This window comes from Protopterus annectens, chromosome 3.part1, assembly GCF_019279795.1.
Source record: "Protopterus annectens isolate FY-2018-M chromosome 3.part1, PAN1.0, whole genome shotgun sequence".
Classification (NCBI taxonomy): domain Eukaryota; kingdom Metazoa; phylum Chordata; order Ceratodontiformes; family Protopteridae; genus Protopterus; species Protopterus annectens.
The window spans coordinates 611,291,772-611,363,860 of NC_056732.1; positions in this window are offsets into that span (position 1 = coordinate 611,291,772).

Here is a 72,089-nt window from a genome sequence, read left to right on the forward strand (position 1 = left end):
ACTATCTGCTTAAGATTAATTGGCTTGCAACTTTTTAACATTTGGTACCAGTACAAACTATCTCACAGACATCCTGGTAAAGACTCATTTCCCAGCCTGAAAAGGCCAGTGTGTACTGTTGATTAATCTGGTTTCCACAGATACCTGAGACTTTTAAACATAACATCCCTTAACTCCTTCAGCACTTAATTTGCCTTCAACTATCTCTCAATACAGAGAGGATACAATTGTCAAACACTTGAAATATAAAGATACTATTTATGTGAAAGTATATCTTGCATAACTATACATGCGTTTTGTGAAGAATAAACATGAGACTTAATAACCTTCCATAACAGCAGGTACTGCTATGATGCAGACCCTTTTGCAGGAGGTAGGTATCACTAGGTGGGTTAATGGATTTGTGGTCATTAGCAAACTTTGCCAGTCATAGATGTTTGACATCAGCTGGGACATGATATAGGTGTGAACTGATGACTGGGGAATCAAATATGCATGGCTGTGTGACATCACGGAAATGTCTCTGAGAGAAAAGTGTGCCATGAGCTGTCACTGTGTGGCTTCTGTCTGTGAGTCAGTTAGATATCCAATGGGTTATACTGGAGTTTACATGTTAGCCTGTGAGCTTTATGATAATACTAGAATGTGGGATAGTATCAAAGGCTTTATCTAGGTCAAGGTAGGCAAAGTACCGAGACTGGTCATTATTCAGTACTTCATCATCCAGTGCTTCATCTACCCCCTCAAAAGATGTTTACCAGGTTTAGTATACAGGACAAACCCTTTATAAAACCAGACTAAGCTCAAAGGATTGTGGTCTGTCACTATCTTTGTTTATCAGTTCTGTCAACATATGTTCCATAACCTTACACAACTGATACTGATGAAAAAATGGATCAATAATTCTCTGCGTTAGGGTCTCCCTTGTGTCGGGGCATCTGTATGCCTGTTCTCCAGGCCTTGAGCAAATATTCCATGTAGAACCTGTCACTGAATATGTTATAAGAAAGTTCAAGAGGCTTTATTTAATGTTGGCTAAGAGGCAGTCTGGTATATTGTCAGGGCAAACATAGCTTGTGTTTTTGGCTTTAGTTAGAGCATTTGAGACCTGTCTAGAGGCAATTATAGGTGGAAGTAGAGACTGAAGAGTATGGAGTGGTGAAAATAAGGAGGGGAGGGTGGGGAGTAATTGGAACTAATTGCTGGTATATGACAGATGTCCTCTGGTTCAGAGTAGTTGTACAGTTTAATATCATTTCAGTTTGATTTCTCCAAGTATTTTGGATTTCTAATACCATGATGGGACTGGACCCCATTCCTAAGTCAAAGTATGATTAACGTTCATGAAAATAGTATTGTTTCACTATTTCATGTTAGCCAAAAATGCTCTTCGCAGCAACCGCAATGTGCCCAGTAATGACTCCTTCTGCAATTCATATGGACTTACATGTATCGGTAACATATCTAAATACGACTGTAAATTCTTTTTTAATGAGACTGATTGCACCTACTACTATGGGAACTGTTTAGTTATCCTTCTTCCACATTGCCCTTGTTTCTGCTTGCAGATCCTGTTATTTTATGACTTTGTGTCTCTTTGTACGTAAAACACTGTAATCACTGGGTGTAGCAATTTCAATGAACAATGCTACTTTTGTCTTCATGTACTACTATATCTAATTTTCTCATATCTATTTTTTGAGCTGTTGGTAATGGGTGATTCCATGTGGTATAAACTTCATCATTCTCTATAATGCTTTCTGGCTCATGTTTCCAAAGCTTCTCAGCTACTTCAGTATTGTAATGTTTGCACAATCCCCAATGTGATAGTCTTGCCACATTATTATGCCTTTCAGTATGCAGGCCCTTTGCCATTAGTGTATCACACCCAGCAACAAGATATGCAACTGTTTCCAGTTCATTTTTACAGACCATGCATTTGTCTGTTTCTCCCACATGTTCAATGGACTTTGTAAACCAGCGTGTACGTAATCCACTATCTTGAGCTGCCAATATTAAATTTTAATCTTTTGGTTTAAATTCATCTCTCCTTAACTATTGCTGTCTTAGATCTTGATTGACATGAGGTTGTTCAAGGAGTTTTCTGTACTTGCAACTATATTTATGCCTTTTCCACATTTCTTGCCTGCACATCTGATCCTTCTCCTTATATTCTTTCTTTTGTTTTTTGGCACATTCAGTTGCTGTCTGATTTTTGTTTAATTTTGGCTTGATTTCCATTCCCACTTGACACTGGTATGCTTCTGCTAAACTAAGAAGGGAAGTTACCTCAGACTTTTTCTATTCATGTTTTAAAACTTTCACTATGTTTGTATCTGGCGAGTTCAGCAGATATGTATGTGGTCCTACGGTTGCAGATCTATATATATAATCAGTTTTGAGGATGTCCATACCTCCTTCAGAATGAGAAATATATAATCATGACATACACTGATTTTTATATATAATTTCATAAGCGTGAAGCATTTTTCTTGTTTTCCTGTCCAACTGATCCAATACCTTTTAGGGCCAATCACCCCAAAATTCTAAGAACAGGAAGAGTAAACTGGTTTATAGCTTGGACTTTGTTTCTAGATGTCAGGGCTGGTTTCAGTATTAATTTTAGTCTTCTGAAATATTCCTTACTGAGTTTTGTTCACATCTGTTTATGTTTTATTGTCAATCCTTCAGCAGTTCATAAATATTTATATACTCCTGCTCAGTTTCCTCTATGTCACATTCCTGTCCCAGACTGATATTTTCTTGATGCTGCAGCTTTCCTGCTTTAAATGTTGCTTTTGCACATTTATCAAGACCAAATGACATTCTTATATCATCTGAGAAAGTTTTGAACATAGTTTTAAATAATCCACCAAAAGAAGATGAGAAGTCTTTATACTTTATTGTTGTTTGGGAGCCAAATTGTAACCATGATTTAATCTATTAAGTAGACAGCTTAATGGGTTAAGAGCAAGACAAAAGACCAGCAGTGACAGAGTTACACTGGCATATCCCCCTTTGAATTTTTATCCCTGGTGTAATAATTTGTCCTTTATCATGACTTAGCTGCAGGGTGTTTTGACACTTTTTATGGTCATTGTATTATAATCGATCAATGTAGAATGTATCTTATACATTTTGAAGCACTACTTTATCCATGAATGTGGGATATTGTCAAATGTTTTTTTGTAATCTAGCCATGCCATACATAGATTCTTCCTCATTTTACAATTCTCTGTTATGACTTTATTTAACAGCAAATTATCCTTTTTTCTACATGACTTTCTTTTGTTACCCTTTCGTTCTATTGCCATGATTGAGTTTTCTTCTAAATGAATATATACTCGTGTTGGCATTGATTCAAGCATATAGGTTCTCCACCATTGGAAGTCAAGTTATTGGGATATAGTTTTTAGGATAGCTTGCAGGTTCACTCTTAGGTATCATTTTTCTCAGTGTTAACCAGGTTGGTATCTGTTCAGGATGCACATACAATTAGTTCTTACTCAGGGCTAAATCTTTGTGTAAAGATGTTAATACATTTAACCAGGCATTAGGTACTGCATTTAGGCTACGGGTTTTCCAATTAGGAACTTTCCTTAATTTTGTTTCAATTTCTCCGGCTGTTACTTCATCCCATTTCATATTCTGTACATTTGAACTTTTTGCAGCTTTTTTACTTCAATCCATTCAGCATCTTTGTTATGTTCTACAGGATCTTCATAGGTATTTCTCCAAAATGTGTCTATTTCTCCTTTTTATTAGGGGGGGGTTCTATTTAGTTTTCCAATTCTCTATAAAACTTCTTTGGGTCTTCAATGAATTGCTTATTTTGTACTTTTCCTTTATATTTATCTACACATCTTCTAAGTTTTCTGCCTGAGTTAATATCTGTTCTAATACTGTGCATTGCTTTTATCACATCTATCTTTCTAAGTATTTTTGTTGATCTGTTCCCGCTTCTGTACTCTTCTAACAGTGGCACTTCTTGTTGTAATTGCCTTATAGTTTTCTTTATTTGATACTTACATGATGGCATTTGTTGTCTTCCCTTCCTTTTCATTATTGCCCTATGTTTTGTGGTAATACTTCATCTGTTATTAATTTAGCGGCAGAGTAATGTATCCTATTTACTTCTGTTATATCACGTGAATTTCTGTTAAAAATCTTAATTACCGTGTTCATTTGTTTTATCAGACTTCTAACATTTTGGGTTTTATTGACTATCTGTAACTACTTCTTTCATTGATATTAATATATTTTCTTTTAACTCAAGCAACTCTTCCCTTAGATCATTTTATTCTAAACTGACGGCCCACTCTTTATTCTCCATTTCCTGTGGGCATTCTACAGAAAGTTCCAGAACATCTTCCTGTGATATATTCTCTTCAGTTACATCCTGGTTATCTGTTGCTCTTTCATATGGGAACTCATTAGCCTATCACTCCACAGCATTGATTGTGTCAGAGTTGCCACTGTTTCCTGCTCCTTCCTTTGCTGTACAACTCCAACTGAACATTTGTACTGGTTTCTTACTGAAGGCTTCAGAGTATATTTATCTGGCAAGTGATCAAATGCTTCCTGTTCCACCTGTTTTTCCTTAATTTGAGGACTCACTTGTCTATCTTGCTATGATGTTACCAGAGTTGGATTTTCTACACTAAATTCTTCACTTTGCAGGTAATCCATAACTTCACTTTCTGTTTTCTTCAACTTCTTCATTACTAATCCTCTTTTCTACTTTTCCCCTTTGTTTTCTTATTTTTGTATTATGACATTTTTCATACAGCTCATGTGGAGTAGTGGTAGCTGCTGTGACTGGAATGCACAGGGCCCTGGGTTTATGGCTTGCCAGGGATGTGTATTCAATCAACAGAGCATGCTGGAGGGACAGGTTCCTCACCCAGAGATTGCCCATGCTCTGGAATAGACTTCTCATACATGTCAAGCAGATCACCTCACTGGCCCTCTTCAAGAGAAATCTTGATGAGTAGATGAGTAACAGAAAGTTCACCCCTGGGATCACTCCAGTGGGTCTACTTGATAGAGGCACAGGGAACTAACGTCAGGTGGCACGATGCCTGGGCACTTCTATGGGCTAAGCTTGTAAAGGCTCCAGGGCCATTAGCCTAGTACACACCTATGGACGTATATCTGGATGCCTTGCCTGTATTTCTCTTCAAATATTTTTGGTGTTACATTTTTTGCGCTGATTAATTTTACTTTCTCCTTTGCATAACTATTGCACCATATTAAATCTCTTTTTTTCCCCATGTCCATATTTCTTCTTCAGATGTCTTGCACTCCACCTGTTTCTTCTTATTCTGAGGACTCATTTTTTATCATATTGTGACATAACCTGTGTTAGACTTACTACACTAAATTCTTCACTTCACAGGTATTCCACAAGTTTGGTTTCTATTTGTTTAATATCTGCTTAACTAATATTCTGTTCTGCATTCCCCCTTTGTGATCTTATTTTCTGAATTGTGAATTTTTTTATATCTTGGTGGCTTTGCCTGTATTTTTCTGAAAATATCTTTGGAGCTGTTTTTTATTGATTAGCTTGGCTTTCTCATTTGCATAAATATTGGACCATATTAGGTTTCTTTTTCCCATGTCATGTTTTTTTTTCATAATTTTCAAAAATCTCTTGGTTTTGTTCTTTATGTTTTTGGACTTCCTCAGCTGATTCTTTTTCCAAATGTCCCAGAGTTTCTTGGTCTATATAATGCTTTTCATGGATCTGTTATATTAATGAACTCAAATTTGCTTTTGACAGTTTTTCCTTTTGCAAGCATTTTTCTTTCCACCAATTTCTCTTAATCTTTTTGAATATCTGGAGATTATAGGCTTCTTGAATAATAGTAACAATACATAATTTCTTTCTTATCCTCAACAGTCCACTCTATCATCTTTATAGCCCTTTTTTTGGCCTGTCAGTTTTTGTGTTTTTTTTTGTTGGCTACTACTTCCTTCTACAACCGAGTGGGAGGGGAGTCTCCCCTGAGCCTGGCCTAACCCCATTTCAGGAATGTTTCCTTTTTTGCGATTCTACACTGTCATTTTTTCCCATTTCTGGCACCACTGCGCATAAAAGGATATGGCACTCTTTTATCCTGGGACTTGAGCATCCAGCTGCCTTTTTTATTTTTTCACTTACTTCTGTCCATGATATAAGCTATATAAAACATTGTCTATATATCAATGTCGCCTTGGTGAGATTTTATAACCGTGAAGGTACTCACCAAGACTTTAGGATGAATCCAACTATACTACTCTCCTTTGCTTGCTGATTTTATTATCTCTCCATTTGGTCCTTTATGGATGTCTGTGTAATATCTGGCATTTCATTTGAGATTCCTGACATATTCAAAGAAAGCCTTATGATTATATTTGGAAGAGATGGTAATATTCAATTTATACTTGACTTTGTAACTTTTGAACTTATGTCTGATTTCTTCACTCTCCATTTTGAGATTATTTCTATAATGGGAGATTTTATTGTATTCCTTATTGTGACATTATTCCTTTATTGTAAAGTTTATTGATACTAGGATTCCACAAGAAAAGTAAAGTAAAGTAAAATAAAACTTTATTGTCATTTAGACAATAAAACCATAAAGAGCACAGCTGAATGAAACAACATTCCTTTAAGTTCATTGATATGCAACACAGACCTTTTCAACAAAAACACAAGCACGTAACCACATAAACAGTATACACACACAACATAGAGTCCCAGCCAACCGAAGCTCCATCTGCACATCAGCAAATCCCAATCCATTTCCACTGATCCAACAAAAACAGACATTGACAGTCTGGATCAGCACACATCCAAGCAGAAAATTGGGTCTCCACCAGCTGCCCTCATCCAGGTCAACGATCACACTCTCCACGAACTCAATCCACCATTCATTTTGATACCAACCTCATCTCTACCCAGCAACAGTCCAGTTTCCACCTTCACAATCAACTCGGATCTGGCACAACACCCTCTGACACCAAATAACACCTGGTCTCCACCATCCACTTCACCCGGTGCACCTCTCCACATACAGGCCTGAACATCCCATGACCAGGCTAACCACTCCATCCATTCCCTCCATTCCAGCCACTCCAAGCTACCTGAGCTAATCCTGGATGGTCCACCAGTCTGACCAATCCACTGACACCACAGCTGTCTCCTCTTGATATTCAGCCACCAGCGACTCCAAGAAAAATGGTCCAACTACGGAAAAAAGCACAGAAACACAAGATGAACAATGGGAGATGAACAGGCTGCTGATGCATAAGGGACCAACATCTTACAAGTCAGAAGGGCTTATTCTTAACATTTCTATAATTTTTACAAAGGATACAGATGAATGCTTCAAAGCAGGTGTAAGAACAAAAGTTAGTGGTATACGCAGCTGAGTCAGAAAGAACACAGTGAAAAGGCTTCAATGATCTGATTAATAATGAAGATCTATAAATGTAAAGTTTAAAACTTTCTAAATTGGAGTCATAATAGATATGGTATTTGAATAAAATCATACAAAATTCAGGACAAGTAACATACAAGAAAATAAAAAACATAAGGCCAAACATGTTAAAACAAACTAATTAAACTAAGAAACATGTTCCATGCTGTCTGAACAACTATTTATTAAGCACTTTCATCTTTTTCAGTATTCCAGACTTCATCAGAATTAGAATTACACTAATGATGTCCTTTAAATATACTGAATAAAATTAGTGAGTGACTAATACATTACAAAACAAAATTTCAAACTCACCATCAATTAATATTATTATAAAAAATTATATGAAACCATACATTAATAAATAACTGCATATAATAAATAAGGTTTGTGAAGAATACAATTTGTTCAGGGACATCTTTGGGTCATGGTCAGGTAGGAATAGTAATGGTAGCTAAGATGGTAGTAGAAGAAAGTTAGTGTAGTGGGGTTGGAAAGGTTTAATTGGGAAAGAAGGAGAATTGGGAAAAAAAACTGTAGGGAGATGTTTAACTAGTTTTGTGTTCATGTAACTGTGTAAGGGATCAAATTTTGGCGTGAACTTGCTACCCGCCCTCCTCCCTCTTTTAGGAACATTGAGAATCATGAGGTTGTTTTATAGGTTTGGTGTTTAGGCGGAGAAGAGGGGCAGGCTTGTCCCTCTTCTGTTCCACCTCTAGTGTTGGATGTTTAATTCAGTGAGCTGGGGAATGAAAGCAAGTGGTGGGGTAGCTGCTTGATAAGTAAAAGTAATCGAGCAGAGGCGAGGACGCTGCTTATTTGGTTAGGGCGAGTGGGGTTACGCTGACCTAGCAAATGGTTAAATGGAAGTTCATGCGATGATTAATAAATTAAAATATTGTTAAATAAAGTTATATTTATGGAAGTTTAATAACGGCCAGCAAATGTCATTTGGTGTGCTGTGTTTATTGAAGGGGACTGGGACAAACATAGTTACAAGAAAGAAATAAAATAGTAGGACAGACAGTATAGAGAAATTGTCATAGTACTTTTTAAAGACAGTCATGCTGGATAATGAAGTACTGGATAATGCCCCAGGGTCCCTAGGTGTGAGGTTTTAAATTTAATTTAGTCATCCAAGAGCACAAGGAGGTTGGGCTTGCAGTAGTCATTTAATGTTGTCAGCTTGGATGGAGGAATAGGCTTGCTTCTTAAGAAGATTATGATTTTCTTATTGTCTGATTTAAACATGGAGGAGGTAGGTTTGTGCACTGAGGAAGGCATTGTTTTAATAAGAAAAAGGTCAAGGAAATTGGAGTCTCTAGTCAGGAAAGGCACTCTTTGATCAAGAAGGTTGATGTTAATAAAATTAAAGAACTGTAGTACATATTTATTGTTGGTTGTGTATGTTTGTCAATGAGTGGATGGGTAGTTGACGTCTCCAAAGATGATTATATTACACTCAACAGACAAGGACTCAAACTGGTTGAGGTAAGTATCATGGGCATCAGGAGATGTATAAGGTGTTCCATAGATGATAAAAAATGCTAATTCAACTTGTTTATATTCAGGAGCTCAAGGTTATTGGCTTGCTGAATTTGCCATGAGGTAATGGGATTATGGATAAATACAGACATGGATATGTCCTCATCTTCACCAAAGGATCTGAATGAGTGATGGTCTCTAGACCCAAGTAAAAAGGTGGATACTCTTGCTGCATTGAAACCAAGTTTTAGTAATTATACAGATATGTATGCACTATGGGGTCAGACAGTTACTTGTTTAGACTATTAGTGTTGAGCAGTGCCAAGCTGATATAGGGTGGATTATAATTTGTCTGTATGGAAGGCTTAAAAGACTGACAGCCTACTGGGGGTAGAAAATATTTAGCCAATATATGGAAGCCCTTAGGGACTGAAGAAAGAGGTACAAGCATTCCTGGCAAAGCAGACATGACTGATGACCATCACCTCCTATTATGAGATAAATCTGATCCTACTAGAATGACACAAATTGCTGAGTGAATTATATTTTGCTGGAATTATGGCATCATTCTTGGTTAGTGTAAGATACTGCCAAGACTATCTTCTTCCCAGCCTCAGTCACATATAGAGGGATCAGCCATGTCTCTCAACCCCAAGGTGGAGCAGCTATGATCATTAACTTTGATACAGGCAATGACTAGATCATACAAGTGCTAGGAATGCAGGGAGTATAATCCTAACACCTGACTGAAAGGTAAGCATTACTTCCTCCTTGCTCAGCCTGTTGAGTGGTATCTCTGTATGCCTGACAATTGAAACACCAATAACATGAACATTGCCATGGGTGACATATGTTGGCTTATTATTAAAGATGGATGACAATGGGGTGCTGTTTGCTAGTTTATGAGATGTTGGACTCTAGAATGAATAAGCATTTACATTTCTTACAGGAGATTTCGGTATTTTGTTGCAGCAAGGGAATGTCAGTGAACATGAAGCAGTTGCAACTCTGCTCAGAATAGCTAGTGCTAGCAAGCTGGCAACAGGTGAAGTAAGGAAAGAAGGTGGTCCCATGGTAGCAGTGATGTGAGACACAGAAATGTGAGTTAGGTAGAAGGGAAGATGCATATTATACTGTTCTGTTATGTAAGACATGACATATATAGCACTACTTTACTAGGTTAATATGGGATGAATATTGCACAGGTGAAGGCAACCTAAAAGGAGGAGAGAAAGCCCAAAAAGACACAGTGCTGGTGTGACACCCCTGCACTGGCCCAGTATTCAAGGAGCCTCAATCCTCACCACTGGAAACAGTGAGGGATGTACACACTGGGAGGATGACAAGTACATACACAGTAATGTACAGTTTCCCTTAAGACCACATAGAGATCACAGTCAGTTTGGGACTGGTTTCTCTCTCTTTCTCCAGATCCCCAGTAAGACTCCCCACTGGCACAGCTATAGGTTTGAGATCTTAGCTGAGGGATAAAGCCAAAACCTCCGGTACCCTCTCTGTCCAACCAGTGCTTTGAGTCCCTGCCCAAGTAGCTGACACACACACTTTGAGATCTGATTTATATGCAAGCACACAGGCACTCCTGGGGACTCCTGGCACAGGTATACTACCTATGCTCCCTTCTGCCTAGACTATAAGGTAGTTATCACTGCCACCAACCCCTACTTATCAGCTACTATAAGCCCCTTACCAAAGGGTGACCATCCTACTGTGTAATGTTACTATTATCCAAATTGTAGTTGTGACCAAGAGCAAGGCAATTTAGGAGTGGCATGTACAGTGTCACCAAATACATATGCAAGTACTTTAAGAGCTTAAATATCTCTCACAAACATCAGCCACAAAGATAGGTTTAAATATATTTAATAATAAATAATAAAAGAACAAGGCAATACTCAATAAACAAACACAGTTCAGAATCACAGGAACTATTTTAAAACAACATTGCAGGACAGTCTCAAATAAATACAGAGAATATCTAACCTAATCTTTACTATATTCCTATCTATATCTAAATTATACTATGCCCTAAATAACTTACATACAGAGCAAGGCAAATGCAGATGAGTGGATATTCTTGCTAGGTTCGAGACAAAGCACAAAATGCAAAGTCTCTCTTTGAGAGTTCTTAAATTAATATCAAACATTACTGCTGGGTCAGCTTGGATGACATCGCTCTTTGTCACCTGGCTTCAATTCCCAGGCTGACAGAAACTAACATCTCTGTGTTAAAAATACATATCTCTCAGATGTTTGCTGAGAACCGGAAGTTGTAAAACAATTAAGCACTTTTACATTTTAGACCTAGTAATTACTTCTCTCCAAGACAATAGAAAAATCTCTAGCTCTAGACATTGTGTCTGCTTTACTGAAACTGAGAGATAACACAATCATAAAACACTTTAATTTTAACTTATTTTCTTGAAGTTTTGTAAGTTAACTCTGTATGTCCTAGCTTCTACTATTAAAACATGCATTTGCACAGGTATATAGTTTATATACATTTCTGTTATTTTCCGGTAGGGTACACTGTGGACACAACCTACAACCTTGAAGCTCAGTACTGTACAAACCCTATTCAACACACACTTATACACCAGTAGATTAATATACATATAACATATAGTTCTCTTACATTTGTAAGACAAGCAAATGAATCATTGGGATATTCACAAATGACGTATAATTATTTACAACATTCCAGATAGCTAGACTGGCAGTGTCACAGCTGGTATGACAGCCAAAATAACACAGATTAAACACCACAGTGCATTAATGTGGTGGCCCTTGCATGTATGTCATAAGCAAGGATAGCTTAATACATTGGCTATTGTATACCAGAGTGGCTCAATCAATGCCTGCATGGGTACCACAAACATGCAGCCTTAGAGAATGACATATATTAAGCAGTTAAGAACACAGTGTTGGTAAAGATGCTATGGATAAGCCAGGTATAAAATATGTAATTACTAAACAAGGGAGAGAACATTGATGGCAAGGATTCCACAAAGAAGGAGGCTTGGGAAAGAATAAATAAAATGCAAATACAGAATATAAAATAAAAATAATGCAAGCTTGGGATAATGTAGATAAGGGTTACAGTGCTGGTATGGATGCTGAAAGACAGACACATTTATACAATAATAAATACACAGGTGCACAATAAAGCAGGCTTGGAAAACAGTAACAGAAATACACAAATCAGTAACACAGATAGACAACTCAGTGTACACAATACAGGATACTAATTCAGTCTTCTGGAATTGTATTTTTGTTGATTAAACCAAACAAATGAAACACACCAAGGACTGAGCCAATATATGGCTCATATACACACCTGATAACCTTTTTTGTTTTGGGTTACAATTATTTTTTGATTGTTTGGTCTATTACTTGAATTAATAAGTATGTGGGGGGAGGTATGCAAATTATCAATAACAAGAACCAATGTCTGAAAAGTAATTGGTGAAGTAGCTTGATTGGTGCTTATTCATGAGAATGTTTGAACTTAGAGTTGTTGAGTTTACCTGTAATTACTTTCTTAGCAATCACTAGCTATATTCCCTTGTATTATACTACTACTACTACTGTCTACATGTAAAATAATCTCAGTAAAACAGAAAAAGATGTTTTTCTGCAATGTTTTCATCTCACAATAAAGACATAATAGTATGTCTGTATTTCTGCATAATTTTGTTACTCTCAGAATTTTAAACGTGCTTTTCTGAGTACTATCCCACAGTTCTATTAGAAGCAGGAGAAGCTTATGCAAAATACATGCTAATTAGACTTTCAAATAGCTTTTATACTTATTTTCAATCTTTGTATATTGAAAAGTATGAATTAGCTGCAAAATCTTGTGCAGCAGGAATACGTGTGAATTCCACAAAAGGCACATAGTAGGGGTTTGTACTCTGTAGATGATGTTACATGCGTAGCATTATTTCTTTCACTTCCATTTCTCTTTGCTGGTGTCTTTAATTTTAATATATTGTAGTGGTCTACTTCTAAATTTGAACTTTCAAAACCTCAAATTACTTATGGTCAAGACCATAAGATGAAATTTTTTAAACTTCGAAATTTAAATAAAAAAAAAATCTAAAAAAAATCTTTGTTCTTTGGTTTTGCAGGGAGGCAAGCTCCCCTGTACCCCCACACCACCTGCTAATTAAATATACCAACTCCGAGATCACACTACAGCGAGGAAAATGGTAAATATACTGTTCTGAGATGTATGTCAATCTCCTTTTAAACTGTTTGAAGTTTCAAAACTTTGACCATAAGAAATTTGAATTTGTGAAAGTTCGAAATTTAGAAGTAGACCCGTTGTAGTATATGTTTTATTATTATTCCTTTGATTTTCATTTCTCTTTGCCAGTGTCCTTGCTTTTAGTATACTGTAGTATATTTTTATTATTATTTCTTTGGCTTTCATTTCGCATTGCTGGTACCCTTGCTTTTGTATTGTCTGTGTTATTAGCTTTATATTACTTTATTATCTAAATCCTGAATTACAGTTTTGTTGACAGATGTCTGAACAACATTTAATTGATTTGTGGATTCATGATCCACTTGCAAATTGCTATATTTCTAGATTCATAAATGTGTAAACACTTTTGAATATAAATGGATATACATGAATTTGAATTACTCTTCTATTTTGCAGAACTAAAAGCTTTAGAGTACATATACTGGTGTGGCATGTTGTTATCATATTTTTTCATACTTTTTTTGATTTAATTGATTTGAGAGGCCTATTGTTTCATTTATGAATGCATATGGATACTTAGGTACTGCTTTAATTGCGCATATTTTTGATTCAGATGTTTATGATATAAAGTTTTACTGTATTTTACATAAAGTTAAAGTTAGTCATTTCACAATGGTAGATGCCTGATTGTGTTTTATTTTTAGGTGTATGAATGCTATCTCTTTTGGATGTAGCTTTTATAAATTCTGAAAAGTAATATCAGAAGCCAGCACTGAGTCACTGCTGTGAAAAAGGATAGACGGCAGTTATATGAACCTAGCCATTTGTGTTCAGGTCATTTTACGGACAATCAGCTCTTATGTACGCACATGTGCTACAAACTGTGACAATTAATGGCAGATGCTGTTCACATGTTGTTTTCATTTGCAAAATGGCCAAAGAAAGACAAAGTTTATCTGTTGCCAATAGTCAGAAATTACAAATATTTCTAATGTGTATACTTACATGGAGGTATGTTTGATTGTTGCAAATTACTAATTCTTTTTAATGAGTTGTTCTCTGATGTGGTTACATCAAGTAACATCATTTCTGCCTGGCAGCAGAATGTTTTCTATGGTGTTGGTTTTGTAAGTAGATCACTACAATTAAATGTGCTTTCTGCAAATACTAGCATTTTTTTAATAAGGAGATGCATTTATGAAGGTATGGTTTTAGTCAGTATAACTGTATGAAGTTGTTTAGCTATGATTACTAAAACATACTGGCTTAGGTATTTGTATGTAATGTGGCATGTCAACTGCAGATGACATTCATTTACCACACATTGGGTCATAACTAAATATCTTGTGCTACAGTCATCCTATACAACTAATCATATAACCTTGACACTGATAGCTCTAATGTTTAAATTGTGATGCTGAGGTGTTCATCCCCCTCCCCCAGGCCACTGCACCAGTGAAGACAAGAAGGACGTGAACAATAGTATCCTACCAGCTCAGACTCTCTAGCCACATTTATATTAGCACAAGATGGCAATCTTCTTGTTTGATTGTAAACGATATAACCTAATGTGCTTCAGGAATCTTTTTTTTTTCAGATGTAGTCTTCTACACCACGTGCATTTTCCCCTTTTTTGAATTATCACTTCTTGAGTGCTATAAAGCAGTATATTATTTTCTTTGTGTGTGTGTGTGTGTGTGTGTGTGTGTGTGTGTGTGTGTGTGTGTGTGTGTGTGTGTGTGTGTGTGTGTGTGTGTGTGTGTGTGTGTGTGTGTGTGTATATCAGAATTATTTTTGAGTGAAGTTAAGGACTGGCATGTTCTGATTATAAGAGGAAATTTATTTCTTGGTCAGAATATTCACTTTTCCTGAACAGCATGACTGTCTTTAAAAAGTGCAATGGTACTTCTTATATGGTCTGCCCTACTATCCAGTTTCTTATTTCTTTCTTCGAACTATGCTACTTGTCTGGAATTTTGCTTATTTTTATAAAGATATCATAATTCTATTATGACTCCAATTTAGGTAGTTTTAAATGTTAACATTTAGGATGCTGGTTATTAATCAGATGAGTGAGCCCTCCTTTTCTGTGGGTCCTTCCTGACACGACAAAGTGTGGCACAGTACCAGGTATAGAGAACAGCTTACTATTTCCTCCAAATTCATTTTTAATTGTGCTACTTTTTCTTGTGGCTAATGTTTGTTTTTCTGTTAGCTTGATCTTTTGTTACTTTAAGTCCCTTTACGTCATACATTATGTGTTAAACAATCACCGACTGAGAATACAGACATTAGCAGTTCCTTTGGAAATCCAAGAAAGGAAAGTTGAGTATTAAAAGATGGGTGGACAAGGGTACCCATGGAATGTTGATTCATCTCTCCAACCAGCCCAAAGGCTGAAGAGTATGTTATCCACCCCTGCCACTAGCACATGGGCGCATTTAGCAGCCTTGGTTGCAGAGTATAAATGGAAGGACATCTGGATAGCTGCTGATCAGTCAGATCTTCACTTTTGCAAGACAAGTGAGGATTCTAATATTAACTGACTGCATCTTGTTGGAAGCTTCACTGACTCATGGGAAACATGGGCAATCACCTGAATGTGAAGTATGTACGGATATACAGTTATGCATGATTATATAAATTCATGTGTACATATATGAGGTGATGCTGTAGCCTTTATCCATCTGGAAAGGGGCTCTATTACCACAGCATTACCACAAAAAAAAAAAAAGCTTGCCATCCTCCGTAGGATCTGCCTGGCCATTTCTACCTAGCCATTTAATTCTGGCATGTCGAATTAAAAGGATAAACTGGTACTGAACTGATAAAATAATGGGATGTTGGCAGAAGTCCTCTGTGTCCAAGAACTGCAGAATACAATCATCATCATCATCAACCCCTTTTTCCCATTTTTCTACATGGGGTCAGGAGTGTCATGTCAGCTGTCACCATCTCTCATTTTCAATGCCAATCTCCTGTCCTCTTTGATACTTATGCCTGACGGTCACAGTTTTTTTCTTACACAATCCATCCACCTCTTTTCTGGATGCCTTAATTTCCTCTTGCATTCTTCCTGCTGTCCCAAATATTCTTCTTCAAATTGTCTTCTGCTTTTCTGCCATGTGCCTAAACAGCCATAATCTGTTCTTTTTGACTTATTCTGCAATTGGAGCTACCTTGGCTTCTGCTCTTATGGCTGGATTTCTTCATCTGTCCCACAGTGTGCAACCTACCACCCATCTCAGGCACTTCATCTCTATCACCTCTAACTCCCTCAGATGTTCAGCCTTTACTACCAGGGCTTCTGTGCCATACAATAGTGCTGGTTGCACCACTGTTTTGTACACCATACTTTTCAGCTTCTTTGGTATTCTTCAGTCACATACCATACCTGATGCTCTGTGCCAGTTGGCTGGAACCCCTCTGATTCTAACTTTGGCTTTCTCATTAAGACTTCTCTTCTCCTCAACCAGACCTCCCAAATACTTGAAGTTCTTAACCAGTTCCACAATTTTTACTTCTGTTTCAGTTCTCAGCTTTTTCTGATTTGCCACATTTGCTGCCATTACACCTGCCTTATCCATACTCAGTTTCATCCCATGTGCCTTTAGTTTTGCATTCCATTCCCCTATCCTTTGCTGAAGTTCTTAATTACAGTCTGTCTTTATGCCACAATATCTGCATACAACAACTGTGTTGCTCTGTCCCCTCTGACCTGTTTGCTAATGTAGTCCACTACCAATATGAACAGCAGTGGGCTTTGAGATGAAACCTGGCACATACCCACTCCCACTAGGAACCCCTCTGTGAGACCAAACACTGTTTGTATTTGAGTCATTGGGTCCTTGTAGGTAGTTCACACTAATTCTACCAATGTTTCTGGGACTTTGAACCACTGCAGGACTGTCCAAGTCAGCTTTCTTGGAACCTTGTCATATGATTTTTCCAAGTCTAGGAATGCCCAGTTGGACTCTTTCCTCATCTCTAGCTTCTTCTCAAGTATCTGCATCACTGCAAACAATGGATCATTTGTGCTGCATCCTGATCTGAATCTGAACTGCTTATCTCCCATCTTATATTCTACTACTCTGCATATGCATTTATCAGTCACCCTCTCCAGAACTTTCATGCAATATGACAAGTGTTTATTAGCTTTATACTTCTCACATTTGTGAATTTCCCCTTTGTTCTTAAACACTGACACTATTATGCTTATTCTCCAGTCATCTGGAATGCATTTGTCTCTCCACACTGTTATGAATACCCTCAGGAGCCATTTCTCCCCTATCTCACCCAGCATATTTATCATATCTGCTGTGACCTCATCTGAGCCTGCTGCTTTCTCTGATTTCATTTTCCTTAGTGCTGTTCTTACTTCTTGTACGGTGGGCTCCTACTCTTTTCACAGTTTAGAATGTGTGTGGGGGAGTACAGCTTCTTTGGGGTTTTCTTCCTTCAGAAGCTGCTGAAAGTCCTCCTTCCATCTGCCTTTGATGTCCTGTGGACTGATGAGCAGGTTGTTGCTGACATCCCTTATGAAGAGTGAGACTATCTTCTTTATCTTTATGTCTTTGTCTTGCAACCTGATATAGTTTCTTTATGCCATCTACTGACTCACTTACCAAAACCTGGCAGAGTGCCTCTGATGCCATGTTCTATGCTATTAAAATTCCTTTATTAGTTTCTTTGTTAGCCAACCAGTATTCCTTCCTAACATGGACCATCTTTTCTATCTCCCACTTTTTCCTGCACTTTACAAAATAGAACAATAATGTAAAATAAGATCAACAAACTTGTGCTTGAGAAGCTTAGCAATTTCTTTTAAAACAATTGTCAGCAATTTACAGCCTCTGCATCAATAAAATTAACAATAAGATATAGAAGCTGAAAAAAGGCTGCATTTCCCAAACCACAAAAAAAAATGATAATAAACTATAGTAAGTTAGGTGCCACATCAACATAAGCTGATGTAACACATAACACATTTATCAGCGACAGAGTTCAACAGTATCTAGTAAGGTATCTGGTCAAATGCAAATATGCCATACTCTGCTTTTGGCTAAAAATACAATATTAAACCCTAAGGCAGTTTTACCATTTTTCTGAAGTAGAACAGCCTCAGATATTTTGTTATTTGACATTTATTTTCTCTGGGTAGCAGTTTAAAGCTGTTTCACATTTATCAGCTCAGCAAACACCCACAACTAAATGTCATTGCTTCTTCTCAAAGAGAGATTGCTGTTTGAGGTGATAATGTCCAACAGAGTGAAATTATTGGGAAATAATATCTGACTGAAGACTATGGTAAGATCTGGTGTTACAGGCAAAGAACTTCTAATATTCATACAAGGTCAGTTATTTCTCAATAATGCCCTCATTAGAGCAAGGGTGTTGCGAGGATTTTTGGAATTATACACCAGTTTTTGGAATGTTGCCCTTTCCCAAGAGCATAGCTAGATATTTCTGATTTGTAAACCACATTGCTTTGCTGCTAGGTGTCATAGTATTACCGTTCCTTTTTGCTGTTTTTTATATGTCTCTATCAATATATCTGTCTCTAGAGATATCTATACCTAATATATATATATATATATATATATATATATATATATATATATATATATATGTATATATATATATATATATATATATATATATATATATATATATATATATATATATATATATATATATATATATATATGTATATATATATATATATATATATATATATATAAAATATAGATATAGATATACATAGATGCTGAAAATGGGATAAAAATTGCACATATAACAAATGTATTATATTAGGAGCCTTTAATTTCATAGACAGTAGAGCAACAAACACAAATCTTTACTGACAGTGGTATTTTCTTTTTTTTAAGTTCATACACACCTTTTTAATTTATTTTAGGTGTTTGAAGCTGAGATATTTGGTACCCTTACATTGTGTAAAGATTACTCCTGAAAGTCAGATAGTATGTAGTAGTTTATATATGGCATGCCTAGTTAAAGTCATGCTTTAAAGGATAAACTGCAGCATATAAATGCCAAAAAATGTTTAAAACATATATTTTTAGTTATGGGTGCAAAAATATTGCATCTAAACACGTCACTTTTTATATATATGACAACATTTAACATGTATCAATAGATTTTGCTCTAAGGAAAAAAGATGTACAAATGACCAATTAAATCTATTCCATTGCTGGGTACCACCTGTTGAAATGCATAGCTTTTTGACTCTCACTCCCCTGTCAGTTTTATCTTAGCTTGTTAGACAGCCAGACAGCAACCCACATCTGCCTCAGTTCTTTTACTGTTCAGCTAGTTCCCTACCAGCTCATAGGTAATTGCTGTCTCTTGTTATGATTTCACATGACTGATATAATTTTAATCTCCTTCCCTCTGCTTGTTAAGCAGTCAGTCTTGCTGTACATGGAATTAATAAAAATACTGATATTACATACCCGCTTGATATGTACAGAAAAAGAGAAAGGAAATTCATCAAAGCAATTTAAAAAGAAAATAATGACATAATGCAACTATCAGTGAGTAATGCCATTTGTGATATGCTCTCTATTGTTCACATTCAACATTCATATTTTAATAATATCAGTACAGTCTTCAGGAATTCACTTCTTGGTTCCTTATAGTTTGTATGTTTTACAGACGTTCTAAGCACTGATTACATTAGCATCCTGCACTTTTTAAAAGATATAACAACCATCTATTCATGGGATACCCCACTGCCTTCTCCTCACAGCCACACAAGGTAGAAACATGTAACCAGCTCTTCAACACAGACATTCATAAAATTTACCATGGGATGATGAACAGAACAGTAGTTTCTGATCACCTAGTAATACTTCCATAGAACATATTTCACGCCTGTTATCTGGTGAAGAAGAGAATAGTTTTGTTTTAATTTTTCAAATACCATGGTGAAATGTATCCTATCCATTGTAATTACCTCACCAGGTCACCAGCAATGAAATCACAAAGGATCTACTGTGTATGCATGTGTTTAATAAAATGAAAATAAAAAAATATATAATAATAATAATAATAAAAACAAATCTGCCTGTAGAGAAATGACATTGTTACACTGCAATAAGACAACTGTAAGCAACAACTGAGCACAGATTTATTAGGTATTGATTATGTATTAGGTATTGATGAAGATAAGCACTTACTGTAGGTTCACCTCTTTCACTTGTGCTGTATTACGTTGACAATACAGAGGAAAGTACTACATGTGTATTTTACTGGTCCATAAATATTGCCTCTTTAAACAGAAAACTAACCTAGGCTCTGATGTACATGACTTCCAGCTGTCTTAGTACTGTGTTACAGTGTTGTGATGTTTTTCTTATTTGCAGACTAATATTTAGTATAGTACTATGTTATGGTGTAATAACTTTTTCTTATTTGCAGACTAACATTTAGTGTAGTACTATGTTATGGTGTCATAACTTTTTCTTATTTGCAGACTAACGTTTAGTGTAGTACTATGTTATGGTGTCATAACTTTTTCTTATTTGCAGACTAGCGTTTAGTGTAGTACTATGTTATGGTGTCATAACTTTTTCTTATTTGCAGACTAACATTTAGTGTAGTACTATGTTATGGTGTCATAACTTTTTCTTATTTGCAGACTAACGTTTAGTGTAGTACTATGTTATGGTGTCATAACTTTTTCTTATTTGCAGACTAACATTTAGTGTAGTACTATGTTATGGTGTCATAACTTTTTCTTATTTGCAGACTAACGTTTAGACTAGCACTATGTTACAGTGTTGTGATTTTTTTCTTATTTGCAGACTAACATTTTGTGTAGTACTATGTTACAGTGTTCACAATTTTTTGTTATTTGCAGATTAACATTTATTGTAGTACTATGTTACAGTGCCACAATTTTAACTTATTTGCAGACTAGCATTTAATGTATTACTATGTTACAGTGTCATTATTTTAATTTATTTGCAGACTAACATTTAGTGTAGCACTATGTTACAGTGCCACAATTTTAACTTATTTGCAGACTAACATTTAATGTAGTATTAGGTTACAGTGCCACAATTTTAACTTATTTGCTGACTAACATTATATGTAGTGCTATGTTACAGTGCCACGGTTTGAATTATTTGCAGACTAACATTTAATGTAGTACTATCTTACAGTGCCACAATTTTAACTTATTTGCAGACTAACCTTTAATGTAGTACTATGTTACCGTGCCACAATTTTAACTTATTTGCTGAGTAACATTTAATGAAATATTATATTACAGTGCCATGATGTTAACTTACTTGCAGACTAATATTAATGTAGTACTATGTTACAGTGCCACGATTTTAACTGATTTGCAGACTAACAGTGTAGTACTATGTTACAGTGTCATGATTTTAACTTATTTGCAGACAAACATTTAGTGTAGTACTATGTTACAGTGTCATGATTTTAACTTATGTGCAGACAAGCATTTAATGTAGTACTATGTTACAGTGCCAGGATTTTCTTTAATTTGCAGACTAACATTTAGTGTAGTACTATGTTACAGTGTCATGACTTTTTCCTTATTTGCAGACTAACATTTAGTATAGTACTGTGTTACAGTGTCATGATTTTTTCTTATTTGCAGACTAACATTTAGTGTAGTATTATGTAACAGTGCCATGATTTTAACTTATTTGCAGACTAACATTTAGAGTACTACTATGTCAACTTGTCTTGAGCATCTCTGATTGACACTAAGATTTAGTTTAGTACTTTATTACCCTCTATTGAAGTGTAAGCATTAACATTTTGTCTAGTAGTGTGTCACCTTGTCCTTAATTTACTAGTATTTTGTACAGCAATATATCACCTTTTGCTGATCCTCTCTGATTTACACGTTAACATTAAGGGTAGTACTATGTCACATTTCCTGATCCTCTCTGATTTACACTCTAATATTTAGAGCAGTGCTAAGTCACCTTGTGTTGATCCTCTTTGATTTATGCACTAACATTTTGTGTAGTATTGTCATCTTGTTCTTATCCTCCCTGATTTAAATATTAATATTTAGTGTAGTATTATATCATGTTTCCCTGAGCCACTCTGATTTCTACACTAATATTTAATATAGTATTGTGTCATCTTGTCATGATCCTCTCTGATTTACACTTGAACATTTTGTGTAGTCCTATGTTACTTTGTACCGATCCTTTCTGACTTATTAATATTTAGTATAGTCCTGCGTCACTTTGTCCTGATCCTTTCTGATTTACACTCAACATTTTGTGTAGTACTCTGTTACCTTATCCTGGTCATCTCTGACTTACACACTAACATTTGGTGAAGTACTATGCCACCTTGTATGTTATCCTATATCAGCTACACCTCCCATGTCTACTCTAACACACCCAATCTGGCAACCGCTTCAAATCCTGACATCAGCCATCACCATATACCATCATGCATCATGTTTTCCTACTTGCTCCCAGGATAGGCACTATCATCTCCCTCCCTGTGTCATAAAGTACCTGAGCTGGCAATCAAACTTTGGTCACCTGGACTATAATAAGTACTTTATCCCTGTGTGCCACCGGTGAGGTTAGTGTTGCTAATGTTTGTGATGTAAGATTTCTTTAGCATGATTTACTTCTATGGAATGAATCCAGTTTAGCATCAGAATATACTTGGGTGAAGATCTTCTGTCCAGGTGTGACACAACAGCTACCTGAGTGAACCAGGGAAGAGGGATTCAAGGATGCAAATAATGGAGAATGTTTTGGATGTTTACAATAATTTATTTATTTAACATTTGTTAACCGGGAAAGTCTGACTTGGAAAAAAGCCAATTTTCAGCAGAGGCCCGGAGAGAAATGCTCCAGATGCATGTCTTTGTAATGTGAGAGTACAGTTCCTTCACTAACATGTTTGCACAATCTTGCGTTCACGGCACTTGTGTTCATGTCTCTTTCAAGCACTTTTCAGACTGGCCTCTGATTAAGAAATGAGTACCCCAGTAAACACTTGTCTTAAATAGTAATAAGATAAAGCTATTGTGATTTTATTCAGAAAGCATAACACTCATCACAATGCACAACTAACTGACCAGTTTTACACTACATTCTTCGGTTAATCTCCTAGACTTTCCAGCATACCTAGGTAATCAGTAAAGTCTGATTCTTCTGTCAAGATATCCAGTCCAGGATGAAAACAATTCAAAAAGAGCATAACATGCATTATTATAAAAGTGACTGTGACCATGTATGGCATTTGAAACATGTCTTTTAGTGTTTTGCTTGTATGAATACATATTAATTAACAAAAAAATGAAACACACTAGGTGCATGCTGTTGAGGCTTTGCAATAGGCTTTTCTAATGTAGGACGTGTTTAATAGCTTCAGAATGGAGGTTATTAAACTATTGTTATTATTAAATATTAGAAATGCTATCATCAGTGACAGTGTATCAGACAGACTCTTTCTAAATAATGAGTATAAACTGTGACTATATGTAATAATGTTTTCAATGATGCACCCAAGAACAAAGAAGGTTGCCAAATGATGCCAGCCTGAACATCTAAGCCTCAAAGCAGCATGGGAAATGAATAAAGCATAGTGACAGGCACTGATTTACTGTTGTAAGGTGTGGAACGGATACTAGCAGGTACTAGATGATTGCCTGTGACCAAAGAACTGTTACAACATGAATAGTTGTAAAACTGGGCAGGATGCAATGCTTGTCACATGGCTGGTGTGAAAATAAGGCTTTGAGATCTAAAGACTGCATAGAATGCAAGTTGCAGAAACAGGGTCCTACTCTTGTTATATAAGCGTATGGTAAACATTGGTGTTGACAGACATACTCCATGTATGCCATGGCATACATTTTTTTAAATATTTGTTTTCTGCAAAGAGACAAATAGAATTTAATATTATTTTTAAAAGGACATATTTAGCATGGTTTATTGTTGTATATTTTATGAAACAGCCTACATTTTTTTTGAATGCTTGACTGGCTAACTGAGTAATAAAATCTTTCATTTCTGGTCCACTTAGGGGAGAGGCTGAAGTTTTAGGGAGGGGGCTACATTGTAGAAGTAAGCATGCAGTTCTAAAATATTGGCTAAACTCCTGACAGTGGACCTCTCCCACAATGCAGTTTGATGTATTCTGAAGTAATGACTGACAGCAGGCATGTCTGGCCCACAGAGTGGCAAACGACACCAGACACTAGTGAGGTACTTCTCTTGCATTGCTTGAGGTCACCCAGATGTCTCCTTAAAGGCATAATTAGTTAACTGGATTAAGTAATTATATAAACCATTTATCATTCTTTCCGAAGTAGCAGCATTGTAATCTGGCTGTACTTAAATTAGAAAAGAAGTCTTTTACAGATTAATGATTGTTGAAGTTGTGGTAATACAAAACTATTATGAGAAGTATTTTGAAGCAGGATGTCGTACTGCAGACTTTAGCAAGAAAAGTCAAGTTTTTTTATGACACTGACCTTATATGCATTAAATGTGTGTTTCATCTGATACCCAAGTGTATTTTTCTTTTGTTCACAACATATTTTCGGTCTTTTTGTGTGTTATGCATTATACACCTTCATGCAACTAAACCTGCATTTTTGAAGAAATGCCATGTATATACTTACTGCATGCAAAATAACCATATGGTGCAATGAATTAAGATCCTATGGGTCTCTTATTTAGTCATACTGTAAAATTGCAAACCCCACTGTAGAACATTATTAATAAACATTGTTGTGCATTTGACTTAAGTAAATTTTGCCCTTGAATTTGTAATTTGTCATGGGATCAAGGAAATTGCGTGGAAAATAAAGTAACTTATTTAATCAGCTGAGAAGAAGTGAACTGGAGCTATATATACAAAATTAATTAGGTGATTCATCTTTCTAGATTCTTCCTTTGTCTTTCAGACAGCCAATCCATGAAACTGGGTGGATGGGGGGGGGGGGCAGAATATGGGTGTTTCAAGACAGTTGTTATTACTGGCCCTGAAGAGAAGTGATCTTCCTTGTGGTGAACTTATTTTTCAAGTTATATATTATGTAGGTAAGGTAGTAAGTGTGTGGTAGGGCTAATGTTTTTGTGTCATAAATGGTATTTTTGACAGTTTGTATAGCAGCAGTATTAGCTCAATAAGATGTAAACATTGATATTCACTCTCAGATCTCAGTTTTCTAGTTCAGGAACTATTAATTTATAATATTATTCATGTATCATTTTCAAATTCTTCAGTTTTGATTTATTACTCCTGAAGAAATAGCTGAGGTAAAAGTAGATTGCATCAGTAATTGTAGCTGAACCAATGACTGCAACATGTTTTAAACAGTGTTTCTTTAAAAGGTTTCAGATTTAAATAACAGAGAAATTATCAATGTGTTAGTAAGAACTAGTTTCCTCGCCTAGTCCTTTCTTTTCCCTATTTCTATGCATTGTTACAAAATGTCCTCCTCCCTTCTACATCTGGCTAAAATAATCTACATGTCGGCTTGAAGCCAATCCTTGCATTTCATTCCAATGTTTACTTATGAATGCTATTAAGTGCAAATACACACTGTTAAAGAAAATACTTTACACATCAACTAAACAATACTCCATCTAGCCTCAGATTATGCCTCTTTGTTTTTGTATAACTCACAATATGAAATATGTTGCCTTCTTTTTATTTAGATAGTTCCTTTGACATCCTCTTAATATTATCCCATGTTATTTATTACCATGTTCTTTACTGATACATAGATAATGATCATTTAATGATTCACTTTTCATATACCTTCCTATAGTGACAGTGTACTGTTGTTGTTTCCCTCTTTGCTCAACCTAGATTGTATGAATCTAATTTTAGAGCTGTGGTCTGCAGATCCATACAGTATAATGTAGCCATGGTCTCAGCAAATGTTTGTAGAGAGGAGGAATTATTTTGTTTTCCTGCTGATAATACACCTATGTATTTATCTAAAAATACTTCAGTGTTTTCTTACTACCTTCTCATACTGATTGCCCACATCTGAATAATGTAACACAATTACATCAAAATCCCATTTAATTTTTTGTTGTCAGTAATATCTCACCTTTTTCGTGTAACTGTCCTTTAGTTTCATTAGCCAAGCAAATTATCATTAACTTAATTGTGTTTAATCTGAATTGCCATATATTTGACCTTGCATCTAACTTTATGATGCCCCTTCATATGCAGTCTAGTTCCATTTCTTGTATCAGCTGTGTTGCATATCTGAGTACCTTCTGTAAACAAGCATACTTTTGGTGTAGTTTCTAAGAGGAGTGGCTCCACCATGGAACCCTAAGGTGCACCATAAAGTCTCCTTTCCTCAGTGTCAGCTCCTTTCAATATTAGCTTCTTTTTAGTATTTACAGCTAATTTTGAAAAGATAACATTATACTGAGATCTTATCCAGTTTTGATTAACTTGTCTTGTATGTTGAATCCCTTGCTAAAATTCAGGTAGACATGAATGAACCACTGAAGCACCAGACCATAACATTCCTGATTTCAAACTTTCACTTTTAGGTACACCCTAGATAAGACAAATATTACAGGTTTTGTCCACCTAACTTAATGAGCAGGTCAAGGGTGCATGTGTTCAGCACAATTGTTTTAAAGATTGTTTGCTAAATTTGCACCAGAAATGATGTTATGGTTGCCAGTACTAGTAACCTGACTATGACCCAGATGCCCCATGGTCATTTGGGGATTTGGGCACTTGCTGGATGCTGATGGGGGGGCAAAGAAGAATGATGAGGCTTTGACTTTTTATCACTTTGGAGGGAGGATTGGAATAATGAGCTTGCAGAGACTGACTTCTTCTAGTCCTGGTGGATACTGAAGCTTATGAAGTGGTTGCCAGTTTGTATGCACAGGGGTGCTTTGGGAGACTTTGCCCATGGCCGAGGTGTTCTCAAAGACAGAGTTATGAATTCAAGGTCCTATGTACGTAACTACATTTCCATTTTATAGTGGCATTTGGTTTATACATTATAATGAGGGGGAGGGGAGGGGTTGTCTACCAGCTGTGTGATGTTATTATACTTTTTAGAATTTAGTTTGAGCCTATTCTTACAAAAGTGCTGAATATCCAATTTATTTTATTTTTGTACTTACCTAAGGCTCTACATTTATTTTTGAGAAGATGACTGCAATCTCCAATGTCTCTCAAACTGCAGGGTAAATTGGTAGAGATTTGAAAGATTTGAATCAAGAAGTTTGGCCGTATCTCACAGCAACTGGATATGCAGAAACATAAGCTGTAAAATGCATATTTATATATCTGTCTATATATATATATATATATATATATATATATATATATATATATATATATAAAGGTTACAGAGTATCTGCTGCAGGACCTCCAGATTAATGAACAGTTTTTATCCAACTGCAAAAGACTCATTATTGCAGATGTAAATCTGGATATATAAAACTATAATAGATTGTTACACTCTCATTCTTTTTCTTTTGTATACAGTAATTCTATTTATTTGTTGCATACTAAAATGAATATATTTTCATTCAAGTGCAATTCCAATCACTTCTTTATGTGCAGTATCACCCAATCTCACCTCTGTGTATAGTGTACTTTTCTTTTCAGGTGTTAATCATCTAGTAGTCAGTGTTGCCCAGTGTATATAAATAGTGTACAAGCATGTGCATCAGCTACCGAAATATTTACGCTTGTACTATAGTTATTGTTTATTCTTTAATACCTATCACGTCTGCCTTTTTCTGTTTGTTTTCTTCTGTAAAAGTTTAAGGAGCACTTGTGTTTCCTAAATGACAATAACGTTTCTTTGAATCTTGCTGGAGGTTTGATGAGTGATACATTTATATATGTCTATAACAACCTAAGAAATAGAGCTATGAGCACCATCTGTGACAAAGTTTATTTTATATCAGTACATCTTGCAATGAATCCTAATATGCATACAATGGACGTCATCAATATTATTTTGCAATTGGCCTTTTCCTCTTCTCCACCTTTTCTTCATTGGCTATTACTTCAGCAATTGTTGATTCTGAATTTGATTTTCACTTTCTAGTTATTGCTTTTGCAGGAATTGTCACTATCAACTTTACAAATGCCTCTTCATTTGTAGTTAATTCTATTAATCTGTCTCAAACAAAAAGAAACAGCAATTTTGTAAGTGTAACCGTCTTTTTGAAACAATTATTCAAATAGCATTTGCAATTCCAATTTATATATCTAAAGCCTTTTGTAGAGCCAAAGGAAAACATGATCACATTTCTCATATGCCCCTGCAATTCATCCCCAACATGGTGAGTTTGTCTAATATACATCTTTCACAACCTCACTGCAGTATACAAACTCACATAAATCCTTCAAAGTAAATATTCTAAATTTGTGGGATTTAGTGGCGTATCATGGGAAGTGGTGTAAATATTTCCAACTTTTATTATCAATTTGTTCATCTAAATCTTTGACCAAAATTTGTTTCATCTTATCAACTTTCAGTTGCCTCAACATTCTGAATTCTGTACTTGCTAACTTCTGGGTTACTGACTGGTCAGCCCTTACCATGTCTCTCAACTCCTCAAGAAATCTGGACAAAGACAAAAATAATAGGGGGGTGCAAAGGCCCAAAATTAGTGATAATTTTTAAATATTATGTTAATTATCTTAGATGTTTAACAGAACAAGAGGCTTTGCATTGGCATGCATTTTCTGAACAATAATAAGTATGAATATCTATTGTTTGCAATTATTGATTGACTGTTAATATTCAGTGATTTACCAGAAAACCAATAATTTTATAATGGGCAGGGCAAAAGATGAGGCAAAATCAGGGATGTTCTACAAAGGCAGGGACAGTTGATAGGTATGCCCGTTACCTCCAGCAATATCGGGTAGGTGAAGTCCTCCCCAATAACAACTCAATTAAAGCTCAAAACAATTTAAGTATTCAACATACCTTCATATTCTAAACTTAAAGAGCTATTTAATCCAAATTTCTACTTAATATGACTCCAAGTACCCCACATATTTCAGTTGTTTAGAATACATTTATCTAGAATTTCTCTCTTTTCAGATTTCAGCACCCCCCCACACACTTTGGTAAACAATTACCATTAGTCAAAAGCATTTTAATCTATAGTTTTAAATACTTATTATTCAGTAATTGTTTTACTATACCTGTGACTTGCCTTAAGATACATGAGAACTCATCTCCCCTGCAATGACATGACCAAAATAAACTGTCCTATACTATTTCTTAACCCAGTCAAATATTTCCATTTGAGGATCTCATCTGCAAAAGATACAAAATGTTAAATTGTACTGTTATCATAATATAAATATGAATATGTTATTCTCATTCCTCTTAGTCCTCCCATTTATACTTCAACCACACATTTATGCCAGGACAATCTATTCTTTCCACAATCCAGGCAAACGTGATCATTCTTCTTTTTCCGGCTTTTCCCGGTTAGGGGTTGCCACAGTGGATCACTTTGTCTGCTCATGATTGGCAGTGGAGTTTTACAGTGTTGAGTTACCAGCCTGGCGCCCAACCTTCTACAGAAGGCACACACATGCACACACTCACACCTAGGGCCAATTTAGAGTGTCCAATCCACCTGCAGCATGTCTTTGGGATGTGGGAGGAAACCGGAGCACCCAGAGGAAATCCACATGACCACAGGGAGGACATGCAGACTCTGCACAGAAGGCACCCCAGCCAAGGATTGAACCAGAGATCCTCTTGTTGTGAGGCGGCAATTCTAACCACTGCACCACCGTGGCCACCCCCAAGCAAACTCGGTCATTATGCCTTTTAATTAATTTCTGGGAAAGGCTGGAATATATAAAGTATCAGAGATAACACAAACAAGTTCAGTGCTTGTATGGTCTTCACTAATTCCATTGTTATCGTTTTTTACCTCTTAAAGTCAGGCATTAATGTCGTTATTAACTCCTTATAAATTGGGGTAGCTGGCGTTTATAAACAGGGCCCCAAATACATTTCTAAGTAAATAATAAGGAACAATCTCCATAGGAACTCATATTCTTGTATCAGCCTTTGTGAGGGTACACAAATTATTGCCACTGCCCCAGTCCTTGTTTTGTTTATCTTACAACCACAAAAATACCAGACTTGTATTTAATTCATGTTCTAGCCTTGTCTTTTATGTCGGCGCATTATCAATAACTAAAGACATTTTAACCTTGTGGCCCCCTATCTTGTATTCTTTTATATTAGATATTTGTAACATCACTGGAGATTAATGTAAATATAGGGCAAATAGAACTGGTGTTAAGGAGCACCCTAATGGGTCCCTCATGACCATTGCAAGGGGAGTGAAAGACCACAATGAGTTTTTATTTGAAACAGAATATAGTGCCATTGTGAGATGTAAAAAATATTTCAAGAACTGAAAAGCATATATTTCATTTGTTTATTTTATTAGTATTTGTTAACTGTGTACATGGACTGGTCTACTGACCCTTTTCAGCTAAAACCTGGGATCAGAGGGCATCAATAGAATAAATCATCAGTACAATTAATTACAAACTGGTGAATTAGGAGTTAGTACATCAAATAATGTGTCAATAAAGCACGGTGACCTACTTAAGGTAGTATATAACAAAAGCATTTTTTAAGATAACAGCAATTATTTCTAAATAGTCACCATATACAATATGTTAGTGTTCTGGAGTTTAAGCTTTTGCTTACTTTAATGTGGTACATGTTATGAAGGAGTAGATAGAATATTTCAATATACATTTTGTATGAGAATTATAATATGACAGATGTTGGCATTTACAAAATGTAGATAGCTATATTGTTGTATGTAACACGCTGTAAGTATTGTAAGCCATTGTTTCTAAAGCACATGGTCTCATAGATGATCCTTCAATGAGGTGAAGGAAGTAACTTCAGGTGCTAAATGACTGAAGGGGCTGGTCCTGTTCTAGAGAATGATTTTTCACCAATAGCTGTTTTAAAATGTGGTCAGATAAGTGTTGCATTATTTTCTTGACTACTACTACTAGGCAGTTTCACAAAGGGGTGGGTCAATATCCTTAGTTTAAAATTTTAAACATTATAATTCAAATAGCTGAAAAGAAATTAGGCTCTATCTGTTACTGAGAGCCCTTTGAAATTATGAATCAGGTCACAATGGTGTATATGTGAGTCAGCAAGGATGGCAAGCCTGAATATTTTATTTTCTGTTCCTTGTAGTCTATGAGTGTCATGTGATGGCTGCAGGACAAAAGAAGCAGGCAGACAGTATTCCAGCTTAGGCAGAAGGACATTTTTTGGCTACTGCTGTCCTTGCAATTTGGATACAATGCTAGAAATTTTGTATCATAACTGGAGAAAGTACTTTGCTTCTAATGTTATATAATGTAATGTTAGTGTAAGTTTCCAAACATAAGATATGGGTCGAGTGCAACAGGATTCTGAGACACTGGTGATGGTGTTACCCCATAGGTCCTTAATGTCAGTTGTTGGTTGTAGCAGTACTTTTTGAGGGAAGCCAAATTAAATTGAGAGTTTAAGAACAATACTCATTTACACAGAGCTTAACAATACTTGGCAACCTTGCCAATGAGGTTTAAGTGTTCCTGCATTAATCCTGATCCATCTAAGCTGGATATGTATGCCCTATTGCTGATTTGCAATTTTTCTTGTTATTTCGAAGTGTTGCCATTAAATTAGTACATTATTTATTAAGTGTCCGCACTTTTCATATTTTAAAGTGCTATTGTATCGCACTGTATTTAACTATTGGGTTTCTGCATGCTTTTGTCTAATTCAAGGTGTTTGCTGATATTTTACCATTGCAATTGCTCAGTTCCTGCACTTTGGGATCCTTGTTAGTCATTTCTACACTTGGAAAAGTTAGGTCTGCACTCTAGTGACAGAAGGGAGTAGCCTGGTCTCTGCTGAGCTTGGCAGTCACTGTAGTGTGTTGATGTGATTGGCTAGTTGGCTGTTTTGCTTCTTTCAGATTTTCTATGCCTATATAAAGTTTGGTTCATTTGCACAGAGCTTTCCAATGCTTGGCAACCATGCCTTTGAGATATTGGTGTTCCTGCTTCAATCCATCTCCATCTAATCTCGATAACTAGTCCACATTGCTGAATTTCACTTTGTTTTGTTATTTCAAAGTGCATTATATTTCTACATTATTTACCATGTTTCTGCTATTTTTCCTACTTTAAAGTGCAGTTATATTTCACTTTATTTAACTGCAGAGTTTCTGCATTTTTGCATTTAATTAAAATGTATTTGCTTGCATTTCACTATTGTACTCCCTGAGTTTCAGCACTTTTTCTCCTTTTTGTAAAGAGTTTACTTTTTGAAATGTTAGGTCTACACTCTTGTGGCAGTGCAGAGTAGTCTTGTCTCTTCAGAGCTTGTAATCATTAAGGGAACCTTAGAGAGCTGTTGTGTCTGACTAGTATTTTGCTTGTTTGCTGATTTTCTGTGCCTGTATGAAGTCTTCAGTTTTGTGTGATGCTGCTTATCTGACAGTGAAGATGAGCTGTGTCGTGAATAGATGCCACTTAAAATCCAATTTTATGTATCAAAGACAACCTCTGATATTCCCCGAGTACATGGTTCATGATGAACACTTGGTTTGCTCATGCAGGAGCATTGCTTTGTGAGGTTAGACTGAAAACGTAGTTCTTAGTCAAATAGCCACCCAAGCAAACCTGTTATAAACATCTACAGTGGATATAAAAAGTGTATAGACCCCTATTAAAATGCCAGGTTTTTGTGATATAAAAAATGAGACCACAATAAACCATTTCAAAACTTTTCAAACCTTTAATGTGACCTATAACCTGTGCAATTCAATTGAAAAACAAATAAATCTGTTAGGGGAAAAAAATATAAAAAAATAAAAAAACGTGCAATACACTGGTTGCATGTGTGCAGATTGTGGTCTCATTTTTTATATCACAAAAACCTGGCATTTTTACAGGGGTGTGTAAACTTTTTATATCCACTGTATATTATCCTGTTACTGTGGTTTGTGCAAAGGAAAGCATTGCTCCAACAATTTTGACCAAAACATTATACTTTCACTTTTAATAGTACCCAAGTAAACCTATTCTGGAACCCTTGGTACAAGCCCCCTTATAATGTACACAGTAAACATCAGAAACAATAGATTAGCACCTTCCTCTTGTCTCTGTAGTTACTGTTGACTTGGTGGAAAAGGACATTCTGAGACTGTAGCAATTGATTAATATTTACTGACAACCACCAAATTCTTAAACAATGAGATACAGTGTGACAAAGAAGCAATTATACATTGTCAAGGGAAAGGCTTTCACATACAGCCTTTACAATTTCCAAACAGGTTGTCAGAGGCACACAACACCACATTCTGCCTGCTACTTACACTAAAGACCAAGCACATAGACTTGCAGATACTGAGTCTCTTAAAAGTAATCTACTCAAACCTCAAAGGTCTCTTAAATGCAGCTATAATAACAGGAATTATCAGCAAATGCACAAACATTGCACCAAAGCAGCAGCCACCACAACAGATACAGCTTCAACTCCTGGTATCTCAACAAGCAAACCTATAAGGCAAACTTCCACAGAAACAAATGTTTTAGCCACAGGAGATTCCATGTGAGACACACATGTTTCACTCAGTTAGATGAGCAAGGAGAAGGTCACAGTCCCCTTTTCCAAGGATGATGGCACAATATGAGCAGAAGATAATTTATTTTAACAATTGGCTTATTGTTTTGGTGTCATTTGAAAAGAGTACAATAGTTGTCAGCTTGGGAGGATATGGCTGACAGATCATGCTGCTTCACCATGTATGGTCTGCTCCTGTCCCCACTAGGCTTTTGAATATTGGCTATAACTTTGTCCATCCCCTAGTGCCATTTTTAGGCAATTCCACCCTGAGAAAACTTCAAACATAGCAAAAGGAATCCAGGAAAGCCTGATGGTATAACTACTCTATGCAGTTACTGAGACATGATTTAAAGCCGCAGAGAGCACCCTGGCAGTGCAAGGCTACAATGACTTCCACATATTTAAACCAGCTACTACACATGAAGGGACAGAAGGTGGAGGTGTCTAAACATTCATCAAGAACAGTCATGTCTCAAGACTGGTCAAACAGTATGACTCACTTGGGCTTCTCCATGTCTAACTCACTATAAGCAAAATCCAGTACCATATCATTACAAGCTATAGGTCCATTCTATAACTCAGGATACCAATACTGAATACCTAAACATACTGGAGTCACTTTGCATTAAATCCAACACTATATTTTTGGACAACTTCAACCATCCATCTATAAAGTGGGAAATATACATAACTTCCATTATGCAGGCCCAGAGATTCCTGAACTTTGACAACACAAATGCTCTGAATCAGATCATCTATACATCCACTAGGGGCACCAATATATTTACCTGACCCCTCCAAACATGGGGGAACTTTGCACCTAGACGTGTAACATCCTCACTTGTCAGGTCAGATCATAAATCTGTCACCTTTACAATCAAATTAAAACCTGTGACCTCAACTAACACTCAAATGTTTAGGCATTATTCCAAAGAAAACCTCCAACGATTGAATGATACCCTGGCAAAAATTCAAGTCCAACCCAACCATGTGAACTCTGTTGGCTATGCAGAATTGTCCACAAAAGCCTGCAACCACCATGGAAACTACTGCAATGAGGCAGCCATAACCATTTGGAATAAGCAAAGAACTAACTCAAAAAACAAGTAATTGTGGTGAAATACCATTATCAACACATTATATAACCAAAGGACAAGTATCAACATGTTATATAACCAAAGGATGAAAACCATGGACAAAACTATGAAGTGCAATTTCCAGCAAGGCAAGAAACCCCTCATCAAACTAAATATGCAAATCAGGAGTCTTATCAAGGCCTTAAAAGAAAGCCGAATTTAAGATAAAGCTAGCTCCACAGGCAAAGGACAAGCACATGGCCTTCTTCAGCTATGTCTGCAACTTCAAAGGTAATACACAACAGTCTGCTGTACTAATTATTAATGGAACCACCTATATGGAGCTGGAGAATATAACAAACCGACTGATTGATAAATATACCTTCAAATTTACCCTGCTTTCACTCCCAACAATTTCTAAGAGATACCCCTGAGTATAACTCCCCAGCTATCACTAGCAAACAGGTCTTCAATGTGCTCTCCAAGGCAAAAAATACTGCAGCTGTGAGCCCTGATAATATCCTGTGGTGCCTACTGATTAGCATGAAACATGACCTATAGACTCCTCTAAGGTCACTGTTGAACCGCAACCTCCAAACTGGCTTTGTGCCTAGCAAATGGAGGAATTGAACAGTTATCCCTCTGCAAAAGGTGGGCCATCTAATAACTAACGTAATTATAGATGCATAAGTCTGAATAGTCTCATATGTAAGGCCATGGAAAAAATATTCATGGATATTATAAAAACATAGGAAATCTTCAGACTCTGGATCAAACATAGTTTGGCTTCATCAAGGTCAGATCATTCTAGTAAACTTTTTTGAGAATGTTACCAAAGCTATGGACAAGGGCAAAATTATATGCACAGCCTATCTTGACCTGGCTACAGCATTCAAGAAGTCTCTATTTTGGCATTGTTGACAAACTCATGAAACTAGAATTAAGCCCCTATGTCACCCATTGGATAGTCAATGTGCTCATAGAAAGGATGCAGGAAATCAGGATAGGGGACTTTACCTCCACAAAAAGGCTGGTCATCAGCAGAGCCCCTCAGGGCTTGGTGTTGATGCTGCTCTTTTTGTCATCTTCTTTTTGGAATCACAAGCTATTGTTAAATGTCTCTTGTTGGCCAAATTTGAGGACTACTGTAAGCTACTAATATCCTTATTGCAAACGAATAATTGGTGCCAAAGACATGATCAAAAACTGAATGATAAAAATGCATAATAGTATCCTTTGGAAAGTCATCAGTACCTGTGTATTACCACATAGACAATATACTCCTAAGAATAGACCCATTGGTTAGGAACTTGCAAATATATGTGTTCAGTGACTTGGCCTTTGGCCATCATGTGTCTGCTGTTGTAAGGAAATCATTTTATAATGCACACATTATAAGCAAGGGTATGGCATCCAGGTTCAGAAATGCTATTATCCCACTGTACTCAGTCCTCATCAAGTACAATGCCTCCTTTGTATGTACCTTAACAGGCACATATAACAGCAACTGGAAAACCCATAGATCTTCCTCACAAAAAGAATACAAGATGTAAACCACATGGAATATTCACAGTACCTTAAAGCCTTATCTTTCTACTCAGTCTTGTATAGATTACTGAGAAGTGATCTACACCTGTCTTTCAAACCATCATCTGATGCAGTATTGCTGCAAATCCGCAAGTCTAACACCAGTAGAAATATGCAACATTAATAAAATGGGTTTGGGGAACTTATATGTGTCTCAGAGACCACCCCTACTCTGGAACAGACTTCACATCCATGTGAAGCAGAGTTCATTTCTTACCTTATTCAAATGTAACCTGTACCAATAGATGGGTAATTGGAAATTTACCCCTAGACTGGCATACTGGACAAAGACAGCTTGCAAATCCTCTGCCACCTAAACACAGCTATATGCTCCTGTGTAATTTATCCTGTCATTTACAAATGGATAACATAGCTAGGTTTTAAAAGGTCCCTTAGAGCTGTTAGCCTAGTACTCATATATGAACCTATAATAGGCATTCAAGACTTGCTTCAAATAATACCATGCTACTATATCAAAAGCTTTTTCTGCTTCACACTTTACTACTGCCAACACAAGGATAGCTAAGTCTGAACAAATGGGGAGAGGTTGACCCTGAGTATGAGGTGTCAGGGGGGTGTGATCACACCCCCTGAGTACAAGGTGTCAGGGGTGTGTGATCACACCCCCTGAATGCAAGGTGTTAGGGTAGTGTGATCACACCCCCTGAGTACAAGGTGTCAAGGGTGTGTGTGATCATACCCCCTGAGTACAAGATGTCAAGGTTGTGCTGAGAACAAGGTATTGGGGGGTGTGATCACACCCCTGAGTACAAGGTGTCAGGAGGTGTGATCACACCCACTGAATACAAGGTGACAGGGGTGTGTGTGATTACACCCCCTGAGTAGAACGTGTCAGGGTGTGTACAAGGTGTCAGGGGTGAGTGTGATCACACACCCTGAGAACAAGGTGTCAGGGGTGTGTGATCACACCCCCTGAGTACAAGGTGTCAGGGGTGTGTGATCACACCCCCTGAATGGAAGGTGTTAGGGAAGTGTGATCACATCCCCTGAGTACAAAGTGTCAAGGGTGTGTGTGATCATACCACATGAGTACAAGGTGCTAGGGGTGTGCTGAGAACAAGGTATTGGGGGGATGTGATCACACCCCCTGAGTACAAGGTGCCGGGGATGTGTGACCACACCCCCTAAGTACAAGGTGTCAGGGGGGTGTGATCACACCCCCTGAATACAAGGTGTCAGGGGTGTGTGTGATCACACTTCCCGAGTAGAACGTGTCAGGGTGTGTACAAGGTGTCAAGGGTGTGTGTGATCATACCCCCTGAGTGCAAGGTGTCAGGGGTGTGCTGAGAACAAGGTTTTGGGGATGTGATCACACCCCCTGAGTACAAGGTGCCGGGGATGTGTGATCACACCCCCTGAGTGCAAGATGTCAGGGGTGTGTGATAACACCCCCTGAGTACAAGGTGTCAGGGGGTATGATCAGCATATGTTGATCAAGTAGTAGCTCAGTATCAGCATTCAGTTTCTTTATACCGGTTCTGCATTTAGAGGATGGTCCTATTTTTTAGCTCCTCAACTCCTCAACTTGAAGTTGAGGGGTACACAAAATTGGGGAATGCACAGGTGCCACAACTCCTAGCTGTGGCTCTGACTAGCAACTCCTCATTCTTCTGCACAGCTTTTATCAATATCACTATCTTTAACATCCTGTCTAATGTCTGCCATTGCGACACAAATCCACTTTGGTCATTGTCAGTTAATCAGACAATGTTCTGCTAATCTCACTGCTGTAATGAGTATAAATAGTTTATAATTATGATTAAGTATAGACATTGGCCTGTGGAAGGGCATCAGATCTGAATTTCTTCCATTTTTTTACAAGACCACTAGTACAGCTTGCTTCCATAACTGTGGTGTCATTCTCTTCTCAGGAACTTTATTAAACACTCGCACAAGATATGATGCCTTGTTATTTTTATATTGTCTCCATATTTCTATGGGCAAGCCATCACTGCCAGAATTTTGTTTGGTTATGGGTAAACGTACATGCCTATTATAAATAACCCTGAGAACTGAACTCAAGACCCCATTTAATCTAGATTGACTTGGAAGTTTTGACAAATTATAATCACTTAACAGTAAGTACCAAGTGAAAGTTATTGCAGCAATTTGTTGATGTATACTACTTTCATAACCTTCATATTCAGGGTCTGAGGGGAAGCCACACACATAAAGGTATACTAACATAATCCTCAGATCACGCCACTGTGCCATCCAACACATGAATTAAATAATATTGCATTATTTTTCTGCCTCACTAATGCACCTCATTGAACTTGCATGTATCTCCCAGTTTTGACTCATCCTAGGAGATCCCTCTATTTGTGAGGTGCAATGTCTCTCTTCTGTGAATTCTGTAACTGGAACCCATATTCAATTAGTAAAATATTTAGACAGTAATTAGGTATGTACATAAGAACAATTTGACTTTATTTTAGAAAAGTTATAATAAACAATGATAATAAAAATGATTATATGTAAACTTTCTACTTAGTCAGCATTGACTCGTTTCTTCTGAAATCACTATCCTGCTGCAGGAGCTTCCTTTTACCCTTGCTTCATTCTGTATTTAAATGAAAAACATTTTTGTAGTGCCGACCTACTCAGTGGTTAATCGCTGTGATGCTCATCATCCAGAGCTTATACATTATTCTGTAGCAGTCCAGCCTTATTGCCCACTGTCTTAAAAATCTTACCATCACTTTTGAGCACCTTTTTAAAATCATCTAGCTTATTGTTGCCCTTTTGATCTTTGGTCAGAATTATTTCTAGTGATAACTTTGTATCTGGGATATACTCAAATACTCATGGATTTTAGACCAGGACCAATACTTCTTTCTCTGTATCCAACATGTAAACAACTAATGCTGCCAGTATTTTTGTAGCCATCTGTTGCTTTATAGGTTCATAGGCTCATAGATCATTACTAGGTATGCAGTGAAGGAGACTTCTAAAAAGCCTGGCTCATTTTCCCAATTGCCCTAGAGTTCATTCTGTAAGCAAATTGTAGCTGAAGGATTCAAACCCTGAACTACAAAAAGCATCTTGCTAATAGCTCATAGCCGTAATACTCTTTACTAACTGCTAGACAAGCTTCATTTTCACATTCTTACCCATTTATGTCACATATACTAGGTAATCTACAATTGAATTACTTAGTTGATGAATTCTGTAGAATGAGTACCATGTTACTGCCCCTTTCCACATATTAATTATCCTGTCTAGTACCATAATCCTGCATAGCCATATTGCCCTTCTAGCTTTTACTGCTTTATGCATTTTCCTCAAATTGCTGTCCACAGCCCTGAATACTCCAGCACTGATCAATTTCCATAGCTTTTTATTTTCCTTTATTTAGTCATCCACCTCCAAAAGATGTTGTTGGCCCAGTCTCCCGGTTCAGACTAATTTAGATGCCTAAAATCCCACACCATTCTCCTTGACTTTGCTTCCATATCCTTATGCACCACTGAGGACCACACAGTGGCATGGGCAATTTTGGCATATAGGATCATAGGAAGTTACTAGGCTAATACCCCTAGGGCCCTTACAAGCCTAGCCAAGTTTTACCCTTATTTCCACGATCAGCACCTATCACCCCTGTCCAAGAGGGACATAGGTGGAACTCCTGGGGTGAATTTATGGTTACCCATCTAATTGTCCAAATTGCATTTGAAGACGGCCAATGAGGTGCTGTGTTTGACATGAAGTGGGAGTCTGTTCCAAAGGTGTGGTGACTTCTGGGACACAAACCTGTCTCTCCAGCAGGTTCTGTTAATGTCACATACCAGGTTAAGGTCTTTAGAGTGAGTAACTCATGTACGATTTGACTTGTGGATATATAGCATTTCTAATAAAGTGGGGTCAGAGATTGCCTTATATGCAAGGCAGAGATTGCCTCTGAGTAGTCTGTATGAAACAGAATAAAGTGACAGTGATTTCAGATGATCCCCTAGGACTTAAACTGAAGACCTTGAATTTTCCTTGTGAAGAACCTTTGTGGTCTCTCCAATTGCTGCAGGTGCTTGGAAAGGTACATACAAAAAGGGGGCTTGCACTCAATTATTGGCCTAATGAGGGAGGAGAACAGGGAGGTTATAATTTATGTTTTTTCTGGAGTCAATGCCCTTACTTATGAGATGAGCAATATAGAATGCCCTTTGTACCACTGTGGAGACATTGTGATCAAAGGTAAGGTTGATGTCAACCTGTGTGCCCAGGTGTCTCACCACTGAGTACATACTTAGGGTGTTGCTAGTGATGTGGTAGTTATCAGTAACATCGCTCTTACTGAAAGGGATGATAACACATTTTTTTGAATTGAGTTTAAGGCTATGACTTTGGCACCAAGCATTTGTTTGTGTAGGACCCTCTTGTAGGATGATGACATCATTTGGAGATTCTATGACCACTGTCAGTTTGCAGTCATCAGCAAATGTTGCTAGCCACAGACATTTAGTTTTTGCTTGTACTTCAGAGAAATAAATTCCAAACAGTAGAGGCCCCAGGACTGATCCCTGTGGAGCACCACTGGTTACAGGTCTGCTGTTGCAGGTGGATTCCCCTATTTTGACCATATGTGTTCTATCAGTGAGACAGTTAGCAACCCATCTAACAATATAAGGGTTGCTACCAAGCTTGGTGAGTTTGTCAATGATGCCTGAGTGGGGGATAGTGTCAAAAGCCTTGGCTAAGTCTAGTTAGGCTGTATGCACAGATTTCCCCTCATCCAAGGCCTTGGTGACTGTCTTGAAGAAGTCCACCATTTTTAACAGGCCTGATCTCCTTTTGGCAAATCCAAACTGAGTAGGGTGAAGTGTTTGAAGATTACCTATACCTTTGTTGATAAGGTCCATGATGATTCACTCCACAGCCTTGTAGATAAGGCTGGTCAGGCTAATAGGTCTATAGTTCCTGGGGTCAGTGGAAACACCTCTTTTGTGCAAGGGAATAACAGTGGCCATTTTCCATTAAGCTGGGACAAACCCGGTGCTTACACTATGATCAAAAAGAGTCCCCAGTGATGCTGCTAATTATTGTTGGAGCCCATGTAGGACACAGCCTGGGATGTTATCAGATCCCATAGTTGCTGTGTTTTGGATATGGATCTGTCACCTGGATATCCATGCTCCAGTCTTTCTTGGTTAGGGCCACATCCAGAAGTGTAACATTTTGGGTACTGCCCTGCATCATTGTAATTAAGCATTCCTGTTCCAACACCTCAGCCAGTCCTATTGTCATCTCTGTTCTGGAGTACTAATCCTGCTAGTGTGGTTTTGGGAGATGCAGGGTATATGATGTGTCTTCCCTCACATGGCAGTGCAGGAGTGCAGGAGGATTTACCCCATAAAAAAAAAGAAATAATTTGTTGTTTGCTGAAAGTGGCGTATTGCTCATAGAACAAATTTCAAAATTTCATTTGATAAAGTATCATGAATCCCAGTTAAGAACATAAACATCCTAGCAAATATGTTTTCCAAGTAGATATGTAGAATTATTAGTTTCCATACATTTTAGCTTAGTATTTAATTTTTCTTAAGTCACAGAAAAGGATGTGAAAGCTCAGTCTATACTGCAGAAGTAGCCATAGGTGTGCTCACTAAAGATGTTTTCAAACTAGCTGGATACAAACTCTATCACTAAGTAATGTTATTGTAACTAGTATTCTTTACACTATGAAGCTGTTAGGATGCACACAAACCTGAAAATTGTTTAATAAAAATTCAGCAAACTGGTAAAAATATTAAAAAGTATATTTAAAAAAACTGCAATTGTTTTTGTTTTTAGAGGTGCATTGGATATGTAAAATATATGAAATGTGAAAAACTAGTTGTACAGATTATGAAACTATAAGCCAGACAGGAATACACACACATCCACACACACACACACACACACACACACACACACACACACACACACACACACACACACACACACACACACACACACAGTCATTTAACAGGGTTGAATGAAACTTTTCCTTTATCAGAATGCATTACCTCATAGCTAGAGCATTCTGGGAGCTCTATTGCTAAGATTCAAATTCTGAGTGACAGGAAAAGGAAAGTACAATGTAATCCTTGGTAATGGTTTGGAAAAACTATGCTAATTTTATATCTTCCAGTTTTGACTCATCCTAGAACATTCTTTAATTTGTTAGGTGGAATGCTCCTTTCCTGTGAACTCTGGAACTGGCAGCCATTTTTAATCAATTCTTGTTCCGTGTTGCTTGGATATGGTTGCCTCAGTACTATCTGCATAATGAATTCATTTCTATCTTCCAATATCTGCTTTCTGTGAACAAAGGTAGTGATAGCCAGTTTTCAGAATCTCTTTAGGCAGAGCCATTGCTGAGTTGTCCAATGCCCTGTTCCAGTTCCATTAACTTATGGTCCACCATCTCAGGTTTTCAAGTGAAGAACAATTAAAAATAAAAAAGGACATCCAACTCAGCCCCTTCTACCAGGTAATCAGATCCAAGAACTCTTGAGCTCTCCCCTTTACCCATAATGCCTTTCCAACATAATATACCTCAGATCTCGTTTGTCATCTTTCAGCTTCAGACTCGGATCCTACTGTTCTTGTGATTTGGAGTTTCGTGTAGTGTTTTTCATGAGTTTTGTCTCAGATGTCTTCATTTATATTTTCTAATTCTCTTACCTTCCACCCATAATCTTTTTAGCTAGTTCCTGGTTATTTCAGCTAATGTTTTTTTACCTGTTTAAAGTACCATCGTTGGTACCATCTTTCTCTTTTGCCTAGTCATTTGAGTACTTCTGTCTACCATTGTTGGTAGTTTCTTTCTAACATCTTCTTTTTTCTGTCACAAAAACAAGACTTTCTATCTTTAGTGTTTTATGTGTTTGTCTACTTGCATCATATAGTTGTCTTTGTTATACAACATGGTTGACAAGCCAACGGGGATTAAAAAGTGCTTTACTTGTGGGCATAAGCTTCCCAACTCAGATGCCCACAGGGAATGTATGTATTGTTTAGGCCCTGCTCACTTGGATGCAGATTATTCAATCTACCCAGGATTTAATTCCAGAGCCCTAATTAATCAGAGGCATAAATTAGTCTTGAGAGGCCTTCTTCCTTCTTCCTATACTTCTTCAATTGTTGGGGCTCAATCCTCTAACAAAAAATCTGACAAGGGTAAGTCAGATTCAGCTTCTAGGGAAAAGTAGTCTTAAAGGGGTCTACTGATTATTCTTCCTCATCAGCTCCTTCATCTGAACCTTTTTCTAAAATGCATAAGAAGTCAGATCCATGTATTTCAGATCTGACTGTTTCAAAACCTAGACCTCCTTGGACCCATACCCCTCTGCTTCTATCAGATCCAGTTTCATCATGGCTCTCTTCTCCTTTCCTGGAGGGATGTTCAAGTAGACACTCCAGACCTCCATCCACCACATCATCTCTTAGATCTTCCAGAAGCTTATCAAAAGCCGATGTGGATAGGATGATGAGGAGGTTTCTCTGAGCACAGATCCATAAGGGGGTACTTCTTTGTCCACTTCCCCCTTGGTACCTCTTTCTCCAATCTGATCCACTGTTTCAGAGCCCTCAGATCCAATATCTTTGGGGTTGTCTTCATTGGACCTGAAGATGGTCTGTTCTTTGACTCCAATGGTTTCCATGAGTCGACCAGTTCCGAAACTTTGGGAGCCAGAAGTGTCGTTACCTGGTTGGGGGGTTGAGTCAATTTAGAAGCTTTCAGAACTGTCTCTTCCCCTTGGAGCTTTGGCACTGGACAGATTGGGTCTAACTCTCTCCTTGGATGGTGTGTTTGGAGGTTGCAGGAGCAGATGGCCTGAGAAATTATAGCTCCTTTGCCAGTGATTTCTGTGTGTCCTAGATGTTCTGTGTTTGAAGAGGTGGAGAGGCTTTTCTCTTTGTTTAGAGAAAAGACATCCCTACCCACCTCAGATCAGACAACCTTGCCTCATCTCTTCTTTGCACTGAGCCTCATCCATCTGTCCACTGGGACAGCCAGCCCAAACTAGTCTCCAGTTGGTCCTCCAGGACATTGTCATCTCTTCTGATAATTCCCTAGAATACCCCACCGAGAAAGTCCCTCAGAAGAGAATGTGTAAGAAGAGACACCTAAATTCCCCCTAGGAAGCTACCATGCAAGACATTGATTTTGATGAGTGGGAGGGGTCACTCAGATCTTCACACAAGATATCTCCTTTGGAGACATCCTGGAGCTCCTGAAACAAAAAGGTGGTTGGTTTTCTAACACCCTCTCTAAGGAGAAATAGGTGTTCCTGGAGGCTTTTGGTTCTCCCCTATCTACTTCTTGGGTCACCCCACTTGGCTAATGAGCTCATACATCTTGTTTCTCACTGGGAGTGGAAGAAGCTGAATACTGCAGAGTCAATTCCAAAAAGACCAGACAAGATCTTAGACACCCCTATGGACCATGCACATTGGATCAAGGGAGTCCCGGTTGATGTCATAGTTGTGGCTGCAGCCACTAGGAAAGAATTGGCAGAACAGAGTTCTTTTGTCCATTCTCCTAACAGTGTCCAGGGCCTTGGATGGTTTGGAAAGCTTGCGTATGCTTCAATGACCTTTGCCCTCAGATCACTAAATTATTTGGCACATTTTACAAGGTTACAAAGAGATCTGACCAAGTACTTTCCAATTCTCTTTCTGGGTCCATGTCTGCCAAGGATAAAAATAGAATCTCTTTATAACTGGCCAACCCCCAGTCTATTTCAAATGTATCCATGAGGTTGAACTCCCGTGCAGTGGAAGTTCCCGTGCGGGTTCAGGCATAACCATCAGGATACATGCCTGGATGTGTCTATATAATTTTGTGGTGTCTTTTAAATCTTTGTTTATCAATGCGCCTTTTGATGACTCTTCCCTGTCAGGCCCTAAGGTAAAGGACATCCTCTCCAGATATGAATAAGAGGGAAAGATCCTGTCTGCCATGGGTGTGCATTTTTCAGCCTCTCAAAGACCTTTCTCAAGGAATCAGAAAGGGGGTAGAAAAATATGTTTTAGAAAATTCCAGGGTCCTGGAGAGGCAGAGGGGGAACTGAAATGGAAGTACCCACCCTCATGGCAGAGTGGCCTACAGAACCAGGGCTTTAGGGATTCCTTCTCAGGTAAGCCCTATCAGCACTCCTGAAAGGAGGCTTGACTGTTCCCCTCTAGAGGTATTCAGGGGACACTTGTCTCTGCACCAGAGAGCCCGGCTATCTATAAAAAAAGGTTCATGGGTGCAGAGAATCATATCCGGAGGTTATACTAAACAATTTTTGCTAACCCCTCCCCCATAAATGTAAAGTAAATGCCTGATGTTTCAACCAGTCAGACAGAAGCAGAAATAAAGACGCTGCTAGAAAAAAATGTAATTTAAGAGTCCCCCCAGATCAGAGAGGATCAAGAACTTCCTCACGATTCTTTCTGGTGCCAAAAAAGATAGCGGACGTGAGACCAGTTCTGGATCTCAGCAAATTAAATCAGTTTGTGCAGTATTGAAAGTTTTTGGATGGCCATGGTTCAGCCAGTTTTGCCTGTGTTGCAAAATGACAGTTGGATATACTCAATAGATCTTCAGGATGAGTACTACTACTTCAAAATGAACCAGTGCTGTAGAAGATACCGGCATGTCTGACTGGGAGCCGGTCATTACCATTTCAGAGCACTGCCTTTGGTATCACCACAGCTCCCAGTGTGTTCATCAAATGCATGGCAGTGGTAGCAGCTCATTTGAGACTGCTGGCATTCTGAGTGTTTCCATATCTAGATGACTACCTCCTAACTACCTCAACCAGGCATCAACCTCTACAAGCAAGGGACTACTTGCTCCAGTTGTATATTCATCTGGGAATCATGGTCAAATACAACACATCTCAACTCACACCTGTGCAAAGTCTGGAGTTCATAGGTACTCATCTAGACACAGTCAGTCAGATGACCTCTCTCTCCTCTACTTAAATTAGACCCAGAGGTCCCAAGTCAAGAAATTGATTCAAAGTTCTTCTAGCTCAATTAATCTTACAAGCCCTAGGATCCATCCATTTGGCCAGTTTTCACATGCATATTCTTCAATGGACACTTTCAGTCCAGTGGTCCATTCTTCAACATCCATTAACTGTTCCAATCAGGATCACACAAGTGTGCAAAAGATATCTTCTTTGCTGGATTCAGTCAAATGAGGTCTCTGAAGGCATCTGTTAGTTCTTTCCCTACCCATGGCCATGATGAGCAAGGACACTTCCCAGATCAGGTGGGAGGCCCTATTTGGGAAGGACAGTCCAAGGTACATGGACCCCAAAGAGGCTAAGACACATATCAATGTCCTGGCAGTGAGAGCGGTCTTGCTAGCATTGCAGGCCTTTCAAGACATTCTCCCATCTGGGACATTTGCCATTTAGATGGACAGTATGTCAGTGGTCTGGTATATCAACAAACAGGGAGGAACCAGATCTTACACACTTTGTCGAGAAGAAATGAGAGTGTGGCAATGGGCAGTCTCTTCTGGTCACGTTCTAATAGTAACACACATCCCAGGGAAATCCAGCATGATTGTGGACAAACTAAGCTGGTCCATTCTGATGCTTCACTAGTGGTCTCTCAATGTCAAAGTGGCAGAAAGGATTTTTTGTCTATGAGGCCAACCATGCTGTGATCTATTTACCTGTTCCCTCAATCACAAATGTAGCAGGTTCTTTACCCTGATCTCTCTGAAGGGGGAATCACTGAGAGATGCTCTAGTGCATGATTGATCCGGTCTCCTTTATGCTTACCCACCATTACCTCTAATTCCCAAATTTCTACAGAAAGCATTCAGGTTGAAAAGCACAGTTATCCTCATTATACCCTTCTGGCCTCATCAGATTTGGTTCCCCTTCCTTTGGCCTAACCTCCTGTATCCGTTCTGGGTACTGGATCCCACTCCAGACCTCCTGTCTCACCTGATGGGTATGATACATTCAGACTTAGCAGGCCTCAAACTAACCATATATTTTTTGCAATTCCGTCAAATGTTAGACAGCCCAAGCTCTCTTCCCTAGACAGTCATATCTTATTATCCTATCAAAAAGCTTCTACTAGAAAGATTTACAAGAGTAAATGGAAAAGATTTGTTTTCTGAGTCCTTAGCACAGACCTGGATCCTTTTTCGGCACTGGTGCCATCTATCCTTGGATTTTTAGCTTCATTTTTCAGTGAAGGGTTCAGCTTTTCAGCTATTAAAGTTTGACTCTCTGCCATTTCTAACTTCCACCTGAGCAAAAATGATTCTACATTAGCATCTTCCAAACTATGTAAAGCCTCTCTCAAAGGGGCCTTTTACTTAAACCACCGTTGAAGGATTCTAGTCCTACTTGGGATTTCACTTTCATGATTCAGGTCTTGACACAAGCTCCCTTTGATCCTTCAGCTAGAGCAGAACTTAAATGTTTGTCTTGGATAACGATTTTTCTGGTTTTTATCACATCTGCCAGAAGAGTATCAAAACTCCAGGCTCTATCTTCTAAAGCTTTGTACCTCTTTTTTCACAAAGACAGAGTGTCATTGCAAACAAATAAATCTTTCTTGCCTAAGGTAGCTTCTGAGTCCAACATAAATCAGGTCATTAATTTACCCATTTTCTTTCCTAACGTTTCAAATAAAGGAGAGTATATGCGCCACCTTTTGGATGTGCATAGGCGCCTTCACTTTTATCTTCACAGAACCAAATACTTCAGGAAAGCTGACCAGTTAATTGTTTCCTTTTTGCCTAACAGATTAGGCAAACCAATATCCAAGGTTACATTGGGAAAATGGTTAACAATGTATTTTCTTTGTTTATGGTAAAAAGGTGTATCCTTGCCCAAGTCTCCTAGAGGTCATTCCACTAGGTCTATGGCAGTTTCACAGCCTTTTGGTCAACAGCTTTCTTAGATGACATTTTTGTAGCTGCAATATAGACTAATTCTCACACTTTTTTGCTCATTACAAATTAGATTTGCTTTAGACCTAGACCTATCAAAAGCTTTTGATATAGTCTTTCACTTCCTACTTCTAACCTAGCTCTTGAAAATTGGCCTCCCCCCCTCAACTGGTTCTCAAGTTACCTATCAGATAGACAACAGGCTGTTAAATGGCAGCACTTCCTCTCTCCATATCTTAACACCTTTACCAAGGTTCCCCAGGATTCTATATTAGGACCCCTCCTAGTGAGTATATTCATTAATAGTCGAATAGTCTCCATTCTTCAGTCAGTGATCTCTCATTCAATATGCAGACAACTTGACTATTATATGTTCTGCTGATTCCATGTCAGATCTTCAACAAATCATTCTTATAGCCTTTACCACCACAGAAACCTGGTTATGCAATAATCATCTATCCCTTAATCCAAACAAAACCAAGCTAATTCTATTTACCCCCAAGAAGACAACTCCCTTAAACAAAGCCCAATTCATTATACATTCTCAAAGCAACACAACAATTGAAGTTGTACCTCACATTAAATTACTTGCAGTAATTATAGATGAACATCTGAACTTTGACCTGTACATACAACATAACATCAGTAAAATACATCAAAAGCTAGGCATTCTCTACAGACACAAACACTTCCTTAGACCTTCTATTAAACAAGTCCTTGCTACCACTTACCTACTTCCCTCTCTCATTTATGGTGCCTCTTTACTTACCAACCTCCAATCCTCCCTAAGAACTAAGCTTGAAACATGTTATAACAAAATTGCCAAGTTTTCTACAAATGCCAAACATTCTACCCATCACTACACTGCTCGACACTCCCTGAACTGGCTAGAACTCCACACTATCTCTCCTACCTTCAGTTAACAACAGTATATAAAATAATTTTAAACCTTTAGACTGTCCTGCTCTTAGCTCAATATTTAGTTACTACCATCCCAAGAGACCTCTTAGATCTGAAAATCACACCTTTTGCAGGAAACCAAACTACCTGTCTGAAAGCTACTTTATCCATTTTCTCTAGCCAGAACTTGGAATGCCCTACCATTAATTATTAGAACTACTCAGAATCATGCTTCATTTAAAACTTATCTATGAGGTTACCTATCTTCTACCTGGAGCTGCACTTGCACCAAGTCTCCACCCTTCCAAACCTGACTGCCTTTGCTTCATGATGATATTAATATTTCTATAGCCACAATCTAATAATGTTGGGTGATAACCTAACTGCTCTAGTGGCAGAAAGATTTATGTAATGTTAACCTTTTTATATTTATTTTTTCCTATCTTACCCTGTTCTTAGTTTGTATTTTAGTTGTACCTAATTGTCAATTTCTGTTTTACCTTTACTTTAATTAATTGTTAGCTATTTGCCTGTATGCATATACTTTGTGAAACTTATTCATATTGTTTTTACTCTACTGTATGTTCATGTTATTGTGCATCTTTTCTCCCCAGGCCTCCACTGAAAATGGGCTCTTAATGGCACAGTGGACTATCCCGGTAAACAAATGCTACTAAATAAATAAATTTCCAGGAACAAAGTGGCCTTTGGCTCTGCAGTATATACATACATACATACATACATGCATACATACATACCTACAAATGTTTCAAGCATGGGCATTAAAGCCCTTCTAGCTTGCCAATATGCCAAAACACTTGTTCCCATAATAAATGTCCAAGCTGTTCTTAAAAATACCTAAACTAGTACTTGCTTTAATGTAATTTTATAGTCTGTCAGAGAACCAATTAGTACACTTCTCATTCCTATAGAATCTTCTACATGGGTTATCTGATGATTCTCTAGTACTTTTTGATAACCCCAAACATTCCAAGAGATAGTTGTCCCTAAATGCCCTATATAACTGAATAAGATCTCCTCTTAAATATCTGTAAGAGACACTGTACAAGTTCAGATATTTTAGTCTTTCATAATAACTTAGACTTTCACATCCATGGATGCCCTTAGTATAGTTCCACTGTACTCTTTCCAGTTTATTCATGCTTGTTTTCCTATAGGGTTTCCATATTGTTATTCCATACTCAAGTTTGGGTCTACTGTAACTAACAATGACTTCATTATGTTTGATTTCCTAGACTTTATAAATCTTTCTTATACTCCGGAATATCCTTCCATGAGGGCCTCCCCAGGTTACAGTAGCTGGGGAATCTGTCCCATCATTTGAGGAATGAATGAAAAGGACGACATCAGATAAAAAAAGTTATGTACTCACTATAATGTTCCACCTGTGTTGTCCATTTTAATTCTTCTTCAGTTCCCACTCACCTATCCCCTTTCTTTTCTTTCTGGAAAGATCTAAGAGTTGTAGAGGAACCTCTGGTCCTTGTTTGAGCTCCAGCTTCCCTTTTCCTTTCTATCTTCTTCATTTCTGTAATAGATTGTCCCTTTATATCTAGGAGCAGCAGACTTGATCTGAGGTATGTTATGTTGGTGGGGCATTGTGGATAAAGGGAGGAGCTCAAGAGTTCTTGGATCCAATGACCTGTTAGAAGCAGCTGAGTCAAATCTGAACACATCAGTTGAAGAAGAATGAAAATGGACAAAACAGATGGAACATTATGGTGAGTACACAACTTTTTTTTTCTGGTTACAGTTTATTGCAGAAATCTGATTGGCTTCCTACAGTACAGCAGCTAATCCCTGCCTCTCCAGCTCTTCAAGTAAAGATAAAAAAAAGTATTTACAATAGTCAAGTGAACAGCAATGTTATGACACATTCTCTAGTTTGAAAATGTTTCATTATTGTACTTAACTTTTATTTGCATATTCACCCACATAATTTTCCTTTGGTATGCATCTAGTTAGGGTTGTCACCCCTCTGCTTTTTTTCCGGACTATCCGGAAATCAAACTGATTCTCCGGTAGTCCGGAAAACACTTTACAAACTCTGGTATTCTGTTTGAAAAAGGAAACAGACTATCAGAGTTTGTAATTCGGCTGACTTAATATGCTTTTTTACAGAAAAGCATAGTAAATCAGCCGAAAGCAGGCAGCAGGAATGGGAAAAAGAGGGCGTTCCCCATCGAGTGATGTAATTGTGGCATCACAAAATGGGCAGAATGTGGGCTGGAGAGGGGGTGGGAAGGGCGGGGTTACTGGTGACATGAGGGGTGTGGCTTTACTCTGGTTTTAGCTGCTACAAAAGGTGGCAACCCTACATCTAGTTAAAACCCGTCTTTCATGTAAAGGAACTATGGCAATTGCCAGAGTGTACTATAGTGGCCTAGCATCAGTTCAGTAGTAGTGAAAGCTGAAATATAAATGTCTGTGCATGCATGTGTGTGCTTACATATGTGTGTCTGACTGATCAATGTATCTTTAGCAATGTAAGTGATTTATTAAATTGGCGTAAAGACATTGTATTTTACATTGGGCTGTGTTTGAAATTGGCCTGTTAGTGCCAGTACATCCATCATGGTGTTAAATAAAAAAAGGCCCTGATTAGTGTTGAAATACTTATTAAAACAAACAAACAAAAAAAAATCAAAATATTTCATTTCTAGTTATTATGGATCTATCTCTGCTTAACTGTAGGTGACCAATGGTGTATGAATTAAAATGTCACACCATTTGTGGGGTATTGTGTATGAACTCTAATTCGTAATGAACCATAGTATATTGCTGAACCCAAGAAAATCCCAAATAAACAGCTTACCTTGTTTTCTATTTATTTATAGAAGCAACACATAACCAGAGCAAACCAGGCATCATTTGCTGTAGAATTGTCTCACTCAGGCAAGCCAGCTGTTGATTTACAATTCTGCAGTTATGCTTCAGTTTATCATCACCTTACTCTTAAATTATATCAGCAGGTCAAAAAGGTAAAATATGATAGCAACAACTAAATTTTAACTTAAAAAAACACTGGTGACACTAGTGTATTACAAAACAATCAGTGGTACCCAAATGCCTGCACATGAGTTCAGAGATGAAGATTTACTCAGATTACTTTTCTCCAACTGTTGCAGCCACTTTGCGTCCCAATCTGTTGTACCTTATCACCTCTCCTCATACGGCATTAATTTCCTACACTCTTGCTCTTCCTCCTTCTCTCACACCCTACCACTAACTACAATTCCTCCTCTATCCATTTATCCTCCTGCTCATTTCCATAATTTCTGCTTTCATATCTCTCTTATAATCATTTTTTAAACTACATTACTTCTTGTCTGTCTGTAAATTATTACTAACCTAAAAAAGCACCCCAGTTTGATCTTTTGCCTGCAGCCATCATGCTATAAATACATTAACTATTATTGTATTTTATTTTTTACTCACTAATTAGCAATTTTATGTTAATTTCTCTATTGCTGAAAATGTTAAGTTCATGTAAGAAATATTTAAAAATCAAGTAATCAAGGTCATCTACAGATGTTTTACCCTGCAATTATAAATGTGCACCATGTGTAACTTAAATATGGAGCTTTTTTCTTCATGCCTTCACTAAAAATAGGTTTTACCCAGTCATACTTTTCCTGATCAACAAAGACAAATAAGCCAGACAGAATTATAAGGTGGCATTCATAGTCCAGTCCTTCACATTTTTGTAGCAGTAATCCATGAAGAGTGGCACTATGTGATTAGGCATATCAAGTCTTTTAGGATTACTATGAAAACGCAGAGCCATTTTGTTAAACACGCCTTCCTATCGCAAAAGCCTAACAGGCTTAAGTCTTAATGCAGGGTGATAGCTAATACAGCTATAAGGGGAATTACATGTTTGCAAGTCAATAGGATTCATAGAGATGAATCAGAAAGGATCTCATTTGCATACTTAACATATGAATGGCCATGAACTTAGGCAAATATGAAATTTACCACAAGAACACTGATTCATGAAGGGAAGGTAAAAAAGGAATACGTACTGCCATACATTTTAAAAGGAGGTAAAATTATTGACTTTAGTTAAAAAAAATGTTATTATGTTTTATTGCGTTTGCAAACATAGACAAACTACTGAAAGAATCATTGAGGGAAATGATTAATTTTGGAGTCAGTGAAGTGCTTGTGCAGACACAGACAAATTACTGAAGGGGCCATTGGGGGAAATGTTTTATTTTGATGTCAGCAAAGCGCATGTACATACAAAGTAAAAACTACTGAAGGGGACATTGGGGGAATGTTTCATTTTGGTGTCATTGAAGTGTTTTGGCAGACTTGGACAAGCCACTGAACAGGTCATTGGGGGAATATTTCATTTTAGTGTTGGTGAAGTACTTGTGCAGAGAAGGACAAATTAGAGAAGGGATCACTTGGGGAAATCTTTCATTCTGGTGCTTGTGCATACTTGGTGAAACAACTGAAGGGATTGTTGAGGGAAATGTTTCATTTTGGTACTTTGCGTACTTTGACGTTCTACTGAAGAGATCGCTGGGGGGAAATGCTTCATCTTGATGCTTGTGCATACTTGGACATAATACTGAAGAGATTGGTGGAGAAAATGTTTCATTTTGGTGCTTGTGCATACAGGGTCAACCTACTGAAGGTATTGCTGGAGGAAATGTTTTATTTTAGCTCTTATGCATACTTGGACATACTACTTAAGGGATTGCTGGAAAAATGTTTAAATTTGGTTCTTGTGCATACTTGGTGTAACTAATGAAGGTATTGCTTGGGGAAATGTTTCATTTTGCTGCTTTTGCACACTTGGTCAAACTACTGAAGGGAACACTTGGAAAAATGTTTCATTTGGTGTGTGTATTGTGCATGCTTTGTCAAACTACTGAATGAATAGCTTGGGGAAATATTTAATTTTGGTACTTGTGCATACTTGGACAAATTAGTGAAGGGATCAGTGGGGAAACATTTCATTTTGGTCCTCGTGCATACTTGGACAAATTAGTGAAGGGATCAGTGGGGAAACATTTCATTTTGGTGCTCGTGCATACTTGGACAAATTAGTGAACGGATCAGTGAGGAAACATTTCATTTTGGTGCTTGTGCATACCTGGACAAATTAGTGAAGGGATTGGTGTGGAAACATTTCATTTTGGTGCTTGTGCATACTTGGACAAACTAGTGAAGGGATCGGTGGGGAAACATTTCATTTTAGTGCTCGTGCATACTTGGACAAATTAGTGAAGGGATCAGCGGGGAAACATTTCATTTTGGTGCTCGTGCATACTTGGACAAATTAGTGAAGGGATCAGTGGGGAAACATTTCATTTTGGTCCTCGTGCATACTTGGACAAATTAGTGAAGGGATCAGTGGGGAAACATTTCATTTTGGTGCTCGTGCATACTTGGACAAATTAGTGAACGGATTGGTAGGGAAACATTTCATTTTGGTGCTCATGCATACTTGGCCAAATTAGTGAAGGGATCGGTGGGGAAACATTTCATTTTGGTGCTCGTGCATACTTGGATATACTGCTGAAGGGATTGTTGGGGGTTGTGTTTCATTTTTGTGCTCATGCATACTTGGACATGCTGCTGAGGGGATCACTGGGGGAATTGTTTAATTTTGGTGCTTGTGCATATTTGGTCAACCCACTGAAGGGATTGATGGGGGAAATGATTCATTTTGGTTCTTGTGCATACCTGGACATGCTACTGAAGGGATCACTGGATGAGATGTTTCAAATCTCCTGCTGTTCCATGATGAAGTCTCTAATTTTGAATGTAATGCTATTACTCATAATGCAGATACTGCAAGGATTTTTGCAGAAAATGTCTACTTGCACCTGGAGGAGCACCATCTAGATCAAAGAAACTGAGGAGGTCTAAAAACAAACCAGGGTGGTGGTCTTCAAGCATTAATAAAGTATGTAATAAAAAGAAGAAACTCCTAAACCAATGCTGCCACACAAATGAGTAACAAATTAAGCACAACAGCAAGCATTTTGATTGTTTGTGTCTTTCGTTTTTTTCCCAGTTAGGGGTCGCCACAGTGGAATTCCGGTCCGCTAATGATTGGCAGAAGATTTTTACGTACCGAGTTGCCAGCTCTGACAAACAACCTTCAACGAAGGAATGCCCATTCATGCATATCTCCATACAGAAGATGCTCTAGCTGAGAATTGAACCAAACAGCGTCTTACTGTGAGGTGACAACGCTACCGCAGCACCACCACCGCAGTCTAACAGCAAGCATTTTGATAAGAAAATAAAAAAGGACATAGGAAAAAATGAAGGCATCAAATGAACTCAGATTAGCTATAGAAGCTAAAGGCAACTAGAAATCTTTCGTTAGTTATGTCAGAAAAATAGAAATAACATCCAGCATTGCTCCAAGCTTATTCATAATGGAACAAACATCTAGGATCCAGTGGATATAGCCAAAAGACCAGTAAATAAATGTAGTGCTAACTTCACCCCAGAGACATGTATGCCAAACCTACTTATATCTAATGGAATCAAGCCACTAGCCATCATGAAAGAACATGTACTGAAGGCAATCTCTCAAACAAAGAAAACCTCACCTATGGGACCTGATAACATACCTGATTGCCTAATAGCATTAAGAAAGAGCTGGTGGACCCACTCTTCAACCTTTTCAACATTAGCCTAGCAATTGGCTTTTTCCCGCAGGCGTAGTGTACAGCTGTTGTGCTCCACCTCTACAAGAGTGGCCCCACCACAGACCCTCCCCTAGAATTACAGACCCATCAGCCTAATGATTATTGTATGTATAATATCATAACTGACCAAATTAACTATGTTATCAAAAATCTTATCAGACTTGAACCTCAGTGGTTTGTTTCTGTCAAGCATAGATCCTGTTTAATGACCCTTGTAAACTTGTTTGAAAGAGATACTCAGGATGCAGATTGTGAACAAGATCTCTTACACAACATACCTTGAACTTGCCAAGGCATTCGTCACAATATCACATGCAAATATAATAAACAAGTTGAAGGATCTCCAACTTGACCAGTATGTCGTCAAGTGAATAAGCAAATGGTTTAGAGACAGGACTTACACAGTAAGAAATGGGGGTGTCCTCTGAGAGCATGATGGAGACCACTGGAGTTCCTCCCAAATGTGTTGCGACCTTTGCTGTTTGGCATGTACTTCTTCAATCTCCACCTATCAACTGGGGATCTTTGCTTAATAAAGTCTGTGGATGATTGCAAGTTTGGAGTCATTAACAAATCCCCAGTAATGGGGTCATACTGAAGGGCACTCCCCACACTTATACTGTCAAGAGAAATGCGCTTTAAGCACTCTCTTACTGACAATTTGTGTTCTGTCTGTATTATACCTTTCTTCTGCAGCTCTCATCAGGGGTCATGAGCCAGGGTTCTAAGGGATAATCTGTATCACCTGGAAAACCTAAGATAAGATCAGAAAAGAAGAGAAAATTTGTGTGTGTGTGTGTGTGTGTGTGTGTGTGTGTGTGTGTGTGTGTGTGTGTGTGTGTGTGTGTGTGTGTGTGTGCTGGGGGGGCACAACAAAGGAAAGGTGATTTAGTATTAAGTAACACATTTTTTACGAAGAATAACTAAGTGATTAAAATAAAAATTTCCACTTACCAACAAGGTGACCATTGTGCATTTTTTGTAACTGCTTTAAAAGAAGAACTTTACTGATTCCATTTTTTATTGTTTGATTGTCAGAAAACCAAAAAATATTCATCTCAAAAGTTATGTAATCACTTTGATATGCTAGAATTTGCAAAACAAATCTCTCTAAGTATAAGTACAAATGATTTTTTTTTTGTGAAAGAGAATGTATCAGCTGATAACATCAACTCTCTCACCTTCCTTTGTATGGATATCTTTCCTAATCCCAGGCCTTTTGTTAAAAATAAAGTAATAAATAATCCAGTTGATTATCTCTGTAGGAATAGTTAGGAATTTAAAACTGCTCATAGATATGCATTCTTTATCTGCAGCATACACCTGCCTTTTCAGATGTCAATACTAACCTATAGGCCAAAAGTGCTATCGTTATGGGTATGCAAATATCCCCGAAATGTTATCAATTGCATATAATATGACATCTTACAGAATACAAAAAGATGCTGTAGGGGGGAGCTGTTGTGGATAACTAGAGGATAAATCTTGTGTATCTGGTTAATCTGATCCCTTGTGTACACAACTTACAGGATGTGCATTATTAGAAATTAAGACTTTCCTGTTTCCTGCATGAAAAGTCTAACCTTAAATGAGTCAAAATTCATTAGAAGAAGGAGCACATTACGTAACCAGCAAAATAGCTAACTAATTAATCAGCTTCAATGCAAGGATTTTTCTGGCATTGCAAAGTATTTTTTATGGGGGTGTTTGGTAACATATAGAAATAGTATGGATCTGTAACTTTATTGGAGAGGGTGGACAATTAATTTAATGTAATCAGCACTGAGATCACAGAGCCAGAGGATAGGATATGCAGTGTTAAGAATTTAGCAAACCTTAAATTTCCTGAGGTATATCTGACCATATAGTGCTTAATAAATTTGTCTTAAAACAATTAAGGTACACATTGAAGCAGATGAATTTCTGGTGGTGCACCAGTGGTAATAAAAATGACATTTCATGCTGGACTTATAAGTGTAGGACAGTGCTGTCATCTTCAAACAGTAGTTTTATTGGAGGGGGTTGTGAGGTTGTTTGGGTTATATGTGACAAAATGGGAAGCACAGAGCAAAACTCCTTCAGGTAATGTAAGTTTGCATACAAAGCTTGATAACTATTTTGAGTAATCAGAGTAAAAATTCTATATGCACACGTGTGTGTGTGTGTGTGTGTGTATGTGTGTGTGTGTGTGTGTGTGTGTGTGTGTGTGTGTGTAAATAAGTCAGTAGGTTTGAGTCCTAATACACAAATAAGACTTTCATGCATGCTGAAATATTTATATTTACAATGATCAAGTATCATAGCTTTGCTTTTGTGAGTTGTGTCATCCATAGTTCTCAACCTCTTGCCGCAAAGAATCTGGACAAAGCCAAAAATAATGGGTAGACAAAGCTCATAAAATAAGGACAAAGTTTAAATATTGCTCTTATAATCTTAGAAAGTGCTAGAATAAAATGTCTTGTGTTACCATGCATTTTCTGAAGGCTATGAAGTCTGAAACTCAAATGCCCATTATATAGTGAATTCAGTCCTTACTAATTTGCCAAAAAAATCCAGAAAACCACACATTTTATGAGGAACAGACCAAAAATATTAGGCAAAAATCTGGACATTTTGTGAAAATCTGGAAAGTTGTGAGGTATGGTGTCATAACTCTATTCACACTGTTGCAGAATAATTTGGTTTATAGAAAGTCCACATATTATATCATATACACATGCAATATAGTTTACATGCCATATAGTAGCACAGACACAACAAAGCAAATGAGCTAGTATTTTGAGAATCAAATGATCTCTTTGCTGTATGCCATCACCATTAAGGCTCTCACTGGTGACATACATTTTATATTGGAAGATTTCAGAGTGACAGAAATCAACATAGCTTCATCTAACTAAACACAAAAGACAAACTTACTAAATACTACCGATAAATCAATTTGAAATTATTTTATAATTTTCTTATATAACATATAATTTTGTTTATAAAATACTTGTATAACTGCCTCCTTACTCATTCTGTAAAATGGAACACCTCCCCGGGCCTCCTCTGAAAGTGGACAGTAAACAAAAGCAATAAATGAATAAATAAATAAAATTAAGGAAAAACAAAAACATTCTTCTTAGTGTTGACCTAGCTGGATAAATCTATTGTTTCATTTATTTTCCTTCTCTTCTAAACCAGAATCATAGCATAACTATCAGTCAAAGATTTATCTGTCTTTTTCTCTTCTTAATTATTTAATATGTCAGTAAAATGCTTGGCTAATCAGGAAAGTTTATTTATTTATTTATTTATTTCCAGTTTGATTACCGGGGAAGTCCACTGGGCCAGAACGTACCCATTTTCAGTGGAGGCCCGGGGAGAAAAGCTCCAAAAGCAAAGCAAATACAATCTAAGTTACATAGTGTAAAAGATAGTAATAAAATATATACATTTGGAATAACATACATTGAATACAGTTAGTAAAAAAAAGCAAATACACGCAGTATACTTCAAAAAACATCATTCAGGAAGGTAGATACAATAGATTTAGTAGTTTCCTTCAAGTAGCCGGTTTGACTGTATGAAAAGAAGGTGTAAGGTTACATGCTATTTACAATATTTACATATGAGGAGTAGAGAGGGAGAAAGTACATAAACTGAGAGTAGAATATAGTTTGATCAAGCAGTGATCGAGAGAGAAAGAGAAGAAAAGAAGATAGTATTAGGGTAGAGTAAAGAGAAAGGATGTAGAGGGTTCAAGGGGAATTTATGTAGATTTATGTAGGATGTAAGCAGGTGCACTTATGTTTAGAGGATAAGTAAGAGAAAAGTTGGATTTTGAAGGCTTCAGTGTTAGATGTTGTTCTAAGAGAAGACCCGAGAGAGTTCCATTTCCTGCCAAGAGTGTAGGAGAGAAGGAGCTGGCCAGCAGGGCGATTGGGTTTGTGGATGGTGATTAAATTTTGGTGTTCAGATCTAAGAGATCTGTTTGGGGTGTATGGCGGAAGGATGTTTGCTAGGGCTGGGCATTTTTCAGGGTAGAATATTAATTTGTGAGCAGTGGTTAGTTGGAGGTAGTCTAGGTAGTTAGGGAGTTCTAGCCAGTTCAGAGTTTGTAGGGAAAGACAATGGTGAGAAGAGGTTTTAGATTTGGTAGCAAATTTAGAGATTTTATTATAGCAGATTTCGAGTTTAGTGGAGAAAGTTATAGAATAGTTAACATTTTCAAGTCAAGATAAAAAAATGCTGGTTCCTTTTGCTGCATGCTGCTTCTACATATAAAAACTGTGTTGCTTCAGGGGGTTATCAAATGTAATGAAGTGTTTGCTTTACTCTATTTCTTTTTTGTTGATATGCACAATTATAAAGTGTTGGCAGATGCATTTAATGCAGCAAAGAGTCATGATGGTATAGAATGGTTGCCAGAAAGTGTTTAAGCTGAACATTCTATGTCATTTGCGTTAATAAATGGGGTTGAACTGAATCATGAGCTCTGCCTTGGTTAACTGAATGAATCTATGCACATTATTTAAGGGGGACTCATACCATACATGATCTAGTGACAAAACCTGGATAATAGGACTTCTTTCAATTAAATGATTATGCATTTTTTCAGGAAAACATTCCTCATGTTTCTGCATTCTTTTTGTTCATTAGTTTTTGAGGTAACATGTTGGAACATTTAAGTGCGTGATCCTTACTAATGCAGTTGTCCATGGTATCCAATGATTCTTATTAACCCATCTTTGCAAAGAATCTCATGAATATCATTACAAAACAAAGTCTACTGCCTGTCTAGTCAGCCCCAAGATACAAAAGGATAAGGCCTTAAATGTGACTCAGATGACCCAGGACTAACTAGTAACTGGTACTGGAGCAGCTGATGAGGGAAGGTGGAAATGAACCTTGCCAGTTCATCTGTCCTGAGGGGAGGGAGGTGGCCCAGCCTGATTCACTGACAGGACTGACAGGGAAGTGGCGTTGTATGTCATGTGTCATATTGACTGGGGACTCAGTCAAACTACGTGTGTGCCTTCATGGGTCATGTGTAGAAATGAGTATGATCACAAGTGGAAGTATAGCAGTCCCTCATGTTTTTATGACCATGTATGTCAGTGCAGAGGAAAAGGTTAAGGGAAAGAAAATGGAACCCCCCCCCCCCCCTTGACTGCTTAGAAAATAACTGTGGCCCAAGTGGCTGTCACCACGGTGATGGGAAACATGGTAAGCAGGCACTGGAGATGGTAAAAAAGAGCCCAGTGTCTGCATACTGACAAAGATGATGTGGAATTATATACAGAATGAGTTTGTTGTAACCACTGCTAGTCATATGACTACACGAAGAAGAAGTAGGAGAAGAAACTTTCTACGTGTTTCTTATGAACAAAATAAACCAATACTCATTCTCCTTCTGTCTTTGAACTTCTGTTATTTTTCTGCAAAAAATGTATTTCAGGTATATACTTAGTGTATAGCAATAGGCATTCTAATAAACTTTCTTTACTACAGGCCAAACCATTATTTTTGCAATGTTAGCTTTGGTTTCTTGTTGTAAACACTGTTATAACTTTCATGTCTAGCCTGTCTGCCAAGTTGCATTTATTGTCCTTCAAATTAGTTTTATTGCTCAGCTCTATCTGAAATGACATCTTTATTAATTACTACTTAGTTGAATTGATCAAAGTATTCTCCTCTGTAAAGCAACATGTTTTCCCATTAGAAAGCATCCAAAAATAAATGCAAACCAACTCATGCTTGCATTGATGATTGTCCTATAATTTTGTAATATGTGGGGTGTGGTGACTACGCCCTGATATTTGGAAAAAGACAGACCAGTTAAGCACCACAGTGGCACGTGACCCGACCTTAACAATTATTAAGTACCCCCCACTAAAGTGGTTAAGTCAAGTCTAGCACCAGGCAATAAAATCTACCAGTACTGTCCAGCAAATGACAGGGGGCAGAACAAGAGATTTGTTTCTGTCTGACGTCCATACCAGCAACATGTCATGTCCCTAAATTCCTCAAATAAGCTTAGTTGCTAGAATAGCATGATGTGTTAGAATCCATTTTTTGAGGGATATGAACTTGAAACTCAAATGAATGCCATTACATATTGACTTCAGTCCTCAGTGGTTTGTTTGAAAGCCACATATGTTATGAGGAACAGAACAAAAATATAAAGCAATAGTCTTAGATGTCCTTCAAAAATTTAGATAGTTGAGAGGTATGACAGTGAGTGTAAATCCGTAACAGACTGTGTTACACTACCTCTCTGACAGTGATAAGCGTTTTATGGCTTTGAAAGCAGAAAAAACACTTTGAGATATTTTTCTCTGTAACTTGTAGTACATCGAGCAGATGAAGCTTTACACACCAGAAAGAATTATGATTATATCACTGATTGTACCCTTACATTATGTGTTCTTGGCATGGATGTCAAGATTCACCTCTTGAGCTTCGCTCCCGAGGTGAATTTCCTGGCATCCATGTCTCGAACACATAATAAACAGGTTATGATTAGTGACCCAGTCATAATCCACTATGTTATATGTGTGGAATGCACGTTAGGTAACAATTGACGTGTTAACTTTTAAAACCTGGAAATAAGCAAGGGCTGACAAAACGTTTCTTACATACTATACTCTTTTCTAACACCAGTTTTTATTTTTTATTTTATTTTTATTTTATTTTTTATTTCCATTCTTTATGGAATGTACCGACAGACCAAAGGTGAGTACTTTAGTAATATTAAACACTTTCTCATGAAATGCTTGCCTAAACTACAATCACTTCTGAAAGATTTGCAATCTTTAATCTATTTTCAGGTATTAAGAAAATATAGCTCTTCTTTCCCTAAAACGACTGAGTGTCTGGTTTCTTATACAGCAATAAACTGGATATTTATTCCCTACTTCATTCAATATTCTAGTTTTTGTGGGACCCAACAAGTTCTCTGCAATGTCAAAAGCTAAAATTGTGATTTATTTTTGAAACACTCTTTATAATTAATTAGATAATTTGTAAGGTAAAAGGGAGACAGGGAACTGTTAAGGTAGATAGTAAGAACTGGAGGGATTAGGGTCACAAGCTAGGTTAAAAGGATATGACTATTACAAAATATATTATTTTTAAACAGCTTCATCAGACTTTCTAGATTTCATTTGTATATATTAGTTGTTAAACCTTTACAAGCAGAGTCAGCATATCCATTTATCAATGTCCAGCAAGTTGCTAGGATGGCATGGGCTTTTGATCATAGGTTCATAGGCATGTACTAGGCTAATGGCCCTGGAACCTATATAAGCCTAGCTGAAGAAGATTCCCTGGCATCTTCTTGGGCATCTTCATCCTGGAGCATTTCTCCCTGGACCTCCACTGAAAATTGGCTTTGTTCCAAGTCAGACTTCCCTGGTAAACAAATGTTAAATAAATAAAATAAATAAATCTTGAATACACCTTAGTATCTTGACATGTCACACAAAATGAAAATGCTCTGTGGAGCAAAAGGGCTTATTATCCATACATAAGCTTCCCTTAAATGCACTACATCTTAAAACAAACTTACTTGTGTATGATAACCTAAGATAGGGGTGAAGGGGAATAAAAAAAACATGTGCAGGCTCCGTTTACATGATTCTGAGCTTTGCACATGTTTTTTGATATTTTATCAGTATCGCCTATGGCGACATTTATTTCACTACTAAATGTCTGAATTTTTTCACATGAACCCCAGTTATTAGTATATCTCCTTCCCTTTTCTAACAGTCCCAGTTTTGACTCTGCATGTCCCTCACCTGTGTGCTTTTAATCATTTTGTTCAGGCATCAGTCTGGACTTTTACCACTATCAGCCTGCATTAAGCACTGACCTCTAGGTTTAGCCTTTTGCTGTTTTATCTACATTTATTTGGTAGCCTTTCTTAATTGCTGTACTGTAGGAGGGCTGCCAGACTGCCATAGTTAGGTGACATATTTCCAAAGTGGAGGTAGAGGGAATCACAGCTTATGGCTATACTTTTTAGACACCTCAGGCAGTATGGCAATTCTGCAGCTTACCGACTCTTTTGTAGGATGACACCCCATGTCCTACATTATTTCTGTTTCTTCTCAGTAATGGGTCAATCCATTGTGGGACCAGAGAATGTGTTTCCAGTCCCTTCCTGTATTACTTATGTACCTCCAACATAAGAGGGATACTACTCAGTTCATTTACATAGTTGGTGGGGTGTTAGGAATACCAAAGAAGCAGTGCAATTATAAGTATTTGCCACTGGCAGATGCTGATTTACTAACTATTTGCATCATTATACGCTTATCTTCTTTGTGTAACTGTTCCTACAGCCTTTTCCAAAGATCCCAAAAATACCTCCAGTTTTGGGGGCTTGGGTGTGATATACAACTGCCTTGGTCAGATAGCATTATAATTACACTTGGTGGGCCACATCATTCCATCTCCTCCTGGACTGCTTGATGTGACCCAGGATTTCCAGCCATTTCCACCCTTACATCCAAAAATAATTCTTTCTTTGCAGATATTTACATGTTTTGAGCAATATCAGACTCTGCTCATAACTCTCAAAATGACCTTAGTTGATTGTTAAAGAATTACCTATACCCTTGAGACATGCCCTGCATGGACAAGATCTCTAAACTGCAGGTAGCTGAGGATTTATAACAACCAAATCTTCTCGAGTGACAAAAAGTAAGAAGAGCAGCTGACACATCTCGCTTCTGCTAACAGTTGGCTCAGTGAAGCCCAAGTAACTTACCAGAGCTGCTCAGTGTTTGGCTTTCTTAGCCAGGGATCTCAAGTGCATCTTAGAGAATCCAAGGCATCCACTGAAATCTTCAACAAATAAGTAGAACTTAAGCCTGTTTTTGTACTTGAGAACTGTATTTCACTGAACCGTTGCTTCGTTTTATACTGCTTTTGCTGCTGGGACTGATTAATTCTGCACTTGTATATTTTACTTCATCTGCCTTAAATGGCATAGGCTGGACTCCGAATCTAGACTGTTTGGTACCACTTGAGCACTAAAACCAGCCATCTTACATTAAGAAGGCCCCCCTGCACCCTTGTGGCACAAGTGTGTAGCTCAGGACCCATCTGAGTTGGAGATTGTTGGAATAAAGGCTGTGAGGGTTTTTTCTATTGGTAGATTGTGTTAGAACTGTTTAAATTCATTTATATTTAAGCACCACATTTGTGTGGGCTTGTTCTTAGTTTACTAGAGCTGCTCAGAGTTTGTCGTAGCTGTTTTACCACACAATAGAGATTAGTGGTGCCTTGTATGGACACATTTTTTTTCTGAACACCACTCAGTGAAACCCTCTCAGGCTTCCTTGGTGCTCTTTGGGCAACTCAGTTGCACGCTCTGCACTACAGGTGGCTCAGCTAAGCGCGGTAAAGTGTCGTCCCATTTTCTTCACTAATCCTATATAGTTTTAAGTCCCCTTGCTAATCGTAGAGCAATAGCTGATCGTTTCCCCTCCTACAACCCAGGAATTACTTGCTGCTATGGACAGTCAGTTTCCTAACATTTCTACAACCAGCCTGATTGACATGGGCAATGTAGCAATTGCCTTATGTATACTGACACCCACCTGCTCCTAAAGCAAACATATATATCATGTGAGAAATGTCACTATACTATGAAACTTGAATCAGTCCTCTCATATAGCAATAAATAAGACATCAAAAAGATTGTCAGCTCACACACCTCTCCTCTTATGCAAGATAAAGTCAAGACACATAAACCCACATATCTGGAGGTGCTCACCGAGAGCTAACCAAAAGACCAAAACCTCCTAAATGCATACACATCACATACTGAAATATGAACAGAATGCACCAGCACACATAACAACATGTATAACAGTGTCTCAGCAATCAAGTCCCTAAGGCAAAACACTTCAAAACCAAATTTTCTAGCCATAGTTGACTCAATAGTGCAACACACAGATGTTCCTCTCACCAGGCTGGACAAGGAGAAGGTCATGGTCAGCTGTCTATTGGGTGCCAGGATCCGCCAAGTTACACATGCACTAATATCACTCAGCAGCAAATACCATTATGACTCTGTCATAGCACATATTGGAGTGAATGACTTGAGATGTACCTCTCTGGACTATATGAAGAAAGACATTATAAAGCTCTCAGATTATGTGTGCCAGGTAGGTATATTCCTATTAAGCATTCTACCTTCACCTAGGATGATGCCACAGTACAGACAAAAAAATGATTAATTTTAACAATTGGCTGAGCTTCTGGTGTCACTCCAAGGGGATCCAATATCTGTCAGCCTGGGAAGATATGGTCGACAGACCTCAATGCTTCACCAGAGATGACTTTCACCTGTCTCCTCAAATCTTTAGGATATTGGAAAAGACTCTTGTCTCACCAATAGAGCCTTTTTTAAGCTATGTCAAAACAGCAAAACTTCCGATGTAAAAAAATACTCCAAACACAAGGTCATGTGCTTAATGTTAGGTGTCTGAACAGTAGGCTGCAATCACTGAAAGCACTCCTCAACTTGGAAAAATGCTGATGTCTGTGCAGTAACTGACACTTGTTTCAAGGCCATAGACAGTACCCCAGCCATGCAGGGTTACAATGCTTTCCACATGTTCAGACGCCAAAAAGAGCATGAAAGAACCAAATGTGGAGGTGTATCCTTTTCCATTAAATCCAAATACACCTACTGACTGGTGAGACGGTATGACTGTCTTGAGCTACTCCAGTTCCAAATAACTATAGGCAAAACACCCTATCACATCATAAATAGCTACAGGTGCCCCACCATAAATCAGGAGAAACACACCACCTACCTGGATTTGCTTGAATTGCTCAGTATATAGCCAAACATCTTGGTCATGGCAGACTTCAACTACCCATCCATCTATTGGGTGGCTTGCATGAGCACAAACATGAATGCACTGAGGTTTCTGGACTTTGTTAACTCAAATGCACTGGAACAGTTAGTCTGCACCCCAACAAGAGGCTCAAATGTCCTAGACCTAGTACTTACCTACAAGGAAGGGCTACTGCACTACCCCCAGTGGGCTGCCCTCCCTAGTTAAGTCAGACCATAAATCTGTCTCATTTGAAGTAAAGATCAGGCCTGACACCTCCACAGGAACAAAAAAAAATTTCTCCAAAGCACACTATCTCCTCCTAAGCGATAGCATAAATGGGTTTAAAGCCCCTGCTAACACAGGCAACAGGCAAAAATGACTCCTATGCTGAGAAGTACACATATGTCCTATATAGCCACTTAAGCAAATGTATTGACTCGGCAGTACCTGACAGGACTAAAACCGGGTCCTCTTGCAAAGACAAGCCACTGGGTGGACTCCAAGTATATATAAGTTATATAACAAAATAAAGAAACTAATATCTAAGAACAAAAAGGAACATACTCAGCAAAAGAAGTCTACCCTTCACAGGCTAAACAAGCAAATCAGAAACCTTGTAAAGTCTTTTAAAGCAAGTTATGACACCAGACTGGCATCCATAGCTAAAGACAATCATAAGGCATTCTGTAGCTACATCTGAAACTTCAAAGGGAATACCCAGCTATGTGTTGAACTTATAGTGGATGGCACCACTCACATGGATCCTGAAGAAATTGACAACCTGCTACAGATTTGGTGACAATTTCACCCCCTGTACTCACCAGCCATACCCCATATCAGTCCTGACACCTGTCCTCTACAGTTTATTGCCAAAGAATAGATCATTCAAGTGCTCTCCAAGGCCAAAAATGCAGCCTCTATGGGACCAAATAACATTCCAGGCCACATACTAAACAATCTAAAACAAGACCTAGTGGAATCATTTAGCTGTCTCTTTAACCACAGCCTGAGCACTGGTTTTGTGCCAGAGGAGTGAAAAATAGCAACAGGTATCCCCTTGCACAAAGGAGGTCCATCAACTGACCTTCCCATTAGCCTGACCAGTCTTATTTGCAAGGCCATGGAAAGAATCATCATGGACCTGATAAACTAAGACACACAAACCAGTTTGGTTTCATCAAGGGTAGGTCTTGCTTATTAAACCTGATGAAATTATTTGACTAAGTCATCAAAGTCCTGGATGAGGGTAAAGCAGTGCACACCACCTATCTTGATTTTTCCAATGTGTTTGACACAATTCCTCATTCAGGGATGATTGAGAAACTCTCCCAGCTGGGTATCAAACCATTTGTCACTAGATGGGTAGCAAACTGGCTCACAGACAGAATGCACACTGTTAAAGATGGGGAATCCACTTCCACCAGTAGACCAATTACCAGAGGTGTAGCACAAGGATATGTACTGGTCCCTGTACTGTTTGGAATCTATTTTTCTGAAGTCCAGTTACAAGTTGATGGCCTGTGGTCTACTAAGTTTGCAGATGACTGTAAATTGGGTGCAATCATAGAGTACCCCAGTGACATCAACAAATTCCAGAAGGGACTGACACAGACAAATGATTGATGCCAGGGCCATGGACTGAAAGTAAATGCAAAAAATGTCTATTATCCTGTTTGGCAGAGAAGTAGCCCCTGATAGTTATCGAATAGACAGCATTCCTCTAAGCTCAAACACAATGGTGTGTGACTTGGGAACACAAATTGATAGCAATCTAAACTTTGCTCACCATGTATCCACAGTAGTAAGGAAAGCCTTCTACACTGCCCATCTCATAAATAAGGGCATTGCACCCAAGACTGGGGAGGTCATTACTCCACTGTAATTGGCCCTTATCAGACCACTGATTGAGTACAATGCTCCCTTCTTTATGTACCTCACCAGACACCTGCAGCAGCTGGAGAGACCACAGAGATTTCTAACCAAGTGAATTCAGGGCCTGGAAACACTGAAAACTCTATCACTGTACTCTGTATCATATAGGCTGCTGAGAAGTGACCTGTGCTTGGCCTACAGAGCAGTCATGACCCTGCCCTAATGCAAATGTTGCACATCCACAGATTAAATGGGTCAAGCGCCACTCGCTCCAGATATCTCAACCTGGCCTGCAAAATTAATATAACTTGTGCAAGAGAAAGATATGTCTCCCAGAGATTGCTTCTCTGGAATAAGGTCCCACTTCATGTGAAGCAGAGCTCCTCAATGATGCTATTTAAGTGCACCCTTGAAGATTGTATGGGAAACTGCAAATTCACTCCTGGGGTGGCACCTATGGTCCGCATGGACAGGGGGCATTCGGCGCTGATCATAGTATCACTCTGCAAACAATTGACAATCTAACTATGGTCATCTAGGGTACTTGTGGTTTTTACATGGCTAGACTTGTAAAGGCCATTAGCCTAGTAACCTCCTTTGAACCTATGAACCTATATGTAGATGCCAGGAGGAGCAACTGGGTTAACCACTTGCTTCCAGTCTACCCTCAACTCTTTAACCAAGATATGTGTGATCCAAAAAAATCAGATGTTTTTCAGGATTTTTGGTATGAATGTATTAATCAGAGTATCCATGATTGCATTTGTTTTTACTGTGTGTTGCTCCTGTGCATCAGTAGCTAATGTGTTTAGCCTGTGGTGAGTAGGCTTTACTTCAGCAGTACCACTGCTGACTTCACTCTCTCACTTTCTCCTTGGACCATCATTCAGTTCTTCATCAGGGCAGGGACATAGTTCCTCCCAGACAGATGATGCAGGGCTGCACAACATGCTGGTGACTCAAGCGTGAAGCAGTTGAGGAATGATGCCACACTGTGATTGGGTCTGGTGCTGTCTGGTGTGTAGGCAGAGGGACTACCTCCATACATGTTGACATATTTTGTAGGCTACTCTGTGTTATAAGGAGTGGTCTAGAAGTGTCACTGCCCACTTTAAATTGTTGCCAATGCCTCCCAAGTCCTGTCTATATTCCTAGCAAGCACCGTCTCATATTCTGGTCTCCAGTGGGGTAATGAGGGTTAGCTGGCTTTCCATGAATGTCACTCTATGAGCAGGCAAGTATCATCATTCCATTTCTTCCCAATACAACATCTAATAAACACTTAGGATGTGAATCAAACTTGGATTGCTTTGGTCATAATCAGGGCATTATACATTTGCAAACATGGAGCTGGCCATAACTATTATTTGCTTTACAGATATAGACAGCTAGGTTTGAATTGTTACCACACTCCAGGCCATAGGACCTCAGTATAGCCACACTGCTAGTTTAACTTTCTGTAGCCACCTAATATTCTCAAAGGACATTATTATTCCCAGGATCCCTTGCTTCAGGAGCAATACAACAATTACTAGCATTCTGTAATGTTTCTTATCATTTGGATGACCTCATTAAGGTTCACATGAATTGTTTCCCAGTGGGAGCATACCAGATTTACACCAAAATAGTCAAGGAAGGTACTATTCCAGATAAATCTAAATTTCTCTTTAACTGCAACAGAATTTATGTATACATTATTTATTCAGAAGTCACATTCTTTATCTTCCATAACTAACCTTTTTTTTTCCCTTCTTCTTCTTCTTCACTCTGTTTTAGTCTTACATTATGTTATGGAACTCATCTGTTTGAATAATGTTGTTGTTTCATTGTCTTGGGCTGGGCCTGAAATTGATTGGGCTTGGTCAATGCCTTACCCCTGTAAAAAAACTAACATAAAGTAAACTAATATAAAATATAATACATATAAGACCTCCATCTTTTCTTCATAAAAGGAATGCATCAGGCAGACGAATGCTGTTACTCAGTAGCATACTAAGTACAAATCAATAAAAATTCAAGGAAAAGTGCAGTATTTATCAAGGTGAACTTGATATGTAGACTGTGTTAGTTGTACCAACTGAAGAACAATTGCAAAGTTCACCACAGAAGTACATATATCAGTTCATATGTAGTACAACATTCATACTAAATACATCGAATATCATTTTAATATATTTAACTAGTATGTCAAAACCTTTTGAGGTATACATAGATTCATATGATTCCAGTTATTTGTCACACAGTCTGCTATGCACAACACTGAAAAGTCTGAAATATTAATACTAGTACAAAGGAAGAGAATTCCTGGCATTTTAGCATGCATCTCTGAAGCAATCGCAGGGTTCATTTGCCAAATGAGCCTTAAGCTTTTTAATAAATAGTATAAGGGTTAGACATTTTGTTTTTCATAAGGCAGAGGCAATATTACAGAAGGTTCTTTCTGTGCAGGCTAAGGTAATGTTGTATCATTAATTTTAGGTCATGGTTTGTGCTATGAATCATGAGTAGAACCTTTTCTACTACCCTTCAACAGCTCTTTTGTTGTATTCTTTCTCATTTATTTATACACATCTGTTTGAAGCCCATCTCACCATGGCAATTTACTGTTTCTTAGTGACTTTACCACCATCTGAATTTCACCAAGGAATATTGAAAAGATATCCTTTCCTGATTTCAGGAAGCATATTCAATGTAACTGTGTCTAAGAAAAGAACTAGAAAAGTTTATGTTGCAGCTCATCTCCCAGAATCTGCTAAATCTAACCCAAGGGCAATTCAAAGAATTTTCACTCATACCACATAGTTTAGCTCCTAGAGTTAAATGCTCTGCTTCTGCTTAATTATGCATAGCAACATTCCATGAGACTCTGTGTTTTGTATTCTGATATTCATCATATTGATCTCTGCTGCAGAGGCCTTAGCTATATGGGTTATATCCTGACAAGAATATAACCACTGACAGGGCACCTTCCATGCACTCAAACTATTAGGCAGTTCGAAATGCGCTGCATAAAAACACAGGTTTTTGCACCAAGCCCTTCAGAGGTTTCCTGCCACTGAAGACAGGACTCCTCTGCAGGCTTTAGATGATCAGCAATCAGCTTGTGCTGGCCCATTGATGGGCAAGTAAGTTCCCTTTGGGGAAACACCTTCCACATTTAAAAATTTATTATTTAGATGAATTTTCCTGGTTAGGAAAGTTATTTCAACTAGGAGTCTCTGTTCCAATGTACAGTATTGAGAATTAATTGTAGTTTTAAATGTGAGTGCACTTTTTAGCTTTCGGTTTAAAAGTTGTTAAAATAGTTTAAAACGACTTTTTCCCAGGAAAATGTGTTTATTTTAT